Genomic DNA, 72,089 nt, shown 5'->3' with positions numbered 1-72,089 from the left:
GACGGTGTTGGAGCGACGACCACTGTGATGGTGTTGGATTGACGATCACTGTGACGGTGTTACAGCAACAATCACTGACACTGTTGGAGCGACGATCACTGTGACAGTGTTGGAGCGACGATCACTGACAGTGTTGGAGTGACGATCACTGTGACGGTGTTGGAGCGATGATCACTGTGACAGTGTTGGAGCGACGATCACTGTGACGGTGTTGGAGCGACGACCACTGTGATGGTGTTGGATTGACGATCACTGTGACGGTGTTACAGCAACAATCACTGACAGTGTTGGAGCGACGATCACTGTGACGGTGTTAGAGCAACGATCACTGACAGTGTTGGAGTGACGATCACTGTGACAGTGTTGGAGCGACGATCACTGACGCTGTTGGAGTGACGAACACTGTGACGGTGTTGGAGTGACGATCACTGACAGTGTTGGAGCGACGATCTCTGTGATGTTGTTGGAGCGCTGATCACTGTGACAGTGTTGGAGTGACGATCACTGTGACGGTGTTAGAGCGACAACCACTGTGATGGTGTCAGAGCGATAACCACTGTGATGGTGTCGGATCGACCATGACTGTGACGGTGTCGGAGCGACGACCATTGTGACGGTCTTGGATCGACGATCACTGACAGTGTTGGAGTGACGATCATTGACAGTGGTGGAGTGATGAACACTGTGAAAGTGTTGGAGTGACGATCACTGTGACAGTGTTGGAGCGACGATCACTGACGGTGTTGGAGCGACGATCACTGTGACGGTGTTAGAGCGACGATCACTGACAGTGTTGGAGTGATGATCACTGTGACAGTGTTGGAGTGACGATCACTGTGACAGTGTTGGAGCGACGATCACTGTGATGCTGTTGGAGGGATGATCACTGTGACGGTGTTGGAGCGACAATCACTGTGATGGTGTCAGAACGATAACCACTGTGATGGTGTCGGATCGACGATGACTGTGACGGTGTCGGAGCGACGACCATTGTGACGGTCTTGGATCGACGATCACTGACAGTGTTGGAGTGACGATCATTGACAGTGGTGGAGTGATGAACACTGTGAAAGTGTTGGAGTGACGATCACTGTGACGGTGTTGGAGCGACGACCACTGTGATGGTGTTGGATTGACGATCACTGTGACGGTGTTAGAGCGATGATCACTGACTGTGTTGGAGTGACGATGACTGACAGTGTTGGAGCGACGATCACTGACGCTGTTGGAGGGATGATCACTGTGACGGTGTTGGAGTGACGAACACTGTGACGGTGTTGGAGCGGCGATCACTGTGACGGTGTTGGAGCGACGATCACTGTGACGGTGTTGGAGCGACGACCACTGTGACGGTGTTGGAGCGACGATCACTGTGACGGTTTTGTAGCAACGATCACTGACGGTGTTGGAGCGACGATCACTGACGTTGTTGGAGTGACGACCACTGTGACGGTGTTAGAGCGACGATCACTGACAGTGTTGGAGTGACGATCACTGACAGTGTTGGAGCGACGATCACTGACAGTGTTGGAGTGACGATCACTGTGACAGTGTTGGAGCGACGATCACTGACGCTGTTGGAGTGACGATCACTGTGACGGTGTTGGAGTGACGATCACTGACAGTGTTGGAGCGACGATCTCTGTGATGTTGTTGGAGCGCTGATCACTGTGACAGTGTTGGAGTGACGATCACTGTGACGGTGTTAGAGCGACGATCACTGACAGTGTTGGAGTGACGATCACTGACAGTGTTGGAGTGACGATGACTGACAGTGTTGGAGCGACGATCACTGATGCTGTTGGAGGGATGATCACTGTGACGGTGTTGGAGTGACGAACACTGTGATGGTGTTGGAGCGACGACCACTGTTATGATGTTGGAGCGAAGATCACTGTGACAGTGTTGGAGCGACGATCACTGTGACGGTGTTGGAGCGACGACCACTGTGATGGTGTTGGATTGACGATCACTGTGACGGTGTTACAGCAACAATCACTGACACTGTTGGAGCGACGATCACTGTGACGGTGTTAGAGCAACGATCACTGACAGTGTTGGAGTGACGATCACTGTGACAGTGTTGGAGCGACGATCACTGACAGTGTTGGAGCGACGATCTCTGTGACGTTGTTGCAGCGCTGATCACTGTGACAGTGTTGGAGTGACGATCACTGTGACGGTGTTGGAGCGACGACCACTGTTATGATGTTGGAGCGAAGATCACTGTGACAGTGTTGGAGCGACGATGACTGTGATGGTGTTGGAGCGACGACCATTGTTATGATGTTGGAGCGAAGATCACTGTGACAGTGTTGGAGCGACGACCACTGTGATGGTGTTGGAGCGACGATCACTGTGACGGTGTTAGAGCAACGATCACTGACAGTGTTGGAGTGACGATCACTGTGACAGTGTTGGAGCGACGATCACTGACAGTGTTGGAGCGACGACCACTGTTATGATGTTGGAGCGACAATCTCTGTGACGGTGTTGGAGCGACGATCACTGTGACAGTGTTGGAGTGACGATCACTGTGACGGTGTTGGAGCGACGATCACTGACAGTGTTGGAGTGACGATCACTGTGACAGTGTTGGAGCGACGATCACTGACAGTGTTGGAGCGACGACCACTGTTATGATGTTGGAGCGACGATCTCTGTGACGTTGTTGCAGCGCTGATCACTGTGACAGTGTTGGAGTGGCGATCACTGTGACGGTGTTGGAGCGACGACCACTGTTATGATGTTGGAGCGAAGATCACTGTGACAGTGTTGGAGCGACGATCACTGTGACGGTGTTGGAGCGACGACCACTGTGATGGTGTTGGATTGACGATCACTGTGACGGTGTTGGAATGACGATCACTGACAGTGTTGGAGTGATGATCACTGTGACAGTGTTGGAGTGTTGGAGCGCGACGATCACTGACGCTGTTGGAGTGACGATCACTGTGACGGTGTTGGAGCAACAATCACTGACACTGTTGGAGCGACGATCACTGTGACGGTGTTAGAGCAACGATCACTGACAGTGTTGGAGTGACGATCACTGTGACAGTGTTGGAGCGACGATCACTGACAGTGTTGGAGCGACGATCTCTGTGACGTTGTTGCAGCGCTGATCACTGTGACAGTGTTGGAGTGACGATCACTGTGACGGTGTTGGAGCGACGACCACTGTGATGGTGTTGGATTGACGATCACTGTGACGGTGTTACAGCAACAATCACTGACACTGTTGGAGCGACGATCACTGTGACGGTGTTAGAGCAACGATCACTGACAGTGTTGGAGTGACGATCACTGTGACAGTGTTGGAGCGACGATCACTGACAGTGTTGGAGCGACGATCTCTGTGACGTTGTTGCAGCGCTGATCACTGTGACAGTGTTGGAGTGACGATCACTGTGACGGTGTTGGAGCGACGACCACTGTGATGGTGTTGGATTGACGATCACTGTGACGGTGTTACAGCAACAATCACTGACAGTGTTGGAGCGACGAGCACTGTGACGGTGTTGGAGCGCTGATCACTGTGACAGTGTTGGAGTGACGATCACTGTGACGGTGTTGGAGCGACGACCACTGTTATGATGTTGGAGTGGCGATCACTGTGACGGTGTTGGAGCGACGATCACTGATGATATTGGATCGACGGTCACAGTGACGGTGTTGGAGCGACCGTTACTGTGATGGTGATGGAGCGACCGTCACTGTGACGGTGTCAGAGCGACAACCACTGTGATGGTGTCAGAGCGATAACCACTGTGATGGTGTCGGATCGACCATGACTGTGACGGTGTCGGAGCGACGACCATTGTGACGGTCTTGGATCGACGATCACTGACAGTGTTGGAGTGACGATCATTGACAGTGGTGGAGTGATGAACACTGTGAAAGTGTTGGAGTGACGATCACTGTGACAGTGTGGGAGTGATGGTGTTGGAGCGACGATCACTGTGACGGTGTTAGAGCGACGATCACTGACAGTGTTGGAGTGACGATCACTGACAGTGTTGGAGTGACGATGACTGACAGTGTTGGAGCGACGATCACTGACGCAGTTGGAGGGATGATCACTGTGACGGTGTTGGAGTGACGAACACTGTGACGGTGTTGGAGCGACGACCACTGTTATGATGTTGGAGCGAAGATCACTGTGACGGTGTTGGAGCGGCGATCACTGTGACGGTGTTGGAGCGACGATCACTGTGACGGTGTTGGAGCAACGATCACTGTGACGGTGTTGGAGCGACGATCACTGTGACAGTGTTGGAGTGACGATCACTGTGACGGTGTTGGAGCGACGATCACTGACAGTGTTGGAGTGACGATCACTGTGACGGTGTTGGAGTGACGATCACTGTGACAGTGTTGGAGCGACGATCACTGTGACAGTGTTGGAGCGACGATCACTGTGACGGTGTTGGAGCGACGATCACTGTGACGGTGTTGGAGCGACGACCACTGTGATGGTGTTGGATTGACGATCACTGTGACGGTGTTACAGCAACAATCACTGACACTGTTGGAGCGACGATCACTGTGACGGTGTTAGAGCAACGATCACTGACAGTGTTGGAGTGACGATCACTGTGACAGTGTTGGAGCGACGATCACTGACGGTGTTGGAGCGACGATCACTGTGACGGTGTTGGAGCGACGATCACTGTGACGGTGTTGGAGCGACGATCACTGTGACGGTGTTGGAGCGACGATCACTGACGTTGTTGGAGTGACGACCACTGTGACGGTGTTAGAGCGACGATCACTGACAGTGTTGGAGTGACGATCACTGACGGTGTTGGAGTGACGATCACTGTGACGGTGTTGGAGCGACGATCACTGACAGTGTTGGAGCGACGATCACTGTGATGTTGTTGGAGCGACGATCACTGTGACGGTGTTGGAGCGACGACCACTGTGATGGTGTTGGATTGACGATCACTGTGACGGTGTTACAGCAACAATCACTGACACTGTTGGAGCGACGATCACTGTGACGGTGTTGGAGCAACGATCACTGACAGTGTTGGAGTGACGATCACTGTGACAGTGTTGGAGCGACGATCACTGACAGTGTTGGAGCGACGATCTCTGTGACGTTGTTGCAGCGCTGATCACTGTGACAGTGTTGGAGTGACGATCACTGTGACGGTGTTGGAGCGACGACCACTGTGATGGTGTTGGATTGACGATCACTGTGACGGTGTTACAGCAACAATCACTGACAGTGTTGGAGCGACGATCACTGTGACAGTGTTGGAGTGACGATCACTGTGACGGTGTTGGAGCGACGACCACTGTTATGATGTTGGAGCGGCGATCACTGTGACGGTGTTGGAGCGACGATCACTGATGATATTGGATCGACGGTCACAGTGACGGTGTTGGAGCGACCGTTACTGTGATGGTGATGGAGCGACCGTCACTGTGACGGTGTCAGAGCGACAACCACTGTGATGGTGTCAGAACGATAACCACTGTGATGGTGTCGGATCGACCATGACTGTGACGGTGTCGGAGCGATGACCATTGTGACGGTCTTGGATCGACGATCACTGACAGTGTTGGAGTGACGATCATTGACAGTGGTGGAGTGATGAACACTGTGAAAGTGTTGGAGTGACGATCACTGTGACAGTGTGGGAGTGATGGTGTTGGAGCGACGATCACTGTGACGGTGTTAGAGCGACGATCACTGACAGTGTTGGAGTGACGATCACTGACAGTGTTGGAGTGACGATCACTGACAGTGTTGGAGCGACGATCACTGACGCTGTTGGAGGGATGATCACTGTGACGGTGTTGGAGTGACGAACACTGTGACGGTGTTGGAGCGACGACCACTGTTATGATGTTGGAGCGAAGATCACTGTGACGGTGTTGGAGCGGCGATCACTGTGACGGTGTTGGAGCGACGATCACTGTGACGGTGTTGTAGCGACGATCACTGTGACGGTGTTGGAGCGATGATCACTGTGACGGTGTTGGAGTGACGATCACTGTGACAGTGTTAGAGCGACGATCACTGACACTGTTGGAGTGACGATCACTGTGACGGTGTTGGAGTGACGATCACTGTGACAGTGTTGGAGCGACGATCACTGTGACGGTGTTGGAGCGACGACCACTGTGATGGTGTTGGATTGACGATCACTGTGACGGTGTTACAGCAACAATCACTGACAGTGTTGGAGCGACGATCACTGTGACGGTGTTAGAGCAACGATCACTGACAGTGTTGGAGTGACGATCACTGACAGTGTTGGGGTGACGATGACTGACAGTGTTGGAGCGACGATCACTTTCTTTTTAAATCTTTTTATTGAGTAAGTATACAAAAAAGGTAAGCCATATAAACATTAATACAATGTTAAAGTATAATAAAATTCCAAAAGATATCAATACCAAAAAGAAAATACTACAAACAATGTAATTTAAGCATAAGAAACCAAGATAACATAATAGTATACTAAATTTTATATATATCAATGGAAAAAAAAGAAAAAAAAAACCCCAAAAAAAAACCCACCGTGCAACTAACTAAAAGCAAAGCAAAGCAATGGGCTAACTTGAAACCAAACAGAGTTGAACTTAAAATCACGTCCTCAATCCCGACCTCCATTAAAACAGTGAAGAAAAAACAAGAAGGGTAAATATTACATTAAATGAAAATATCGAATAAAAGGTCCCCAAATCTGTTCAAATTTAAATGAAGAATCATAAAGGTTACTTCTAATTTTCTCCAGATTCAAACATAAAATCGTCTGAGAAAACCAAAAAAAGGTAGTTGGAGCATTAAGCTCTTTCCAATGTTGTAAAATACATCTTTTCGCCATTAAAGTAAGAAATGCAATCATTCTACGGGCTGAAGGGGAAAGATTACTAGAAATTTTAGGTAGTCCAAAGATAGCAGTAATAGGGTGAGGAGAGATATCTATATTTAATACCTTAGAAATAATATTGAAAATATCTCTCCAAAAAGTTTCCAAAGTAGGGCAAGACCAAAACATATGAGTTAAAGAGGCTATCTGCCCCGAACATCTATCACAGAAAGGATTAATATGCGAGTAAAAACGCGCTAACTTATCTTTGGACATATGTGCTCTATGAACCACTTTAAATTGAATTAGGGAATGTTTAGCACAAATAGAGGAAGTATTAACTAATTGTAAAATCTGCCCCCAATCATCCACAGAAATGGTAAGCCCCAATTCCTGTTCCCAATCTACCCTAATCTTATCAAATGGAGCTTTCCTAAGTTTCATAATAATATTATAAATCATAGCCGATGCACCTTTCTGACATGGATTAAGGTTAATTATCGAATCTAAAATATATATAGGAGGAAGCATTGGAAAGGAAGAAAGTATAGTACTTAGGAAATTTCTAACTTGTAAATATCTAAAAAAATGTATTCTTGATAAGTTATATTTATTAGATAATTGTTCAAAAGACATAAGGGAACCATCTAAAAATAAATCCAAAAACCGTAAAATACCCTTAGTCTTCCAAGTTTGAAAAGCGCGATCCGTAAAAGAGGGAGGAAAAAATATGTTACCTAAAATAGGAATCGCTAACCCGAATTGATTAAGATCAAAAAATTTTCTGAATTGAAACCAAATGCGCAAAGCATATTTAACTATCGGGTTAGAGACCTGCTTAAGACGTTTCGAATCAAAAGGAAGAGAGGAACCTAAAATAGAACCAAGTGTATAACCCTGAACAGATTGTAATTCCAATGCTACCCATTTAGGAATAGATAGTATGTCCCGGTCAAGTAACCAAAATTTCATATGTCGAATATTAATAGCCCAATAATAAAATCTAAAGTTAGGTAATGCTAAACCTCCATCTCTCTTAGCTTTCTGTAAATGTATTTTACCCAGTCTCGGATTCTTATTCTGCCAAATAAATGAAGAAATTTTAGAGTCAACTTTATCAAAAAAAGATTTAGGAACGAAAATTGGTAATGCCTGAAACACATATAAAAATTTTGGCAAAAAAAACATCTTAACTGCATTAATACGACCAATCAAAGTTAAATATAAGGGAAACCATTTAGATGAAAGTTGAGTAATATGGTCTATTAATGGTAAAAAGTTAGTCTTAAATAAATCTTTATGTTTACAAGTAATTTTAATCCCAAGATATGAAAAGTAATTATTAATCAATTTAAATGGAAATTTATAATATAAGGGAAGATGTTTATTAATCGGAAAAAGTTCACTCTTACTAAGATTTAATTTATAACCTGAGAAAAGACCAAATTGTGCTAATAACTCTAAAACAGCAGGAATGGATCTCTCAGGATTAGAAATATATAAAAGTAAATCATCAGCATAGAGTGATAATTTATGGGACTTTAATCCCCGAGTTATCCCAGTAATATTTGAAGATTCTCGAATAGCAATTGCAAGAGGTTCTAATGCAATATCAAATAATAGGGGACTAAGAGGACAGCCTTGTCGAGTACCACGAAAGAGAGGAAAAAAAGGTGAGTTTAAGGAGTTAGTACGAACCGAGGCTACAGGGGAGTGATATAACAGTTTAATCCAGGATATAAATTTCAAGCTAAAATTAAACATTTCAAGCACCTTAAATAAATAAGGCCATTCTACTCTATCAAAAGCTTTCTCGGCATCTAAAGAAATAACACACTCAGGAACATTTTGTGAGGGAGTATAAACGATATTTAACAATGTACGAATATTATAAAAAGAGTAACGACCTTTAATAAAACCCGTTTGGTCTTCCGAAATAATAGAAGGAAGCACTTTTTCTAGTCTATTTGCTAATAACTTAGAAAAAACTTTAGAATCAACATTTAATAAAGATATTGGTCTATAAGATGCACATTGAGCAGGGTCTTTATCCTTCTTTAGTATTAAAGAAATTGATGCTCTATTAAAAGATTCCGGAAGTTTACCAAGTTTCAAAGAAGCCTCAAAAACCTTATAGAGCCAAGGAATCAATAAAGAAGCAAAACATTTATAAAATTCAACGGTAAACCCATCAGGGCCAGGAGCTTTCCCCAGATTCATAGAAAAAATAACATTCTTAATCTCATCCATTGTAATGGAAGTATCTAATAAAGAAGACATATCCTGTGAAATCAGAGGGAAGTCTAACTTATCTAAAAAATCATTCATATATTTAGAATCTCGAGGAGACTCTGATTGATATAAAGAAGAATAAAAATCTGTGACACACACACATTCCCCTCTCTCTCTCACACACACACATTCCCTCTCTCACACACACACATTCCGTCTCTCTGACACACACACACATTCCCTCTGTCTCTGTCACACACACATTCCCCCTCTCTCTCTCACACACACATTCCCTCTCTCTCTCACAGACACACACTCCCCCTCTCTCTCTCACACACAAACTCAATCTCTCTCACACTCACATTCCCTCTCTCTCTCTCACACACATACTCACTGACACTCTCAGACACACATATTCCTTCTCTCTGTCACAGACACACAGATACCCTCTTTCTCTCACATACACATTCCCTCTCTCTCACACACACACATATTTCCTCTATCTCTCTCACACACATTCCCTCTAACTCTCATACACGCACAGTCCCTCTAACTCTCATACACATACTCCCTCTCTCTCACACACACACATTCCCTCTCTCTCACACACACACTCTCCCTCTCTGTCACACACACAAACTTCCTGTCTCTCTCACACACACATTCCCCCTCTGTCTCACACACACATTTCCTCTCTCTCTCTCACACACACACATTCCCTCTCTCTCTCTCACACACACACATTCCCTCTCTCTCTCAGACACACACATTCCCTCTCTCTGTCACAGACACACAGATACTCTCTTTCTCTCACACACACATTCCCTCTCTCTCACACACACACATTCCCTCTCTCTCTCTCACACACACATTCCCCCTCTCTCACACACACTCTCCCTCTCTCTCTCACACACACACACTCCCCCTCTCTCTCACACACAAACTCAATCTCTCTCACACACACACTCACATTCCCTCTCCTGACACACAAACACTCTCCCTCTCTCTCTCACACACACATACTCCCCCTTTCTCTCACACACACAAAATCACTGTCACTGTCACACACACATTCCCTCTCTCTCTCACACATACATGCCCTCTGTCTTCTCACAAACACACATTCCCTCTCTCTCTCACACACAATCTCACTGTCACTCTCACACACACATTCCCTCCCTCTCCCACACATACCTGCCCTCTCTCTCTCACACACACATTTCCTCTCTCTTTCAGACACACACATTCCTTCTCTCTGTCACAGACACACAGATACCCTCTTTCTCTCACACACATTCCCTCTCTCTCTCACACACACAGTCCCTCTAACTCTCACACATACATGCCCTCTGTCTTCTCACAAACACACATTCCCTCTCTCTCTCACACACAATCTCACTGTCACTCTCACACACACATTCCCTCCCTCTCCCACACATACCTGCCCTCTCTCTCTCTCACACACACATTCCCTCTCTCTTTCAGACACACACATTCCTTCTCTCTGTCACAGACACACAGATACCCTCTTTCTCTCACAAACACATTCCCTCTCTCTCTCAGACACACACATTCCCTCTCTCTGTCACAGACACACAGATACCCTCTTTCTCTCACAAACACATTCCCTCTCTCTCTCTCTCACACACATTCCCTCTCTCTCACACACATTCCCTCTCTCTCTCACACACACAGTCCCTCTCTCTCTCTCTCACACACACATTCCCTCTCTCTCACACACATTCCCTCTCTCTCTCTAACACACACAGTCCCTCTAACTCACATACACACATTCCCTCTCTTTCTCACACACACATTCCCTCTGTCTCTATCACACACACACTCCCTCTCTCTCTCACACACACACATATTCCCTTTCTCTCTCACACACACACTCCCAGTCTCTCACACACACACATTCCCTCACTCTCTCACACACACACATTCCCTCGCTCTCTCACACACACACAATCCCCCCCTCTCTCTCTCACACACAGACACACACACACTCCCTCTCTCCCTCACACACACACATTCCCCCCCTCTCTCTCTCTCACACACACACTCTCACCTCTCTCTCTCTCACAGTCCTCCTTGCTCTCACACATTCGCTCTCTCTCTAACACTCTCACACACACACTCCCTCTCTCTCTCACAGACACACATTCCCTCTCTCTCTCTCACACACACACACATTCCCCCCCTCTCCCTCTCGCACACACATTCCCCGTCTCTCACACACACACATTCCCTTACTCTCTCTCACACACACATTCCCTATCTCTCATACACATTCCCACTCTCTCTCACACACGCACTCCTTGTCTCTCACACATTCCCTCTCTCTCTCACACATAAACTCAATCTCTCTCACACACACATTCCCTCTCTCTCTCTCACACACACATACATTCCCTCTCTCTCACACACACATTCCCTCTCTCTGACACACACACGCATTTCCACTCTCTCTCATACACACATACTCCCCCTTTCTCTCACACACACAAACTCACTGTCACTCTCACACACACATTCCCTATCTCTCTCACACATACATGCCCTCTGTCTCTCTCTCACAGACATTCCCTCTCTCTCTCACACACAAACTCACTGTCACTCTCACACACACATTCCCTCCCTCTCTCACACATACATGCCCCCTCTCTCTCTCTCACACACACATTCCCTCTTTCTCTCAGATACACACATTCCTTCTCTCTGTCACACACACACATTCCCTCTCTCTTTCTAACATACACACACTCCCTTTCTCTCACACACACACATATCTTCTCTCTCTCACACACAAACATTCCCCGTCTCTCTCTCACACAGACACACACATTGCCTCTCATTTTTCACACTCACACACATTCCCTCTTTCTCTGTCACACACACACACTTTACCTCTCTCTCTCACAGACACACACATTCCTGCTCTCTCTCACACGCACACATTCCCTCTCTCTCTCTCACACACACACACACATTCCCTCTCTCTCTAACGCACACATTCCCTCTCATTTTTCACACACACACACACACATTCCCTCTTTCTCTGTCACACACACACACTTTCCCTCTCTATCTCAGACACACACACATTCCCGCTCTCTCTCACACACAGACACATTCCCTCTCTCTCACACACACATTCCCCCTCTCACACACACTCTCCCTCTCTCTCTCACACACACACACACTCCTCCTCTCTCACTCACACACAAATTCAATCTCTCTCACACACACATTCCCTCTCTCTCTCACACACAAACTCACTGTCACTCTCACACACACATTCCCTCTCTCTCTCACACACATACATGCCCTCTGTCTCTCTCACACACACATTCCCCCCCTCTCTCTCACACACAAACACTCTCACCTCTCTCTCTCTCTCTCTCACAGTCCCCCTTGCTCTCACACATTCCCTCTCTCTCTAACACACACACACACCCTCTCTCTCTCACACACACCCACTCGCCCTCTCTCTCTCACACATACATTCAATCTCTCTCACACACACATTCCCTCTCTCTCTCACACACACACTCACATTCCCTCTCTCTCACACACAAACACTCTCCCTCTCTCTCTCACACATACATACCATCTCTCTCTCTCTCACACACACACATTCCCTCTCTCTTTCAGACACACACATTCCCTCTCTCTCACACACACAGTCCCTCTAACTCTCATACACGCACATTCCTTCTCTCTCTCACACACACACATTCCTTCTCTCTCTCTCACACACACATTCCCTCTCTCTGTCACAGAGACACAGATACCCTCTTTCTCTCACACACACATTCCTTCTCTCTCTCTCTCACACACACAGACCCTCTAACTCTCATACACACACTCCCTCTCTCTCTCACAGACACACTTTCCTTCTCTCTCACTCACACATAAACTCCCTCTCTCTCAGACACACACATTCCTTCTATCTCTCTCACACACACACACACACACTTTCCCTCTCTCTCACACACACACACATTCCCGCTCTCTCTCGGACACATATATTCCCTCTCTCTCTCTCACACACACATTCCCTCTCTCTCTCAGACACACACACATTCCCGCTCTCTCACACACACATTCCCTCTGTCTCTCTCATACACACATTCCCTCTCTCTCTCTCACACACACATTCCCTCTGTCTCTCTCACACACACATTCCCTCTCTCTCACTCACACACACATTCCCTCTCTCTCACTCACACACACATTCCCTCTCTCTCTCACACACAGTCCCTCTAACTCACATACACACATTCCCTCTCTCTCTCACACACACATTCCCTCTGTCTCTCTCACACACCCACTCCCTCTCTCTCTCTCACACACACATATTCCCTCTCTCTCACACACACACACATTCCCTCTTTCTCTGTCACACACACACACTTTCCCTCTCTTTCTCAGACACACACACATTCCCGCTCTCTCTCACACCCACATACATTCCCTCTCTCTCACACACACATTCCCTCTAACTCACATACACACATTCCCTCTCTGTCTCACACACACATTCCCTCTGTCTCTCTCACACACCCACTCCCTCTCTCACACACACATATTCCCTCTCTCTCACACACACACCCACATTCCCTCTCTCTCTCATACACACACTCCGTCTAGGAAACACACACATATTCCCTCTTTCTCTCTCACACACACACATTCCCTCTCATTTTTCACACAAACACACATTCCCTCTTTCTCTGTCACACACACACACTTTCCCACTCTTTCTCAGACACACACACATTCCCGCTCTCTCTCACACACACACATTCCCTCTCTCTCATACACACATTCCCCCTCTCTCACACACACTCTCCCTCTCTCTCTCACACACACCCACTCGCCCTCTCTCTCTCACACATAAACTCAATCTCTCTCACACACACATTCCTCTCTCTCTCTCTCACACACACACTCCCTCTCTCAAACACACACATTCCCTCTTTCACTCACACACATACACTCGCTCTCTCTCACACACACACATTCCCTCTCTCTCTCTCACACACACATTCCTTCTGTCTCTCACACACACACACACACACACTCTTTCCCTCTCTCTCTTACACACACACACATTCCCGCTCTCTCTCAGACACATATATTCCCTCTCTCTCTCTCACACACAAACTCCCTGTCTCTCTCACACACACATTCCCTCTCTCTCTCACACACGCACACATTCCCTCTCTCTCAGACACACACATTACCTCTCTCTGTCACAGACACACAGATACCCTCTTTCTCTCACACACACATTCCCTCTCTCTCACACACACATTCCCTCTCTCTCTCACACACACACATTCCTTCTCTCTCTCAGACACACACATTCCCTCTCTCTGTCACAGAGACACAGATACCCTCTTTCTCTCACACACACATTCCTTCTCTCTCTCTCTCACACACACAGACCCTCTAACTCTCATACACACACTCGCTCTCTCTCTCACAGACACACTTTCCTTCTCTCTCACTCACACATAAACTCCCTCTCTCTCAGACACACACATTCCTTCTGTCTCTCTCTCACACACACACACACTTTCCCTCTCTCTCACACACACACACACATTCCCGCTCTCTCTCGGACACACATATTCCCTCTCTCTCTCACACACACATTCCCTCTCTCTCTCAGACACACACACATTCCCGCTCTCTCTCTCACACACATATTCCCTCTCGCTCTCATACACACATTCCCTGTCTCTTTCTCACAGACAGACATTCCCTCTGTCTCTCTCATACACACATTCCTTCTTTCTCTCTCACACACACATTCCCTCTCTCTCTCACACACACACATTCCCTCTCTCTCTCTCACACACACATTCCCTCTCTCTCTCACACACCGTCCCTCTAACTCACATACACACATTCCCTCTCTCTCTCACACACACATTCCCTCTGTCTCTCTCACACACCCACTCCCTCTCTCTCTCACACACACATATTCCCTCTCTCTCACACACACACCCACATTCCCTCTCTCTCTCATACACACACTCCGTCTTGCAAACAGACACATATTCCCTCTTTCTCTCTCTCTCACACACACATTCCCTCTTTCTCTGTCACACACACACACTTTCCCTCTCTTTCTCAGACACACACACATTACCGCTCTCTCTCACACCCACATACATTCCCTCTCTCTCACACACACATTCCCTCTAACTCACATACACACATTCCCTCTCTGTCTCACACACACATTCCCTCTGTCTCTCTCACACACCCACTCCCTCTCTCTCTCACACACACATATTCCCTCTCTCTCACACACACACCCACATTCCCTCTCTCTCTCATACACACACTCCGTCTAGCAAACACACACATATTCCCTCTTTCTCTCTCACACACACACATTCCCTCTCATTTTTCACACACACACACACACATTCCCTCTTTCTCTGTCACACACACACACTTTCCCTCTCTATCTCAGACACACACACATTCCCGCTCTCTCTCACACACACACATTCCCTCTCTCTCATACACACATTCCCCCTCTCTCACACACACTCTCCCTCTCTCTCTCACACACACCCACTCGCCCTCTCTCTCTCACACATAAACTCAATCTCTCTCACACACACATTCCCTCTCTCTCTCTCACACACACATACATTCCCTCTCTCTCACACACACATTCCCTCTCTCTGACACACACACGCATTTCCACTCTCTCTCATACACACATACTCCCCCTTTCTCTCACACACACAAACTCACTGTCACTCTCACACATACATGCCCTCTGTTTCTCTCTCACAGACATTCCCTCTCTCTCTCACACACAAACTCACTGTCACTCCTTCTCTCTCACACATTCTCTCTCTCTCAAACACACACTCCTTCTCTCTCACAGATTCATCCTCTTTCTCACACACACACTCCCAGTCTCTAACACACACACATTCCCTCTCTCTCTCACACACACACATATTCCCTCTCTCTCTCTCTCACATAAACTCCCTCTCTCACACACACACACATTCTCTCTCTCTCTCTCTCTCACACACACATATTCCTTCTCTCTCTCACACACACACATTCCCTCTCTCTCTCTCACACACATTCCCTCTCATTTTTCACACAAACACACATTCCCTGTTTCTCTGTCACACACACACATCCCCTCTCTCTCTCAGACACACACACATTCCCGCTCTCTCTCTCACACACACATATTCCTTCTCTCTCTCACACACACACATTCCCTCTCTCTCTCTCACACACATTCCTTCTCATTTTTCACACAAACACACATTCCATGTTTCTCTGACACACACACACATCCCCTCTGTCTCTCAGACACACACACATTCCCGCTCTCTCTCTCACACACACATTCCCTCTCTCTCTCATACACACATTCCCTCTCTCTCTCTCACACACAGACATTCCCTCTGTCTCTCTCATACACACATTCCCTCTCTCTCACACACACACCCACATTCCCTCTCTCTCATACACACACTCCGTCTTGCAAACACACACACATTCCCTCTCATTTTTCACACACACACACATTCCCTCTTTCTCTGTCACACACACACACTTTCCCTCTCTTTCTCAGACACACATACATTCCCTCTCTCTCACACACACATTCCCTCTCTCTGACACACACACGCATTTCCTCTCTCTCTCATACACACATTCCCTCTCTCTCTCACACACACATTCCCCCTCTCTCACACACACACTCCCTCTCTCTCTCACACACACCCACTCGCCCTCTCTCTCTGACACATAAACTCAATCTCTCTCACACACACATTCCCTCTCTCTCTCACACACACATTCCCTCTCTCTCTCACACACACACACTCACATTCCCTCTCTCTCAAACACAAACACTCTCCCTCTCTCTCTCACACATACATACCATCTCTCTCTCTCTCACACACACACACATTCCCTCTCTCTTTCAGACACACACATTCCCTCTCTCTCACACACAGTCCCTCTAACGCTCATACACGCACAGTCCCTCTAACTCTCATAAACACACTCCCTCTCTCTCTCACACACACACATTCCCTCTAACTCTCTCACACACACACATTCCCTCTCTCTCTCTCTCTCTCACACTCACATTCCCTCCCTCTGTCACACACACACACACATTCCCTCTCTCTCTCACACACACACATTCCCTCTCTCTCTCACACACACACATTCACACACACACACACGCACACATTCCCTCTCTCTCTCACACACACATATTCCCTCTCTCTCTCTCACACACACACACACATTCCCTCTTTCTCTGTCACACACACACTTTCCCTCTCTCTCTCAGACACACACACATTCCCGCTCTCTCTCACACACACACATTCTCTCTTTCTCTCATACACGCATTCCCCCTCTCTCTCTCACACACAGACATTCCCTCTGTCTCTCTCACACACACATTCCCTCTCTCTCTCTCACACACACACACTCCCTCTCTCTCTCTCTCACAGACACACACTCTCCCTCTCTGTCACACACACAAACTGCCTGTCTCACTCACACACACATTCCCTCTCTCTCACGCACACATTCCCTCTCATATTCACACACACACACATTCCCGCTCTCTCTCACACACACATTCCTTCTCTCTCACGCACACATTCCCTCTCATATTTCACACACACACACATTCCCTCTCTCTCTCACAGACACATTCCCTCTCTCTCTCTCTCAGACACACATTCCCCCTCTCTCTCTCACACACACACATTCCCTCTCTCTCTCACACACACACTCCCTCTCTCTCACACACACGCACACACATTCCCTCTCTCTCTCTCACACACACAGTCCCTCTAACTCTCATACACACACAGTCCCTCTAACTCACATACACACATTCCCTCTCTCTCAGACACACACACATTCCCTCTCTCTCTCTCACACACAGACATTCCCTCTGTCTCTCTCATACACACATCCCCTCTCTCTCTCTCACACACACACATTCCCTCTGTCTCTCTCACACACACATTCCCCCTCTCTCTCTCACACACACAGTCCCTCTAACTCACATACACACATTCCCTCTCTCTCTCACACACGCATTCCCTCCGTCTCTCTCACACACACACTCCCTCTCTCTCTCACACACACATTTCCTCTGTCTCTCTCACACACACATTCCCTCTCTCTGACACACACACGCATTTCCTCTCTCTCTCATACACACATTCCCTCTCTCTCTCTCACACACACACTCCCCCTCTCTCACACACACTCTCCTCTCTCTCTCACACACACCCACTCGCCCTCTCTCTCTCACACATAAACTCAATCTCTCTCATACACACATTCCCTCTCTCTCTCACACATACATGCCCTCTCTCTCTCTCACACACACATTCCCTCTCTCTCTCACACATAAACTCCCTCTCTCTCAGACACACACATTTCCTCTCTCTGTCACAGACACACAGATACCCTCTTTCTCTCACAAACACATTCCCTCTCTCTCTCACACACACGCACATTCCCTCTCTCTCACACACCCACTCCCTCTCTCTCTCACACACACACATTCCCTCTGTCTAACTCACATACACACATTCCCTCTGTCTCTATCACACACATACTCCCTCTCTCTCTCACACACACATATTCCCTCTCTCTCTCACACACACAGTCCCTCTAACTCACACACACACACATTCCCTCGCTCTCTCACACACGCACATTCCCCCCCTCTCTCTCTCACACACAGACGCACACACACACACACTCCCTCTCTCCCTCACACACACACATTCCGCCTTCTCTCTCTCTCTCACACACACACTCTCACCTCTCTCTCTCTCACAGTCCTCCTTGCTCTCACACATTCCCTCACTCTCTAACACTCTCACACACACACTCCCTCTCTCTCTCACAGACACACATTTCCTCTCTCTCTCTCACACACACACACATTCCCCCCCTCTCCCTCTCACACACACATTCCCCGTCTCTCTCACACACACATTCCCTATCTCTCATACACACACACATTCCCTCGCTCTCGCACACACACACATTCCCCCCCTCACACACAGACACACACACACACACTCCCTCTCTCCCTCACACACACACATTCCCCCCTCTCTCTATCTCTCACACACACACTCTCACCTCTCTCTCTCTCACAGTCCTCCTTGCTCTCACACATTCGCTCTCTCGCTAACACTCTCACACACACACTCCCTCTCTCTCTCACAGACACACATTCCCTCTCTCTCTGTCACACACACACACATTTCCCCCCTCTCACTCTCACACACACATTCCCCGTCTCTCACACACACACATTCCCTCACTCTCTCTCACACACACACTCCTTCTCTCTCACACATTCCCTCTCTCTCTCACACACACACTCCTTCTCTCTCACAGATTCATCCTCTTTCTCACACACACACTCCCAGTCTCTAACACACACACATTCCCTCTCTCTCTCACACACACACATATTCCCTCTCTCTCTCTCACATAAACTCCCTCTCTCACACACACACACATTCTCTCTCTCTCTCTCACACACATTCCCTCTCACTTTTCACACAAACACACATTCCCTCTTTCTCTGTCACACACACACTTTCCCTCTCTCTCTCAGACACACACACATTCCGGCTCTCTCTCTCACACACACATTCCCTCTCTCTCTCATACACACATTCCCTCTCTCTCTCACACACACAGACATTCCCTCTGTCTCTCTCACACACACATTCCCTCTCTCTCACTCACACACACACACTCCCTCTCTCTCTCTCTCACAGACACACACTCTCCCTCTCTGTCACACACACAAACTGCCTGTCTCACTCACACACACATTCCCTCTCTCTCACGCACACATTCCCTCTCATATTTCACACACACACACATTCCCGCTCTCTCTCACACACACATTCCTTCTCTCTCACGCACACATTCCCTCTCATATTTCACACACACACACATTCCCTCTCTCTCTCACAGACACATTCCCTCTCTCTCTCTCTCAGACACACATTCCCCCTCTCTCTCTCACACACACACATTCCCTCTCTCTCTCACACACACACTCCCTCTCTCTCACACACACGCACACACATTCCCTCTCTCTCTCTCACACACACAGTCCCTCTAACTCTCATACACACACAGTCCCTCTAACTCACATACACACATTCCCTCTCTCTCAGACACACACACATTCCCTCTCTCTCTCTCACACACAGACATTCCCTCTGTCTCTCTCATACACACATCCCCTCTCTCTCTCTCACACACACACATTCCCTCTGTCTCTCTCACACACACATTCCCCCTCTCTCTCTCACACACACAGTCCCTCTAACTCACATACACACATTCCCTCTCTCTCTCACACACGCATTCCCTCCGTCTCTCTCACACACACACTCCCTCTCTCTCTCACACACACATTTCCTCTGTCTCTCTCACACACACATTCCCTCTCTCTGACACACACACGCATTTCCTCTCTCTCTCATACACACATTCCCTCTCTCTCTCTCACACACACACTCCGCCTCTCTCACACACACACACCCTCTCTCTCTCACACACACCCACTCGCCCTCTCTCTCTCACACATAAACTCAATCTCTCTCATACACACATTCCCTCTCTCTCTCACACATACATGCCCTCTCTCTCTCTCACACACACATTCCCTCTCTCTCTCACACATAAACTCCCTCTCTCTCAGACACACACATTTCCTCTCTCTGTCACAGACACACAGATACCCTCTTTCTCTCACAAACACATTCCCTCTCTCTCTCACACACACGCACATTCCCTCTCTCTCACACACCCACTCCCTCTCTCTCTCACACACACTCATTCCCTCTGTCTAACTCACATACACACATTCCCTCTGTCTCTATCACACACATACTCCCTCTCTCTCTCACACACACATATTCCCTCTCTCTCTCACACACACAGTCCCTCTAACTCACACACACACACATTCCCTCGCTCTCTCACACACGCACATTCCCCCCCTCTCTCTCTCACACACAGACGCACACACACACACACTCCCTCTCTCCCTCACACACACACATTCCCCCTTCTCTCTCTCTCTCACACACACACTCTCACCTCTCTCTCTCTCACAGTCCTCCTTGCTCTCACACATTCCCTCACTCTCTAACACTCTCACACACACACTCCCTCTCTCTCTCACAGACACACATTTCCTCTCTCTCTCTCACACACACACACATTCCCCCCCTCTCCCTCTCACACACACATTCCCCGTCTCTCTCACACACACATTCCCTATCTCTCATACACACACACATTCCCTCGCTCTCGCACACACACACATTCCCCCCCTCACACACAGACACACACACACACACTCCCTCTCTCCCTCACACACACACATTCCCCCCTCTCTCTATCTCTCACACACACACTCTCACCTCTCTCTCTCTCACAGTCCTCCTTGCTCTCACACATTCGCTCTCTCGCTAACACTCTCACACACACACTCCCTCTCTCTCTCACAGACACACATTCCCTCTCTCTCTCTCACACACACACACATTTCCCCCCTCTCGCTCTCACACACACATTCCCCGTCTCTCACACACACACATTCCCTCACTCTCTCTCACACACACACTCCTTCTCTCTCACACACACACACATTCCCTCTCTCTCTCACACACACACTCCTTCTCTCTCACAGATTTATCCTCTTTCTCACACACACACTCCCAGTCTCTAACACACACATTCCCTCTCTCTCTCACACACACACATATTCCCTCTCTCTCTCTCACATAAACTCCCTCTCTCACACACACACACATTCTCTCTCTCTCTCTCACACACATTCCCTCTCACTTTTCACACAAACACACATTCCCTCTTTCTCTGTCACACACACACTTTCCCTCTCTCTCTCAGACACACACACATTCCGGCTCTCTCTCTCACACACACATTCCCTCTCTCTCTCATACACACATTCCCTCTCTCTCTCACACACACAGACATTCCCTCTGTCTCTCTCATACACACATTCCCTCTCTCTCTCTCTCTCACACACACATTCCCTCTGTCTCTCTCACACACACATTCCCTCTCTCTCACTCACACACACATTCCCTCTATCTCTCTCTCACACACATTAACTCTCTCTCACTCACACACACAGTCCCTCTAACTCACATACACATATTCCCTCTCTCTCTCACACACACATTCCCTCTGTCTCTCTCACACACACATTCCCTCTCTCTCACTCACACACACATTCCCTCTATCTCTCTCTCACACACATTAACTCTCTCTCACTCACACACACAGTCCCTCTAACTCACATACACATATTCCCTCTCTCTCTCACACACACATTCCCTCTGTCTCTCTCACGCACACATTCCGTCTCATATTTCACACACACACACATTCCCGCTCTCTCTCACACACACATTCCTTCTCTCTCACGCACACATTCCCTCTCATATTTCACACACACACACATTCCCTCTCTCTCTCACAGACACATTCCCTCTCTCTCTCTCAGACACACATTCCCTCTCTCTCTCTCACACACATATTCCCTCCCTCTGTCACACACACACACACACATTCCCTCTCTCTCTCACACACACACATTCCCTCTCTCTCTCACACACACACATTCCCTCTCTCTCTCACACACACACTCCCTCTCTCTCTCACACACACACTCCCTCTCTCTCACACACACACACACATTCCCTCTCTCTCTCTCACACACACAGTCCCTCTAACTCTCATACACACACAGTCCCTCTAACTCACATACACACATTCCCTCTCTCTCAGACACCCACACATTCCCTCTCTCTCTCATACACACATTCCCTCTCTCTCTCTCAGACACAGACATTCCCTCTGTCTCTGTCATACACACATCCCCTCTCTCTCTCTCACACACACACATTCCCTCTGTCTCTCTCACACACACATTCCCCCTCTCTCTCTCACACACACAGTCCCTCTAACTCACATACACACATTCCCTCTCTCTCTCACACACGCATTCCCTCTGTCTCTCTCACACACACATTCCCTCTCTCTCTCACACACACACTCCTTCTCTCTCACAGATTCATCCTCTATCTCACACACACACTCCCAGTCTCTAACACACACACATTCCCTCTCTCTCTCACACACACATTCCCTCTCTCTCTCACACACACATTTCCTCTGTCTCTCTCACACACACATTCCGTCTCTCTACCACACACACGCATTTCCTCTCTGTCTCATACATACATTCCCTCTCTCTCTCTCACACACACACTCCCCCTCTCTCACACACACTCTCCCTCTCTCTCTCACACACACCCACTCGCCCTCTCTCTCTCACACATAAACTCAATCTCTCTCACACACATATTCCCTCTCTCTCTCTCACACACACATTCCCTCTCTCTCTCACACATAAACTCCCTCTCTCTCAGACACACACATTTCCTCTCTCTGTCACAGACACACAGATACCCTCTTTCTCTCACAAACACATTCCCTCTCTCTCTCACACACACGCACATTCCCTCTCTCTCACACACCCACTCCCTCTCTCTCTCACACACACACATTCCCTCTGTCTAACTCACATACACACATTCCCTCTGTCTCTATCACACACATACTCCCTCTCTCTCTCACACACACACATATTCCCTCTCTCTCTGACACACACAGTCCCTCTAACTCACACACACACACATTCCCTCGCTCTCTCACACACGCACATTCCCCCCCTCTCTCTCTCACACACAGACGCACACACACACACACACACACACACTCCCTCTCTCCCTCACACACACACATTCCCCCTTCTCTCTCTCTCTCACACACACACTCTCACCTCTCTCTCTCTCACAGTCCTCCTTGCTCTCACACATTCCCTCACTCTCTAACACTCTCACACACACACTCCCTCTCTCTCTCACAGACACACATTTCCTCTCTCTCTCTCACACACACACACATTCCCCCCCCCTCTCACACACACATTCCCCGTCTCTCTCACACACACATTCCCTATCTCTCATACACACACACATTCCCTCGCTCTCTCACACACACACATTCCCCCCTCACACACAGACACACACACACACACACACTCCCTCTCTCCCTCACACACACACATTCCCCCCTCTCTCTATCTCTCGCACACACACTCTCACCTCTCTCTCTCTCACAGTCCTCCTTGCTCTCACACATTCGCTCTCTCGCTAACACTCTCACACACACACTCCCTCTCTCTCTCACAGACACACATTCCCTCTCTCTCTCTCACACACACACACATTCCCCCCCTCTCGCTCTCACACACACATTCCCCGTCTCTCACACACACACATTCCCTCATTCTCTCTCACACACACACTCCTCTCTCACACATTCCCTCTCTCTCTCACACACACACTCCTTCTCTCTCACAGATTCATCCTCTTTCTCACACACACACTCCCAGTCTCTAACACACACACATTCCCTCTCTCTCTCACACACACACATATTCCCTCTCTCTCTCTCTCTCACATAAACTCCCTCTCTCACACACACACACATTCTCTCTCTCTCTCTCACACACATTCCCTCTCACTTTTCACACAAACACACATTCCCTCTCTCTCTCATACACACATTCCCTCTCTCTCTCACACACACAGACATTCCCTCTGTCTCTCTCATACACACATTCCCTCTCTCTCTCTCTCTCACACACACATTCCCTCTGTCTCTCTCACACACACATTCCCTCTCTCTCACTCACACACACATTCCCTCTATCTCTCTCTCACACACATGAACTCTCTCTCACTCACACACACAGTCCCTCTAACTCACATACACATATTCCCTCTCTCTCTCACACACACATTCCCTCTGTCTCTCTCACACACACATTCCCTCTCTCTCTCACACACACACTCCTTCTCTCTCACAGATTCATCCTCTATCTCACACACACACTCCCAGTCTCTAACACACACACATTCCCTCTCTCTCTCACACACACATTCCCTCTCTCTCTCAGATACACACATTCCTTCTCTCTGTCACAGACACACAGATACTCTCTTTCTCTCACAAACACACTCCCTCTCTCTCTCTCACACACACATTCCCCCTCTCTCACACACACATTCCCTCTCTCTCTCACACACACAGTCCCTCTAACTCACATACACACATTCCCTCTTTCTCACACACACATTCCCTCTGTCTCTCTCACACACACACTCCCTCCCTCCCTCACACACACATATTCCCTCTCTCTCTCTCACACATAAACTCTCTCTCTCTCACACACACAGTCCCTCTAACTCACATACACACATTCCCTCTCTTTCTCACACACACACTCCCTCTCTCTCTCTCACCCATAAACTCTCTCTCTCACAGACACATATTCCCTCTCTCTCTCACACACACACACATTCCCTCTCTCTCTCTCACACACATTCCCTCTCATTTTTCACACAAACACACATTCTCTGTTTCTCTGTCACACACACACTTTCCCTCTCTCTCTCAGACACACACACATTCCCGCTCTCTCTCACACACACATTCCCTCTCTCTCTCATACACACATTCCCTCTCTCTCTCACACACACACTCCCTCTTGCAAACACACACATATTCCCTCTCTCTCTCTCACACACACACATTCCCTCTCTCTCTCACACACACATTCCCTATCATTTTTCACACACACACACATTCCCACTTTCTCTGTCACACACACACTTTCCCCCTCTTTCTCAGACACACACACTTTCCCACTCTCTCTCTCACACACACACATTCCCTCTCTCTTACACACACATTCCCTCTCTCTGACACACACACGCATTCCCTCTGTCTCTGTCACACACACATTCCCTCTCTCTCAGACACACACACATTCCCGCTCTCTCTCTCACACACACATTCCCTCTCTCTCTCATACACACATTCCCTCACTCTCTCACACACACACTCTCTCTTGCAAACACACACATATTCCCCCTCTCTCTCTCACACACACATTCCCTCTCTCTCTCACACACACATTCCCTATCATTTTTCACACACACAAACATTCCCACTTTCTCTGTCACACACACACTTTCCCCCTCTTTCTCAGACACACACACTTTCCCACTCTCTCTCTCACACACACACATTCCCTCTCTCTTACACACACATTCCCTCTCTCTGACACACACACGCATTCCCTCTGTCTCTGTCACACACACATTCCCTCTCTCTGACACACACACGCATTCCCTCTGTCTCTGTCACACACACATTCCCTCCCTCTCTCACACATACATGCCCCCTCTCTCTCTCTCACACACACATTCCCTCTCTCTCTCAGATACACACGTTCCTTCTCTCTGTCACAGACACACAGATACTCTCTTTCTCTCACTAACACATTCCCTCTCTCTCTCTCCCACACACACATTCCCCCTCACTCACACACACATTCCATCTGTCTCTCTCACACACACACTCCCTCTCTCTCTCACATACACATATTCCCTCTCTCTCTCACACACATAAACTCTCTCTCTCTCACAGACACATATTCCCTCTCTCTCTCACACACACATATTCCCTCTCTCTCACACACACACACACTTTCCCTCTCTCTCTCTCACACACACACACATTCCCACTCTCTCTCTCACACACACATTCCCTCTCTCTCTCATACACACATTCCCTCTCTCTCTCTCACACACAGACATTCCCTCTGTCTCTCTCATACACACATTCCCTCTCTCTCTCTCACACACACATTCCCCCTCTCTCTCACACACACAGTCCCTCTAACTCACATGCACACATTCCCTCTCTCTCAGACACACACACATTCCCTCTCTCTCTCATACACACATTCCCTCTCTCTCTCTCACACACAGACATTCCCTCTGTCTCTCTCATACACACATTCACTCTCTCTCACACACATACATTCCCTCTGTCTCTCTCACACACACATTCCCCCTCTCTCTCTCACACACACAGTCCCTCTAACTCACATACACACATTCCCTCTCTCTCTCACACACACATTCCCTCTGTCTCTCTCACACACACATTCCCTCTCATTTTTCACACAAACACACATTCTCTGTTTCTCTGTCACACACACACTTTCCCTCTCTCTCTCAGACACACACACATTCCCGCTCTCTCTCTCACACACACATTCCCTCTCTCTCTCACACACACACTCCTTCTCTCTCACAGATTTATCCTCTTTCTCACACACACACTCCCAGTCTCTAACACACACACATTCCCTCTCTCTCTCACACACACACTCATATTCCCTCTCTCTCTCTCTCACATAAACTCCCTCTCTCACACACACACACATTCTCTCTCTCTCTCTCACACACATTCCCTCTCACTTTTCACACAAACACACATTCCCTCTTTCTCTGTCACACACACACTTTCACTCTCTCTCTCAGACACACACACATTCCGGCTCTCTCTCTCACACACACATTCCCTCTCTCTCATACACACATTCCCTCTCTCTCTCACACACACAGACATTCCCTCTGTCTCTCTCATACACACATTCCCTCTCTCTCTCTCTCTCACACACAGATTCCCTCTGTCTCTCTCACACACACATTCCCTCTCTCTCACTCACACACACATTCCCTCTATCTCTCTCTCACACACATTAACTCTCTCTCACTCACACACACAGTCCCTCTAACTCACATACACATATTCCCTCTCTCTCTCACACACACATTCCCTCTGTCTCTCTCACACACACATTCCCTCTCTCTCTCAGATACACACATTCCTTCTCTCTGTCACAGACACACAGATACTCTCTTTCTCTCACAAACACATTCCCTCTCTCTCTCTCACACACACACATTCCCCCTCTCTCACACACACATTCCCTCTCTCTCTCACACACACAGTCCCTCTAACTCACATACACACATTCCCTCTTTCTCACACACACATTCCCTCTGTCTCTCTCACACACACACTCCCTCCCTCCCTCACACACACATATTCCCTCTCTCTCTCTCACACATAAACTCTCTCTCTCTCACACACACAGTCCCTCTAACTCACATACACACATTCCCTCTCTTTCTCACACACACATTCCCTCTTTCTCTCTCACACACACACTCCCTCTCTCTCTCTCACACACACACACACACTCTCTCTCTCTCTCACAGACACATATTCCCTCCCTCTCTCACACACACATATTCCCTCTCTCTCTCACACACACACACATTCCCTCTCTCTCTCTCACACACATTCCCTCTGTCTCTCTCACACACACACTCCCTCTCTCTCTCTCACACATAAACTCTCTCTCTCTCACAGACACATATTCCCTCCCTCTCTCACACACACACTCCCTCTCTCTCTCACATACACATATTCCCTCTCTCTCTCTCACACATAAACTCTCTCTCTCTCACAGACACATATTCCCTCTCTCTCTCACACACACATATTCCCTCTCTCTCACAAACACACACACTTTCCCTCTCTCTCTCAGACACACACACATTCCGGCTCTCTCTCTCACACACACATTCCCTCTCTCTCTCATACACACATTCCCTCTCTCTCTCACACACACAGACATTCCCTCTGTCTCTCTCATACACACATTCCCTCTCTCTCTCTCTCTCTCTCACACACATTCCCTCTGTCTCTCTCACACACACACTCCCTCCCTCCCTCACACACACATATTCCCTCTCTCTCTCTCACACATAAACTCTCTCTCTCTCACAGACACATATTCCCTCTCTCTCTCACACACACATTCCCTCTCTCTCACTCACACACACATTCCCTCTATCTCTCTCTCACACACATGAACTCTCTCTCACTCACACACACAGTCCCTCTAACTCACATACACATATTCCCTCTCTCTCTCACACACACATTCCCTCTGTCTCTCTCACACACACATTCCCTCTCTCTCTCACACACACACTCCTTCTCTCTCACAGATTCAACCTCTATCTCACACACACACTCCCAGTCTCTCACACACACACATTCCCTCTCTCTCTCACACACACATTCCCTCTCTCTCTCAGATACACACATTCCTTCTCTCTGTCACAGACACACAGATACTCTCTTTCTCTCACAAACACATTCCCTCTCTCTCTCTCACACACACACATTCCCCCTCTCTCACACACACATTCCCTCTCTCTCTCACACACACAGTCCCTCTAACTCACATACACACATTCCCTCTCTCTCTCACACACACATTCCCTCTGTCTCTCTCACACACACACTCCCTCCCTCCCTCACACACACATATTCCCTCTCTCTCTCTCACACATAAACTCTCTCTCTCTCACACACACAGTCCCTCTAACTCACATACACACATTCCCTCTCTTTCTCACACACACATTCCCTCTGTCTCTCTCACACACACACTCCCTCTCTCTCTCTCACCCATAAACTCTCTCTCTCTCACAGACACATATTCCCTCCCTCTCTCACACACACATATTCCCTCTCTCTCTCACACACATTCCCTCTCATTTTTCACACAAGCACACATTCTCTGTTTCTCTGTCACACACACACTTTCCCTCTCTCTCTCAGACACACACACATTCCCGCTCTCTCTCACACACACATTCCCTCTCTCTCATACACACATTCCCTCTCTCTCTCACACACACAGACATTCCCTCTGTCTCTCTCATACACACATTCCCTCTCTCTCTCTCTCTCACACACAGATTCCCTCTGTCTCTCTCACACACACATTCCCTCTCTCTCACTCACACACACATTCCCTCTATCTCTCTCTCACACACATTAACTCTCTCTCACTCACACACACAGTCCCTCTAACTCACATACACATATTCCCTCTCTCTCTCACACACACATTCCCTCTGTCTCTCTCACACACACATTCCCTCTCTCTCTCAGATACACACATTCCTTCTCTCTGTCACAGACACACAGATACTCTCTTTCTCTCACAAACACATTCCCTCTCTCTCTCTCACACACACACATTCCCCCTCTCTCACACACACATTCCCTCTCTCTCTCACACACACAGTCCCTCTAACTCACATACACACATTCCCTCTTTCTCACACACACATTCCCTCTGTCTCTCTCACACACACACTCCCTCCCTCCCTCACACACACATATTCCCTCTCTCTCTCTCACACACATAAACTCTCTCTCTCTCACACACACAGTCCCTCTAACTCACATACACACATTCCCTCTCTTTCTCACACACACATTCCCTCTTTCTCTCTCACACACACACTCCCTCTCTCTCTCTCACACATAAACTCTCTCTCTCTCACAGACACATATTCCCTCCCTCTCTCACACACACATATTCCCTCTCTCTCTCACACACACACACATTCCCTCTCTCTCTCTCACACACATTCCCTCTGTCTCTCTCACACACACACTCCCTCTCTCTCTCTCACACATAAACTCTCTCTCTCTCACAGACACATATTCCCTCCCTCTCTCACACACACACTCCCTCTCTCTCTCACATACACATATTCCCTCTCTCTCTCTCACACATAAACTCTCTCTCTCTCACAGACACATATTCCCTCTCTCTCTCACACACACATATTCCCTCTCTCTCACAAACACACACACTTTCCCTCTCTCTCTCAGACACACACACATTCCGGCTCTCTCTCTCACACACACATTCCCTCTCTCTCTCATACACACATTCCCTCTCTCTCTCACACACACAGACATTCCCTCTGTCTCTCTCATACACACATTCCCTCTCTCTCTCTCTCTCTCTCACACACATTCCCTCTGTCTCTCTCACACACACACTCCCTCCCTCCCTCACACACACATATTCCCTCTCTCTCTCTCACACATAAACTCTCTCTCTCTCACAGACACATATTCCCTCTCTCTCTCACACACACATTCCCTCTCTCTCACTCACACACACATTCCCTCTATCTCTCTCTCACACACATGAACTCTCTCTCACTCACACACACAGTCCCTCTAACTCACATACACATATTCCCTCTCTCTCTCACACACACATTCCCTCTGTCTCTCTCACACACACATTCCCTCTCTCTCTCACACACACACTCCTTCTCTCTCACAGATTCATCCTCTATCTCACACACACACTCCCAGTCTCTAACACACACACATTCCCTCTCTCTCTCACACACACATTCCCTCTCTCTCTCAGATACACACATTCCTTCTCTCTGTCACAGACACACAGATACTCTCTTTCTCTCACAAACACATTCCCTCTCTCTCTCTCACACACACACATTCCCCCTCTCTCACACACACATTCCCTCTCTCTCTCACACACACAGTCCCTCTAACTCACATACACACATTCCCTCTTTCTCACACACACATTCCCTCTGTCTCTCTCACACACACACTCCCTCCCTCCCTCACACACACATATTCCCTCTCTCTCTCTCACACACACACTCTCTCTCTCTCTCTCACACACACAGTCCCTCTAACTCACATACACACATTCCCTCTCTTTCTCACACACACATTCCCTCTGTCTCTCTCACACACACACACTCCGTCTCTCTCTCTCACACACACACTCACTCTCTCTCTCTCACAGACACATATTCCCTCCCTCTCTCACACACACATATTCCCTCTCTCTCTCACACACATTCCCTCTCATTTTTCACACAAGCACACATTCTCTGTTTCTCTGTCACACACACACTTTCCCTCTCTCTCTCAGACACACACACATTCCCGCTCTCTCTCACACACACATTCCCTCTCTCTCTCATACACACATTCCCTCTCTCTCTCACACACACACTCCCTCTTGCAAACACACACATATTCCCTCTCTCTCTCTCACACACACACATTCCCTCTCTCTCTCTCACACACACATTCCCTATCATTTTTCACACACACACACACATTCCTACTTTCTCTGTCACACACACACTTTCCCCCTCTTTCTCAGACACACACACTTTCCCACTCTCTCTCTCACACACACACATTCCCTCTCTCTTACACACACATTCCCTCTCTCTGACACACACACGCATTCCCTCTGTCTCTGTCACACACACATTCCTTCTCTCTCAGACACACACACATTCCCGCTCTCTCTCTCACACACACATTCCCTCTCTCTCTCATACACACATTCCCTCACTCTCTCACACACACACTCCCTCTTGCAAACACACACATATTCCCTCTCTCTCTCTCACACACACATTCCCTCTCTCTCTCACACACACATTCCCTATCATTTTTCACACACACACACTTTCCCACTCTCTCTCTCACACACACACATTCCCTCTCTCTTACACACACATTCCCTCTCTCTGACACACACACGCATTCCCTCTGTCTCTGTCACACACACATTCCCTCTCTCTGACACACACACGCATTCCCTCTGTCTCTGTCACACACACATTCCCTCTCTCTCTCACACATACATGCCCCCTCTCTCTCTCTCACACACACATTCCCTCTCTCTCTCAGATACACACGTTCCTTCTCTCTGTCACAGACACACAGATACTCTCTTTCTCTCACAAACACATTCCCTCTCTCTCTCTCCCACACACACATTCCCCCTCTCTCACACACACATTCCCTCTCTCTCTCACACACACAGTCCCTCTAACTCACATACACACATTCCCTCTTTCTCACACACACATTCCATCTGTCTCTCTCACACACACACTCCCTCTCTCTCTCACATACACATATTCCCTCTCTCTCTCTCACACATAAACTCTCTCTCTCTCACAGACACATATTCCCTCTCTCTCTCACACACATATATTCCCTCTCTCTCACAAACACACACACTTTCCCTCTCTCACTCACACACACACACATTCCCGCTCTCTCTCTCACACACACATTCCCTCTCTCTCTCATACACACATTCCCTCTCTCTCTCTGACACACAGACATTCCCTCTGTCTCTCTCATACACACATTCCCTCTCTCTCTCTCACACACACATTCCCCCTCTCTCTCACACACACAGTCCCTCTAACTCACATGCACACATTCCCTCTCTCTCAGACACACACACATTCCCTCTCTCTCTCATACACACATTCCCTCTCTCTCTCTCACACACAGACATTCCCTCTGTCTCTCTCATACACACATTCACTCTCTCTCACACACACACATTCCCTCTGTCTCTCTCACACACACATTCCCCCTCTCTCTCTCACACACACAGTCCCTCTAACTCACATACACACATTCCCTCTCTCTCTCACACACACATTCCCTCTGTCTCTCTCACACACACATTCCCTCTCATCTTTCACACAAACACACATTCTCTGTTTCTCTGTCACACACACACTTTCCCTCTCTCTCTCAGACACACACACATTCCCGCTCTCTCTCTCACACACACATTCCCTCTCTCTCTCACACACACACTCCTTCTCTCTCACAGATTTATCCTCTTTCTCACACACACACTCCCAGTCTCTCACACACACACATTCCCTCTCTCTCTCACACACACACTCATATTCCCTCTCTCTCTCTCTCACATAAACTCCCTCTCTCACACACACACACATTCTCTCTCTCTCTCTCACACACATTCCCTCTCACTTTTCACACAAACACACATTCCCTCTTTCTCTGTCACACACACACTTTCACTCTCTCTCTCAGACACACACACTTTCCCTCTGTCTCTCTCACACACACATTCCCTCTCTCTCTCACACACACACTCCTTCTCTCTCACAGATTCATCCTCTATCTCACACACACACTCCCAGTCTCTAACACACACACATTCCCTCTCTCTCTCACACACACATTCCCTCTCTCTCTCAGATACACACATTCCTTCTCTCTGTCACAGACACACAGATACTCTCTTTCTCTCACAAACACATTCCCTCTCTCTCTCACACACAGTCCCTCTAACTCACATACACACATTCCCTCTTTCTCACACACACATTCCCTCTGTCTCTCTCACACACACACTCCCTCCCTCCCTCACACACACATATTCCCTCTCTCTCTCTCACACATAAACTCTCTCTCTCTCACACACACAGTCCCTCTAACTCACATACACACATTCCCTCTCTTTCTCACACACACATTCCCTCTGTCTCTCTCACACACACACTCCCTCTCTCTCTCTCACACATAAACTCTCTCTCTCTCACAGACACATATTCCCTCTCTCTCTCACACACACATATTCCCTCTCTCTCTCACACACACACACATTCCCTCTCTCTCTCTCACACACATTCCCTCTCTTTCACACAAACACACATTCTCTGTTTCTCTGTCACACACACACACTTTCCCTCTCTCTCTCAGACACACACACATTCCCGCTCTCTCTCACACACACATTCCCTCTCTCTCTCATACACACATTCCCTCTCTCTCTCAAACACACACTCCCTCTTGCAAACACACACATATTCCCTCTCTCTCTCTCACACACACACATTCCCTCTCTCTCTCACACACACATTCCCTATCATTTGTCACACACACACACATTCCCACTTTCTCTGTCACACACACACTTTCCCCCTCTTTCTCAGACACACACACTTTCCCACTCTCTCTCTCACACACACACATTCCCTCTCTCTTACACACACATTCCCTCTCTCTGACACACACACACATTCCCTCTCTCTCTCTCACACACACATTCCCTCCCTCCCTCACACATACATGCCCCCTCTCTCTCTCTCACACACACATTCCCTCTCTCTCTCAGATACACACGTTCCTTCTCTCTGTCACAGACACACAGATACTCTCTGTCTCTCACAAACACATTCCCTCTCTCTCTCTCCCACACACACATTCCCTCTCTCTCACACACACATTCCCTCTGTCTCTCTCACACACACACTCCCTCTCTCTCTCACATACACATATTCCCTCTCTCTCTCACACACACATATTCCCTCTCTCTCACAAACACACACACATTCCCTCTCTCTCTCTCACACACATTCCCTCTCATTTTTCACACAAACACACATTCTCTGTTTCTCTGTCACACACACACTTTCCCTCTCTCTCTCACACACACACACATTCCCGCTCTCTCTCTCACACACACATTCCCTCTCTCTCTCAGACACACATTCCCTCTCTCTCTCTCACACACACACATTCCCTCTGTCTCTCTCATACACACATTCCCTCTCTCTCTCTCACACACACATTCCCCCTCTCTCTCACACACACAGTCCCTCTAACTCACATGCACACATTCCCTCTCTCTCAGACACACACACATTCCCTCTCTCTCTCATACAAACATTCCCTCTCTCTCTCTCACACACAGACATTCCCTCTGTCTCTCTCATACACACATTCACTCTCTCTCACACACATACATTCCCTCTGTCTCTCTCACACACACATTCCCTCTGTCTCTCTCACACACACATTCCCTCTCATTTTTCACACAAACACACATTCTCTGTTTCTCTGTCACACACACACTTTCCCTCTCTCTCTCAGACACACACACATTCCCGCTCTCTCTCTCACACACACATTCCCTCTCTCTCTCACACACACACTCCTTCTCTCTCACAGATTTATCCTCTTTCTCACACACACACTCCCAGTCTCTAACACACACACATTCCCTCTCTCTCTCACACACACACATATTCCCTCTCTCTCTCTCTCACATAAACTCCCTCTCTCACACACACACACATTCTCTCTCTCTCTCACACACATTCCCTCTCACTTTTCACACAAACACACATTCCCTCTTTCTCTGTCACACACACACTTTCCCTCTCTCTCTCAGACACACACACATTCCGGCTCTCTCTCTCACACACACATTCCCTCTCTCTCTCATACACACATTCCCTATCTCTCTCACACACACAGACATTCCCTCTGTCTCTCTCATACACACATTCCCTCTCTCTCTCTCTCTGAGACACACATTCCCTCTGTCTCTCTCACACACACATTCCCTATCTCTCATACACACACACATTCCCTCGCTCTCTCACACACACACATTCCCCCCTCACACACAGACACACACACACACACACTCCCTCTCTCCCTCACACACACACATTCCCCCCTCTCTCTATCTCTCACACACACACTCTCACCTCTCTCTCTCTCACAGTCCTCCTTGCTCTCACACATTCGCTCTCTCTCTAACACTCTCACACACACACTCCCTCTCTCTCTCACAGACACACATTCCCTCTCTCTCTCTCACACACACACACATTCCCCCCTCTCGCTCTCACACACACATTCCCCGTCTCTCACACACACACATTCCCTCACTCTCTCTCACACACACATTCCCTCTCTCTCACACACACATTCCCTCTCTCTCTCTCACACACACACTCCTTCTCTCTCACAGATTTATCCTCTTTCTCACACACACACTCCCAGTCTCTAACACACACACATTCCCTCTCTCTCTCACACACACACATATTCCCTCTCTCTCTCTCGCACATAAACTCCCTCTCTCACACACACACACATTCTCTCTCTCTCTCTCACACACATTCCCTCTCACTTTTCACACAAACACACATTCCCTCTTTCTCTGTCACACACACACTTTCCCTCTCTCTCTCAGACACACACACATTCCGGCTCTCTCTCTCACACACACATTCCCTCTCTCTCTCATACACACATTCCCTCTCTCTCTCACACACACAGACATTCCCTCTCTCTCTCTCATACACACATTCCCTCTCTCTCTCTCTCTCTCACACACACATTCCCTCTGTCTCTCTCACACACACATCCCCTCTCTCTCACTCACACACACATTCCCTCTATCTCTCTCTCACACACATGAACTCTCTCTCACTCACACACAGTCCCTCTAACTCACATACACATATTCCCTCTCTCTCTCACACACACATTCCCTCTGTCTCTCTCACACACACATTCCCTCTCTCTCTCACACACACACTCCTTCTCTCTCACAGATTCATCCTCTATCTCACACACACACTCCCAGTCTCTAACACACACACATTCCCTCTCTCTCTCACACACACAGTCCCTCTAACTCACATACACACATTCCCTCTTTCTCACACACACATTCCCTCTGTCTCTCTCACACACACACTCCCTCCCTCCCTCACACACACATATTCCCTCTCTCTCTCTCACACATAAACTCTCTCTCTCTCACACACACAGTCCCTCTAACTCACATACACACATTCCCTCTCTTTCTCACACACACATTCCCTCTGTCTCTCTCACACACACACTCCCTCTCTCTCTCTCACCCATAAACTCTCTCTCTCTCACCGACACATATTCCCTCCCTCTCTCACACACACATATTCCCTCTCTCTCTCACACACACACACATTCCCTCTCTCTCTCTCACACACATTCCCTCTCTCTCTTATACACACACATTTCCTGTCTCTCTGTCACACACATATTCCCTCTCTCCCTCATACACACACACATTCCCTCTCTCTCTCACACACACATTCCCTCTCTCTCTCATACACACATTCCCTCTCTCTCTCACACACACACTCCCTCTTGCAAACACACACATATTCCCTCTCTCTCTCTCACACACACACATTCCCTCTCTCTCTCACACACACACATTCCCTATCATTTTTCACACACACACACATTCCTACTTTCTCTGTCACACACACACTTTCCCCCTCTTTCTCAGACACACACACTTTCCCACTCTCTCTCTCACACACACACATTCCCTCTCTCTTACACACACATTCCCTCTCTCTGACACACACACGCATTCCCTCTGTCTCTGTCACACACACATTCCTTCTCTCTCAGACACACACACATTCCCGCTCTCTCTCTCACACACACATTCCCTCTCTCTCTCACACACACATTCCCTCTCTCTCTCACACACACACTCCCTCTTGCAAACACACACATATTCCCTCTCTCTCTCTCACACACACATTCCCTCTCTCTCTCACACACTCATTCCCTATCATTTTTCACACACACACACATTCCCACTTTCTCTGTCACACACACACTTTCCCCCTCTTTCTCAGACACACACACTTTCCCACTCTCTCTCTCACACACACACATTCCCTCTCTCTCACACACACATTCCCTCTCTCTGACACACACACGCATTCCCTCTGTCTCTGTCACACACACATTCCCTCTCTCTGACACACACACGCATTCCCTCTGTCTCTGTCACACACACATTCCCTCCCTCTCTCACACATACATGCCCCCTCTCTCTCTCACACACACACATTCCCTCTCTCTCTCAGATACACACGTTCCTTCTCTCTGTCACAGACACACAGATACTCTCTTTCTCTCACAAACACATTCCCTCTCTCTCTCTCACACACACACATTCCCCCTCTCTCACACACACATTCCCTCTCTCTCTCACACACACAGTCCCTCTAACTCACATACACACATTCCCTCTTTCTCACACACACATTCCCTCTCTCTCTCTCTCTCACACACAGATTCCCTCTGTCTCTCTCACACACACATTCCCTCTCTCTCACTCACACACACATTCCCTCTATCTCTCTCTCACACACATTAACTCTCTCTCACTCACACACACAGTCCCTCTAACTCACATACACATATTCCCTCTCTCTCTCACACACACATTCCCTCTCTCTCTCTCACACACACATTCCCTCTCTCTCTCAGATACACACATTCCTTCTCTCTGTCACAGACACACAGATACTCTCTTTCTCTCACACACACATTCCCTCTCTCTCTCTCACACACACACATTCCCCCTCTCTCACACACACATTCCCTCTCTCTCTCACACACACAGTCCCTCTAACTCACATACACACATTCCCTCTTTCTCACACACACATTCCCTCTGTCTCTCTCACACACACACTCCCTCCCTCCCTCACACACACATATTCCCTCTCTCTCTCTCTCTCACATAAACTCTCTCTCTCTCACACACACAGTCCCTCTAACTCACATACACACATTCCCTCTCTCTCTCACACACACATTCCCTCTCTCTCTCTCACACACACACTCCCTCTCTCTCTCTCACACATAAACTCTCTCTCTCTCACAGACACATATTCCCTCCCTCTCTCACACACACATATTCCCTCTCTCTCTCACACACACACACATTCCCTCTCTCTCTCTCACACACATTCCCTCTGTCTCTCTCACACACACACTCCCTCTCTCTCTCTCACACATAAACTCTCTCTCTCTCACAGACACATATTCCCTCCCTCTCTCACACACACACTCCCTCTCTCTCTCACATACACATATTCCCTCTCTCTCTCTCACACATAAACTCTCTCTCTCTCACAGACACATATTCCCTCTCTCTCTCACACACACATATTCCCTCTCTCTCACAAACACACACACTTTCCCTCTCTCTCTCAGACACACACACATTCCCTCTCTCTCTCACACACACATTCCCTCTCTCTCTCATACACACATTCCCTCTCTCTCTCTCACACACAGACATTCCCTCTGTCTCTCTCATACACACATTCCCTCTCTCTCTCTCTCTCTCTCACACACATTCCCTCTGTCTCTCTCACACACACACTCCCTCCCTCCCTCACACACACATATTCCCTCTCTCTCTCTCACACATAAACTCTCTCTCTCTCACAGACACATATTCCCTCTCTCTCTCACACACACATTCCCTCTCTCTCACTCACACACACATTCCCTCTATCTCTCTCTCACACACATGAACTCTCTCTCACTCACACACACAGTCCCTCTAACTCACATACACATATTCCCTCTCTCTCTCACACACACATTCCCTCTGTCTCTCTCACACACACATTCCCTCTCTCTCTCACACACACACTCCTTCTCTCTCACAGATTCATCCTCTCTCTCACACACACACTCCCAGTCTCTAACACACACACATTCCCTCTCTCTCTCACACACACATTCCCTCTCTCTCTCAGATACACACATTCCTTCTCTCTGTCACAGACACACAGATACTCTCTTTCTCTCACAAACACATTCCCTCTCTCTCTCTCACACACACACATTCCCCCTCTCTCACACACACATTCCCTCTCTCTCTCACACACACAGTCCCTCTAACTCACATACACACATTCCCTCTTTCTCACACACACATTCCCTCTGTCTCTCTCACACACACACTCCCTCTCTCTCTCACACACACATATTCCCTCTCTCTCTCTCACACATAAACTCTCTCTCTCACACACACAGTCCCTCTAACTCACATACACACATTCCCTCTCTTTCTCACACACACATTCCCTCTGTCTCTCTCACACACACACTCCCTCTCTCTCTCTCACACATAAACTCTCTCTCTCTCACAGACACATATTCCCTCCCTCTCTCACACACACATATTCCCTCTCTCTCTCACACACATTCCCTCTCATTTTTCACACAAGCACACATTCTCTGTTTCTCTGTCACACACACACTTTCCCTCTCTCTCTCAGACACACACACATTCCCGCTCTCTCTCACACACACATTCCCTCTCTCTCTCATACACACATTCCCTCTCTCTCTCACACACACACTCCCTCTTGCAAACACACACATATTCCCTCTCTCTCTCTCACACACACACATTCCCTCTCTCTCTCTCACACACACATTCCCTATCATTTTTCACACACACACACACATTCCTACTTTCTCTGTCACACACACACTTTCCCCCTCTTTCTCAGACACACACACTTTCCCACTCTCTCTCTCACACACACACATTCCCTCTCTCTTACACACACATTCCCTCTCTCTGACACACACACGCATTCCCTCTGTCTCTGTCACACACACATTCCTTCTCTCTCAGACACACACACATTCCCGCTCTCTCTCTCACACACACATTCCCTCTCTCTCTCATACACACATTCCCTCTCTCTCTCACACACACACTCCCTCTTGCAAACACACACATATTCCCTCTCTCTCTCTCACACACACATTCCCTCTCTCTCTCACACACACATTCCCTCTCTTTTTCACACACACACTTTCCCACTCTCTCTCTCACACACACACATTCCCTCTCTCTTACACACACATTCCCTCTCTCTGACACACACACGCATTCCCTCTGTCTCTGTCACACACACATTCCCTCTCTCTGACACACACACGCATTCCCTCTGTCTCTGTCACACACACATTCCCTCCCTCTCTCACACATACATGCCCCCTCTCTCTCTCTCACACACACATTCCCTCTCTCTCTCAGATACACACGTTCCTTCTCTCTGTCACAGACACACAGATACTCTCTTTCTCTCACAAACACATTCCCTCTCTCTCTCTCACACACACACATTCCCCCTCTCTCACACACACATTCCCTCTCTCTCTCACACACACAGTCCCTCTAACTCACATACACACATTCCCTCTTTCTCACACACACATTCCATCTGTCTCTCTCACACACACACTCCCTCTCTCTCTCACATACACATATTCCCTCTCTCTCTCTCACACATAAACTCTCTCTCTCTCACAGACACATATTCCCTCTCTCTCTCACACACATATATTCCCTCTCTCTCACAAACACACACACTTTCCCTCTCTCACTCACACACACACACATTCCCGCTCTCTCTCTCACACACACATTCCCTCTCTCTCTCATACACACATTCCCTCTCTCTCTCTGACACACAGACATTCCCTCTGTCTCTCTCACACACACATTCCCTCTCTCTCTCTCACACACACATTCCCCCTCTCTCTCACACACACAGTCCCTCTAACTCACATGCACACATTCCCTCTCTCTCAGACACACACACATTCCCTCTCTCTCTCATACACACATTCCCTCTCTCTCTCTCACACACACACATTCCCTCTGTCTCTCTCATACACACATTCACTCTCTCTCACACACACACATTCCCTCTGTCTCTCTCACACACACATTCCCCCTCTCTCTCTCACACACACAGTCCCTCTAACTCACATACACACATTCCCTCTCTCTCTCACACACACATTCCCTCTGTCTCTCTCACACACACATTCCCTCTCATTTTTCACACAAACACACATTCTCTGTTTCTCTGTCACACACACACTTTCCCTCTCTCTCTCAGACACACACACATTCCCGCTCTCTCTCTCACACACACATTCCCTCTCTCTCTCACACACACACTCCTTCTCTCTCACAGATTTATCCTCTTTCTCACACACACACTCCCAGTCTCTAACACACACACATTCCCTCTCTCTCTCACACACACACTCATATTCCCTCTCTCTCTCTCTCACATAAACTCCCTCTCTCACACACACACACATTCTCTCTCTCTCTCTCACACACATTCCCTCTCACTTTTCACACAAACACACATTCCCTCTTTCTCTGTCACACACACACTTTCACTCTCTCTCTCAGACACACACACTTTCCCTCTGTCTCTCTCACACACACATTCCCTCTCTCTCTCACACACACACTCCTTCTCTCTCACAGATTCATCCTCTATCTCACACACACACTCCCAGTCTCTAACACACACACATTCCCTCTCTCTCTCACACACACATTCCCTCTCTCTCTCAGATACACACATTCCTTCTCTCTGTCACAGACACACAGATACTCTCTTTCTCTCACAAACACATTCCCTCTCTCTCTCACACACACAGTCCCTCTAACTCACATACACAAATTCCCTCTTTCTCACACACACATTCCCTCTGTCTCTCTCACACACACACTCCCTCCCTCCCTCACACACACATATTCCCTCTCTCTCTCTCACACATAAACTCTCTCTCTCTCACACACACAGTCCCTCTAACTCACATACACACATTCCCTCTCTTTCTCACACACACATTCCCTCTGTCTCTCTCACACACACACTCCCTCTCTCTCTCTCACACATAAACTCTCTCTCTCTCACAGACACATATTCCCTCCCTCTCTCACACACACATATTCCCTCTCTCTCTCACACACACACACATTCCCTCTCTCTCTCTCACACACATTCCCTCTCATTTTTCACACAAACACACATTCTCTGTTTCTCTGTCACACACACACACTTTCCCTCTCTCTCTCAGACACACACACATTCCCGCTCTCTCTCACACACACATTCCCTCTCTCTCTCGTACACACATTCCCTCTCTCTCTCACACACACACTCCCTCTTGCAAACACACACATATTCCCTCTCTCTCTCTCACACACACACATTCCCTCTCTCTCTCACACACACATTCCCTATCATTTGTCACACACACACACATTCCCACTTTCTCTGTCACACACACACTTTCCCCCTCTTTCTCAGACACACACACTTTCCCACTCTCTCTCTCACACACACACATTCCCTCTCTCTTACACACACATTCCCTCTCTCTGACACACACACGCATTCCCTCTGTCTCTGTCACACACACATTCCCTCCCTCCCTCACACATACATGCCCCCTCTCTCTCTCTCACACACACATTCCCTCTCTCTCTCAGATACACACGTTCCTTCTCTCTGTCACAGACACACAGATACTCTCTGTCTCTCACAAACACATTCCCTCTCTCTCTCTCCCACACACACATTCCCCCTCTCTCACACACACATTCCCTCTGTCTCTCTCACACACACACTCCCTCTCTCTCTCACATACACATATTCCCTCTCTCTCTCACACACACATATTCCCTCTCTCTCACAAACACACACACATTCCCTCTCTCTCTCTCACACACATTCCCTCTCATTTTTCACACAAACACACATTCTCTGTTTCTCTGTCACACACACACTTTCCCTCTCTCTCTCACACACACACACATTCCCGCTCTCTCTCTCACACACACATTCCCTCTCTCTCTCATACACACATTCCCTCTCTCTCTCTCACACACAGACATTCCCTCTGTCTCTCTCATACACACATTCCCTCTCTCTCTCTCACACACACATTCCCCCTCTCTCTCACACACACAGTCCCTCTAACTCACATGCACACATTCCCTCTCTCTCAGACACACACACATTCCCTCTCTCTCTCATACAAACATTCCCTCTCTCTCTCTCACACACAGACATTCCCTCTGTCTCTCTCATACACACATTCACTCTCTCTCACACACATACATTCCCTCTGTCTCTCTCACACACACATTCCCTCTGTCTCTCTCACACACACATTCCCTCTCATTTTTCACACAAACACACATTCTCTGTTTCTCTGTCACACACACACTTTCCCTCTCTCTCTCAGACACACACACATTCCCGCTCTCTCTCTCACACACACATTCCCTCTCTCTCTCACACACACACTCCTTCTCTCTCACAGATTCATCCTCTTTCTCACACACACACTCCCAGTCTCTAACACACACACATTCCCTCTCTCTCTCACACACACACATATTCCCTCTCTCTCTCTCTCACATAAACTCCCTCTCTCACACACACACACATTCTCTCTCTCTCTCACACACATTCCCTCTCACTTTTCACACACACACACATTCCCTCTCTCTTTGTCACACACACACTTTCCATCTCTCTCTCACACACACACATTCCCTCTCTCTCTTACACACACATTCCCTCTGTCTCACACACACACTTATATTCCCTCTCTCTCTCACACACACAGACATTCCCTCTGTCTCTCTCATACACACATTCCCTCTCTCTCTCTCTCTGAGACACACATTCCCTCTGTCTCTCTCACACACACATTCCCTATCTCTCATACACACACACATTCCCTCGCTCTCTCACACACACACATTCCCCCCTCACACACAGACACACACACACACACACTCCCTCTCTCCCTCACACACACACATTCCCCCCTCTCTCTATCTCTCACACACACACTCTCACCTCTCTCTCTCTCACAGTCCTCCTTGCTCTCACACATTCGCTCTCTCGCTAACACTCTCACACACACACTCCCTCTCTCTCTCACAGACACACATTCCCTCTCTCTCTCTCACACACACACACATTCCCCCCTCTCGCTCTCACACACACATTCCCCGTCTCTCACACACACACATTCCCTCACTCTCTCTCACACACACACTCCTTCTCTCTCACACATTCCCTCTCTCTCTCTCACACACACACTCCTTCTCTCTCACAGATTTATCCTCTTTCTCACACACACACTCCCAGTCTCTAACACACACACATTCCCTCTCTCTCTCACACACACACATATTCCCTCTCTCTCTCTCGCACATAAACTCCCTCTCTCACACACACACACATTCTCTCTCTCTCTCTCACACACATTCCCTCTCACTTTTCACACAAACACACATTCCCTCTTTCTCTGTCACACACACACTTTCCCTCTCTCTCTCACACACACACATTCCCTCTCTCTCTCACACACACATTCCCTCTCTCTCTCATACACACATTCCCTCTCTCTCTCACACACACACACATTCCCTCTGTCTCTCTCACACACACATTCCCTCTCTCTCTCTCTCACACACACATTCCCTCTGTCTCTCTCACACACACATTCCCTCTCTCTCACTCACACACACATTCCCTCTATCTCTCTCTCACACACATTAACTCTCTCTCTCTCACACACACAGTCCCTCTAACTCACATACACACATTCCCTCTCTCTCTCACACACACATTCCCTCTGTCTCTCTCACACACACATTCCCTCTCTCTCTCACACGCACACTCCTTCTCTGTCACAGATTCCCTCTCTCTCACACACACACTCCCTCTCTCACACACACACATTCCCTCTCTCTCTCACACACACAGTCCCTCTCTCTCACATACACACATTCCCTCTTTCTCACACACACATTCCCTCTGTCTCTCTCACACACACACTCCCTCTCTCTCTCACACACACATATTCCCTCTCTCTCTCTCACACATAAACTCTCTCTCTCTCACACACACAGTCCCTCTAACTCACATACACACATTCCCTCTCTCTCTCACACACACATTCCCTCTGTCTCTCTCACACACACACTCCCTCTCTCTCTCTCACCCATAAACTCTCTCTCTCTCACCGACACATATTCCCTCCCTCTCTCACACACACATATTCCCTCTCTCTCTCACACACACACACATTCCCTCTCTCTCTCTCACACACATTCCCTCTCATTTTTCACACACACACATTCTCTGTTTCTCTGTCACACACACACTTTCCCTCTCTCTCTCAGACACACACACATTCCCTCTCTCTCTCACACACACATTCCCTCTCTCTCTCATAGACACATTCCCTCTCTCTCTCACACACACACTCCCTCTTGCAAACACACACATATTCCCTCTCTCTCTCTCACACACACACATTCCCTCTCTCTCTCACACACACACATTCCCTATCATTTTTCACACACACACACATTCCTACTTTCTCTGTCACACACACACTTTCCCCCTCTTTCTCAGACACACACACTTTCCCACTCTCTCTCTCACACACACACATTCCCTCTCTCTCACACACACATTCCCTCTCTCTGACACACACACGCATTCCCTCTGTCTCTGTCACACACACATTCCTTCTCTCTCAGACACACACACATTCCCTCTCTCTCTCTCACACACACATTCCCTCTCTCTCTCATACACACATTCCCTCTCTCTCTCACACACACACTCCCTCTTGCAAACACACACATATTCCCTCTCTCTCTCTCACACACACATTCCCTCTCTCTCTCACACACTCATTCCCTATCATTTTTCACACACACACACATTCCCACTTTCTCTGTCACACACACACTTTCCCTCTCTCTCTCAGACACACACACTTTCCCACTCTCTCTCTCACACACACACATTCCCTCTCTCTTACACACACATTCCCTCTCTCTGACACACACACGCATTCCCTCTGTCTCTGTCACACACACATTCCCTCTCTCTGACACACACACGCATTCCCTCTGTCTCTGTCACACACACATTCCCTCTCTCTCTCACACACACATGCCCCCTCTCTCTCTCACACACACACATTCCCTCTCTCTCTCAGATACACACATTCCTTCTCTCTGTCACAGACACACAGATACTCTCTTTCTCTCACAAACACATTCCCTCTCTCTCTCTCACACACACACATTCCCCCTCTCTCACACACACATTCCCTCTCTCTCTCACACACACAGTCCCTCTAACTCACATACACACATTCCCTCTCTTTCTCACACACACATTCCCTCTGTCTCTCTCACACACACACTCCTCTCTCTCTCACACACACATATTCCCTCTCTCTCTCTCACACATAAACTCTCTCTCTCTCACAAACACACATTCCCTCTCTCTCTCACACACACACATTCCCTCTCTCTCTCAGACACACACATTCCCTCTCTCTCTCACACACACACACATTCCCTCTCTCTCTCTCACACACACATTCCCTCTCTCTCTCATACACACATTCCCTCTCTCTCTCTGACACACAGACATTCCCTCTGTCTCTCTCATACACACATTCCCTCTCTCTCTCTCACACACACATTCCCCCTCTCTCTCACACACACAGTCCCTCTAACTCACATACACACATTCCCTCTCTCTCAGACACACACACATTCCCTCTCTCTCTCACACACACACATTCCCTCTCTCTCTCTCACACACACACATTCCCTCTGTCTCTCTCATACACACATTCACTCTCTCTCACACACACACATTCCCTCTGTCTCTCTCACACACACATTCCCCCTCTCTCTCTCACACACACAGTCCCTCTAACTCACATACACACATTCCCTCTCTCTCTCACACACACATTCCCTCTGTCTCTCTCACACACACATTCCCTCTCATTTTTCACACAAACACACATTCTCTGTTTCTCTGTCACACACACACTTTCCCTCTCTCTCTCAGACACACAGACATTCCCGCTCTCTCTCTCACACACACATTCCCTCTCTCTCTCACACACACACTCCTTCACTCTCACAGATTTATCCTCTTTCTCACACACACACTCCCAGTGTCTAACACACACACATTCCCTCTCTCTCTCACACACACACTCATATTCCCTCTCTCTCTCTCTCTCACATAAACTCCCTCTCTCACACACACACACATTCTCTCTCTCTCTCTCACACACATTCCCTCTCACTTTTCACACAAACACACATTCCCTCTCTCTCTCACACACACACTCCTTCTCTCTCACAGATTTATCCTCTTTCTCACACACACACTCCCAGTCTCTAACACACACACATTCCCTCTCTCTCTCACACACACACTCATATTCCCTCTCTCTCTCTCTCACATAAACTCCCTCTCTCACACACACACACATTCCCTCTCTCTCTCACACACACATTCCCTCTCTCTCTCAGATACACACATTCCTTCTCTCTGTCACAGACACACAGATACTCTCTTTCTCTCACAAACACATTCCCTCTCTCTCTCTCTCACACACACACATTCCCCCTCTCTCACACACACATTCCCTCTCTCTCTCACACACACAGTCCCTCTAACTCACATACACACATTCCCTCTCTTTCTCACACACACATTCCCTCTGTCTCTCTCACACACACACTCCCTCTCTCACTCACACACACATATTCCCTCTCTCTCTCACACACACATATTCCCTCTCTCTCTCTCTCACACACACACACTCCCCCTCTCTCTCACAGACACATATTCCCTCTCTTTCTCACACACACATTCCCTCTGTCTCTCTCACACACACACTCCCTCTCTCTCTCTCACACACACACACACACTCCCTCTCTCTCTCACACAGACACATATTCCCTCTCTCTCTCACACACACATATTCCCTCTCTCTCACACACACACACATTCCCTCTCTCTCTCTCTCACACACATTCCCTCTCTCTCACACAAACACACATTCTCTGTTTCTCTGTCACACACACACTTTCCCTCTCTCTCTCACACACACACACATTCCCTCTCTCTCTCACACACACATTCCCTCTCTCTCTCACACACACATTCCCTCTCTCTCTCACACACACACTCCCTCTTGCAAACACACACATATTCCCTCTCTCTCTCTCACACACACACATTCCCTCTCTCTCTCACACACACATTCCCTATCATTTTTCACACACACACACATCCCACTTTCTCTGTCACACACACACTTTCCCCCTCTTTCTCAGACACACACACTTTCCCACTCTCTCTCTCACACACACACATTCCCTCTCTCTTGCACACACATTCCCTCTCTCTGACACACACACGCATTCCCTCTGTCTCTGTCACACACACATTCCCTCCCTCCCTCACACATACATGCCCCCTCTCTCTCTCTCACACACACATTCCCTCTCTCTCTCAGACACACACATTCCTTCTCTCTGTCACAGACACACAGATACTCTCTTTCTCTCACACACACATTCCCTCTCTCTCTCTCACACACACACATTCCCTCTCTCTCACACACACATTCCCTCTGTCTCTCTCACACACACACTCCCTCTCTCTCTCACATACACACATTCCCTCTCTCTCTCACACACACATATTCCCTCTCTCTCACAAACACACACACATTCCCTCTCTCTCTCTCACACACATTCCCTCTCATTTTTCACACAAACACACATTCTCTGTTTCTCTGTCACACACACACTTTCCCTCTCTCTCTCACACACACACACATTCCCGCTCTCTCTCTCACACACACATTCCCTCTCTCTCTCATACACACATTCCCTCTCTCTCTCTCACACACAGACATTCCCTCTGTCTCTCTCATACACACATTCCCTCTCTCTCTCTCACACACACATTCCCCCTCTCTCTCACACACACAGTCCCTCTAACTCACATGCACACATTCCCTCTCTCTCAGACACACACACATTCCCTCTCTCTCTCATACACACATTCCCTCTCTCTCTCTCACACACACACATTCCCTCTGTCTCTCTCACACACACATTCACTCTCTCTCACACACACACATTCCCTCTGTCTCTCTCACACACACATTCCCTCTGTCTCTCTCACACACACATTCCCTCTCATTTTTCACACAAACACACATTCTCTGTTTCTCTGTCACACACACACTTTCCCTCTCTCTCTCAGACACACACACATTCCCGCTCTCTCTCTCACACACTCATTCCCTCTCTCTCTCACACACACACTCCTTCTCTCTCACAGATTTATCCTCTTTCTCACACACACACTCCCAGTCTCTAACACACACACATTCCCTCTCTCTCTCACACACACACACATTCTCTCTCTCTCTCTCACACACATTCCCTCTCACTTTTCACACAAACACACATTCCCTCTTTCTCTGTCACACACACACTTTCACTCTCTCTCTCAGACACACACACATTCCCTCTCTCTCTCTCACACACACATTCCCTCTCTCTCTCACACACACATTCCCTCTCTCTCTCACACACACAGACATTCCCTCTGTCTCTCTCATACACACATTCCCTCTCTCTCTCTCTCTCACACACACATTCCCTCTCTCTTACACACACATTCCCTCTCTCTGACACACACACGCATTCCCTCTGTCTCTGTCACACACACATTCCCTCTCTCTCAGACACACACACATTCCCGCTCTCTCTCTCACACACACATTCCCTCTCTCTCTCATACACACATTCCCTCTCTCTCTCACACACACACTCCCTCTTGCAAACACACACATATTCCCTCTCTCTCTCTCACACACACACATTCCCTCTCTCTCTCACAGACACATTCCCTATCATTTGTCACACACACACACATTCCCACTTTCTCTGTCACACACACACTTTCCCCCTCTTTCTCAGACACACACACTTTCCCACTCTCTCTCTCACACACACACATTCCCTCTCTCTTACACACACATTCCCTCTCTCTGACACACACACGCATTCCCTCTGTCTCTGTCACACACACATTCCCTCCCTCTCTCACACATACATGCCCCCTCTCTCTCTCTCACACACACATTCCCTCTCTCTCTCAGATACACACGTTCCTTCTCTCTGTCACAGACACACAGATACTCTCTTTCTCTCACAAACACATTCCCTCTCTCTCTCTCCCACACACACATTCCCCCTCTCTCACACACACACTCCCTCTCTCTCTCACATACACATATTCCCTCTCTCTCGCTCACACATAAACTCTCTCTCTCTCACAGACACATATTCCCTCTCTCTCTCACACACACATATTCCCTCTCTCTCACACACACACACACATTCCCTCTCTCTCTCTCACACACATTCCCTCTCATTTTTCACACAAACACACATTCTCTGTTTCTCTGTCACACACACACTTTCCCTCTCTCTCTCACACACACACACATTCCCGCTCTCTCTCTCACACACACATTCCCTCTCTCTCTCATACACACATTCCCTCTCTCTCTCTCTCACACACACATTCCCTCTCTCTCTCACACACACATTCCCTCTAACTCACATACACACATTCCCTCTCTCTCAGACACACACACATTCCCTCTCTCTCTCATACACACATTCCCTCTCTCTCTCTCACACACACACATTCCCTCTCTCTCTCTCACACACACATTCCCTCTCTCTCTCTCACACACACACATTCCCTCTCTCTCTCTCACACACACATTCCCTCTCTCTCTCTCACACACACAGTCCCTCTAACTCACATACACACATTCCCTCTCTCTCTCACACACACATTCCCTCTGTCTCTCTCACACACACATTCCCTCTCATTTTTCACACAAACACACATTCTCTGTTTCTCTGTCACACACACACTTTCCCTCTCTCTCTCAGACACACACACATTCCCTCTCTCTCTCTCACACACACATTCCCTCTCTGTCTCATACACACATTCCCCCTCTCTCTCACACACAAATATTCCCGCTCTCTCTCAGACACATATATTCCCTCTCTCTCTCTCTCACACACAATTCCCTCTCTCTCTCACACACACATTCCCTCTCTCTGACACACACACACACATTCCCTCTTTCTCTGTCACACACACACTTTCCCCCTCTTTCTCAGACACACACACTTTCCCACTCTCTCTCTCACACACACACATTCCCTCTCTCTTACACACACATTCCCTCTCTCTGACACACACACGCATTCCCTCTGTCTCTGTCACACACACATTCCCTCTCTCTCACACACACACGCATTCCCTCTGTCTCTGTCACACACACATTCCCTCCCTCTCTCACACATACATGCCCCCTCTCTCTCACACACACACACATTCCCTCTGTCTCTGTCACACACACATTCCCTCTCTCTGACACACACACGCATTCCCTCTGTCTCTCTCACACACACATTCCCTCTCTCTCTCACACACACATTCCCTCTCTCTCTCACACACACATTCCCTCTCTCTCTCTCACACACACACATTCCTTCTCTCTGTCACAGAGACACAGATACCCTCTTTCTCTCACACACACATTCCTTCTCTCTCTCTCCCACACACACATTCCCCCTCTCTCACACACACATTCCCTCTGTCTCTCTCACACACACACTCCCTCTCTCTCTCACATACACACATTCCCTCTCTCTCTCTCACACATAAACTCTCTCTCTCTCACAGACACATATTCCCTCTCTCTCTCACACACACATATTCCCTCTCTCTCTCACACACACACACATTCCCTCTCTCTCTCACACACACATTCCCTCTAACTCACATACACACATTCCCTCTCTCTCTCACACACACATTCCCTCTCTCTCTCTCACTCACACACACACACACCCTCCCTCTCTCACAGACACATATTCCCTCTCTCTCACACACACATTCCCCCTCTCTCTCTCACACACACAGTCCATCTAACACACACACACACATTCCCTCTCTCTCTCACACACACAGTCCCTCTAACTCACATACACACATTCCCTCTATCTCTCACACACACATTCCCTCTGTCTCTCTCACACACACATTCCCTCTCATTTTTCACACAAACACACATTCTCTGTTTCTCTGTCACACACACACTTTCCCTCTCTCTCTCAGACACACACACATTCCCGCTCTCTCTCTCACACACACATTCCCTCTCTCTCTCATACACACATTCCCTCTCTCTCTCACACACACACTCCCTCTTGCAAACACACACATATTCCATCTCTCTCTCTCACACACACACATTCCCTCTCTCTCTCACACACACATTCCCTATCATTTTTCACACACACACACATTCCCACTTTCTCTCTCACACACACACTTTCCCTCTCTCTCTCAGACACACACACTTTCCCACTCTCTCTCTCACACACACACATTCCCTCTCTCTTACACACACATTCCCTCTGTCTGACACACACACGCATTCCCTCTGTCTCTGTCACACACACATTCCCTCTCTCTGAGACACACATGCTTTCCCTCTGTCTCTGTCACACATACATTCCCTCTCTCTCACACACACACAAATTCCCTCTCTCTCTCTCACACACACACATTCCCTCTCTCTCTCACACACACATTCCCTCTCTCTCTCAGATACACACATTCCTTCTCTCTGTCACAGACACACAGATACTCTCTTTCTCTCACAAACACATTCCCTCTCTCTCTCTCACACACACACATTCCCCCTCTCTCACACACACATTCCCTCTCTCTCTCACACACACAGTCCCTCTAACTCACATACACACATTCCCTCTCTTTCTCACACACACATTCCCTCTGTCTCTCTCACACACACACTCCCTCTCTCTCTCACACACACATATTCCCTCTCTCTCTCTCACACACACACACTCCCTCTCTCTCTCACACACACAGTCCCTCTAACTCACATACACACATTCCCTCTCTTTCTCACACACACATTCCCTCTGTCTCTCTCACACACACACTCCCTCTCTCTCTCTCAGACATAAACTCTCTCTCTCTCACAGACACATATTCTCTCTCTCTCTCACTCACACACACACACACACACACTCCCTCTCTCACAGACACATATTCCCTCTCTCTCTCACACACATTCCCTCTCTCCCTCTCTCACACACACACACATTCCCTCTCTCTCTCTCACACACATTCCCTCTCATTTTTCACACACACACATTCTCTGTCTCTCTGTCACACACACACTTTCCCTCTCTCTCTCACACACACACATTCCCTCTCTCTCTCACACACACATTCCCTCTCTCTCACACACACACATTCCCTCTCTCTCTCACACACACACACATTCCCTCTGTCTCTCTCACACACACATTCCCTCTCTCTCTCTCACACACACATTCCCCCCCTCTCTCTCACACACACAGTCCCTCTAACTCACATGCACACATTCCCTCTCTCTCAGACACACACACATTCCCTCTCTCTCTCATACACACATTCCCTCTCTCTCTCTCTCACACACACACACATTCCCTCTCTCTCTCTCATACACACATTCACTCTCTCTCACACACACACATTCCCTCTGTCTCTCTCACACACACATTCCCCCTCTCTCTCTCACACACACAGTCCCTCTAACTCACATACACACATTCCCTCTCTCTCTCACACACACATTCCCTCTCTCTCTCTCACACACACATTCCCTCTCTCTCTCACACACACACACATTCTCTGTTTCTCTGTCACACACACACTTTCCCTCTCTCTCTCAGACACACACACATTCCCACTCTCTCTCTCACACACACACATTCCCTCTCTCTTACACACACATTCCCTCTCTCTGACACACACACGCATTCCCTCTGTCTCTGTCACACACACATTCCCTCTCTCTGACACACACACGCATTCCCTCTGTCTCTGTCACACATACATTCCCTCTCTCTCACACACACACGCATTCACTCTGTCTCTGTCACACACACATTCACTCCCTCTCTCACACATACATGCCCCCTCTCTCTCTCTCACACACACATTCCCTCTCTCTCTCAGATACACACATTCCTTCTCTCTGTCACAGACACACAGATACTCTCTTTCTCTCACAAACACATTCCCTCTCTCTCTCTCACACACACACATTCCCCCTCTCTCACACACACAGTCCCTCTGACTCACATACACACATTCCCTCTTTCTCACACACACATTCCCTCTCTCTCTCACACACACATATTCCCTCTATCTCTCTCTCACACATAAACTCTCTCTCTCACACACAGTCCCTATAACTCACATACACATATTCCCTCTCTTTCTCACACACACATTCCCTCTGTCTCTCTCACACACACACTCCCTCTCTCTCTCACACACATATTCCCTCTCTCTCTCTCACACATAAACTCTCTCTCTCTCACAGACACATATTCCCTCTCTCTCTCACACACACATATTCCCTCTCTCTCTCTCACACACATTCCCTCTCATTTTTCACACAAACACACATTCTCTGTTTCTCTGTCACACACACACTTTCCCTCTCTCTCTCAGACACACACACATTCCCGCTCTCTCTCTCACACACACATTCCCTCTCTCTCTCATACACACATTCCCTCTCTCTCTCTCACACACAGACATTCCCTCTGTCTCTCTCATACACACATTCCCTCTCTCTCTCTCACACACACATTCCCTCTCTCTCTCACACACACAGTCCCTCTAACTCACATACACACATTCCCTCTCTCTCAGACACACACTCATTCCCTCTCTCTCTCACACACACATTCCCTCTCTCTCTCTCACACACACACATTCCCTCTCTCTCTCTCACACACACATTCCCTCTCTCTCTCTCACACACACACATTCCCTCTGTCTCTCTCACACACACATTCCCCCTCTCTCTCTCACACACACAGTCCCTCTAACTCACATACACACATTCCCTCTCTCTCTCACACACACATTCCCTCTGTCTCTCTCACACACACACTCCCTCTCTCTCTCACACACACATTCCCTCTGTCTCTCTCACACACACATTCCCTCTCTCTGACACACACACGCATTTCCTCTCTCTCTCATACACACATTCCCTCTCTCTCTCTCACACACACATTCCCTCTCTCTCTCTCACACACACTCTCCCTCTCTCTCACACACACACACTCGCCCTCTCTCTCTCACACACACACTCAATCTCTCTCACACACACATTCCCTCTCTCTCTCACACACACACATTCCCTCTCTCTCTCTCACACACACATTCCCTCTCTCTCTCACACACACTCTCCCTCTCTCTCAGACACACACATTCCCTCTCTCTGTCACAGACACACAGATACCCTCTTTCTCTCACAAACACATTCCCTCTCTCTCTCTCTCACACACACACACAGACCCTCTAACTCTCATACACACACTCCCTCTCTCTCTCACAGACACACTTTGCCACCTCTCTCTCTCACACACACACACATTCTCTCTCTCTCTCTCTCACACACACACTCCTCTCTCTCTCACACACACATATTCCCTCTCTCTCTCACACACACAGTCCCTCTAACTCACACACACACACATTCCCTCTCTCTCTCACACACACACATTCCCCCCCTCTCTCTCTCACACACAGACGCACACACACACACACACACACTCCCTCTCTCCCTCACACACACACATTCCCCCTTCTCTCTCTCTCACAAACACACTCTCACCTCTCTCTCTCTCACAGTCCTGCTTGCTCTCACACATTCCCTCACTCTCTCTCTCACACACACATTCCCTCCGTCTCTCATACACACACATTTCCTCTCTCTCTCTCACACACACACACATTCCCCCCTCTCCCTCTCACACACACATTCCCCCGTCTCTCTCACACACACATTCCCTCTCTCTCATACACACACATTCCCTCTCTCTCTCACACACACACATTCCCTCTCTCTCTCACACACACACACACACACACACACACACTCCCTCTCTCCCTCACATACACATTCCCCCCTCTCTCTCTCACACACACACACTCTCACCTCTCTCTCTCTTTCACACAGTTCCCCTTGCTCTCACACATTCCTTCTCTCTCTCTCACACACACACATTCCCCTCTCTCTCACAGACACACACTCCCTCTCTCTCCCTCTCTCACACACACACTCTCTCCCTTTCTCTCACGCACACACTTTTCCCCTCTGTCTCTCTCTCTCACAGACACACACACTCCCTCTCTCTCTCTCTCTCACACACACACAATCCCTCCCTCTGTCACACACACACACATTCCCTCTCTCTCTCACACACACACTCCTTCTCTCTCACAGATTCATCCTCTGTCTCACACACACACTCCCAGTCTCTAACACACACACATTCCCTCTCTCTCTCACACACACACATTATTCCCTCTCTCTCTCTCTCACATAAACTCCCTCTCTCACACACACACACATTCCCTCTCTCTCTCTCACACACATTCCCTCTCAGTTTTCACACAAACACACATTCCCTCTTTCTCTGTCACACACACACTTTCCCTCTCTCTCTCAGACACACACACATTCCCGCTCTCTCTCTCACACACACATTCCCTCTCTCTCTCATACACACATTCCCTCTCTCTCTCACACACACAGACATTCCCTCTGTCTCTCTCATACACACATTCCCTCTCTCTCTCTCTATCACACACACATTCCCTCTGTCTCTCTCACACACACATTCCCTCTCTCTCTCACTCACACACACATTCCCTCTATCTCTCTCTCTCACACACATTAACTCTCTCTCACTCACACACACATTCCCTCTCTCTCTCTCTCTCTCTCACACACGCACACACCTTCTCTGTACACACATTCCCTCTCTCTCTGTCTCACACGCACACTCCTTCTCTCAAACACACACATTCCCTCTTTCACTCACACACATACACTCGCTCTCTCTCTCACACACACACATTCCCTCTCTCTCTCTCACACACACACACACTCCCTCTCTTTCTCTCACACAGACATTCCCTCTCTCTCTCACACACACACACATACTCTCTCTCTCACACACACACATTTCCTCTCTCTCTCTCACACACACACATTACCTCTCTCTCACACACACATTCCCTCTCTCTCTCTCACACACACAGTCCGTCTAACTCACATACACACATTCCCTCTCTCTCACACACACATTCCCTCTGTCTCTCTCACACACACACTCCCTCCCTCCCTCACACACACATATTCCCTCTCTCTCTCTCACACATAAACTCTCTCTCTCTCACACACACAGTCCCTCTAACTCACATACACACATTCCCTCTCTCTCTCACACACACATTCCCTCTGTCTCTCTCACACACACACTCCCTCTCTCTCTCTCACACATAAACTCTCTCTCTCTCACACACACATATTCCCTCCCTCTCTCACACACACATATTCCCTCTCTCTCTCACACACACACACATTCCCACTCTCTCTCTCACAGACACATTCCCTCTCTCTCTCAGATACACACGTTCCTTCTCTCTGTCACAGACACACAGATACTCTCTTTCTCTCACAAACACATTCCCTCTCTCTCTCTCCCACACACACATTCCCCCTCTCTCACACACACATTCCTCTCTCTCTCTCACTCACACACACACACACACACACTCCCTCTCTCACACACACACATTCCCTCTCTCTCACACACACATTCCCTCTCTCTCTCTCTCACACACACACTCCCTCTCTCTCTCTCACACACACATTCCCTTCCTCTCTCTCTCTCACACACACACTCCCTCTCTCAAACACACACATTCCCTCTTTCTCTCACACACACACATTCCCTCTCTCTCTCTCACACACACATTCCCTCTCCCTCTCTCACACACACACTCCCTCTCTCTCTCTCACACACACATTCCCTCTCTCTCTCACACACACATTCCCTCTCTCTCTCTCACACACAGACATTCCCTCTGTCTCTCTCATACACACATTCCCCCTCTCTCTCACACACACAGTCCCTCTAACTCACATGCACACATTCCCTCTCTCTCAGACACACACACATTCCCTCTCTCTCTCACACACACATTCCCTCTCTCTCTCACACACACAGACATTCCCTCTCTCTCTCTCACACACACATTCACTCTCTCTCACACACACACATTCCCTCTCTCTCTCTCACACACACACTCCCTATCTCTCTCACACACATTCCCTCTCTCTCTCACACGCACACTCCTTCTCTGTCACAGATTCCCTCTCTCTCACACACACACTCCCTCTCTCTCTCACACACACACATTCCCTCTCTCTCTCACACACACACATATTCCCTCTCTCTCTCTCACACACACTCCCTCTCTCACACACACACACATTCCCTCTCTCTCTCTCACACACATTCCCTCTCATTTTTCACACACACACACATTCCCTCTTTCTCTGTCACACACACACTTTCCCTCTCTCTCTCAGACACACACACATTCCCGCTCTCTCTCTCACACACACATTCCCTCTCTCTCTCACACACACATTCCCTCTCTCTCTCACACACACACACATTCCCTCTGTCTCTCTCACACACACATTCCCTCTTTCTCACTCACACACACATTCCCTCTCTCTCTCACTCACACACACATTCCCTCTCTCTCTCTCACACACACATTCCCTCTCTCTCTCTCACACACACATTTCCTCTCTCTCTCACACACACACACACTCCCTCTCTCTCATACACACATATTCCCTCTCTCTCTCACACACACATTCACTCTCTCTCTCACACACACACACATTCCCTCTCTCTCTCACACACACACTCCTTCTCTCTCACAGATTCATCCTCTATCTCACACACACACTCCCTCTCTCTCACACACACACATTCCCTCTCTCTCTCACACACACATTCCCTCTCTCTCTCAGATACACACATTCCTTCTCTCTGTCACAGACACACAGATACTCTCTTTCTCTCACAAACACATTTCCTCTCTCTCTCTCACACACACACATTACCCCTCTCTCACACACACATTCCCTCTCTCTCTCTCACACACACAGTCCGTCTAACTCACATACACACATTCCCTCTTTCTCACACACACATTCCCTCTGTCTCTCTCACACACACACTCCCTCCCTCCCTCACACACACATATTCCCTCTCTCTCTCTCACACACAAACTCTCTCTCTCTCACACACACACTCCCTCTAACTCACACACACACATTCCCTCTCTCTCTCTCACACACACATTCCCTCTGTCTCTCTCACACACACACTCCCTCTCTCTCTCTCACACATAAACTCTCTCTCTCTCACAGACACATATTCCCTCCCTCTCTCACACACACATATTCCCTCTCTCTCTCACACACACACACATTCCCTCTCTCTCTCTCACACACACATTCCCTCTCTCTCTCAGATACACACGTTCCTTCTCTCTGTCACAGACACACAGATACTCTCTTTCTCTCACACACACATTCCCTCTCTCTCTCTCCCACACACACATTCCCTCTCTCTCTCACACACACATTCCCTCTCTCTCTCACACACACAGTCCCTCTAACTCACACACACACATTCCCTCTCTCTCACACACACATTCCCTCTGTCTCTCTCACACACACACTCCCTCTCTCTCTCACACACACATATTCCCTCTCTCTCTCTCACACACACACTCCCTCTCTCTCTCACACACACATTCCCTCTCTCTCTCACACACACATTCCCTCTCTCTCTCACACACACATTCCCTCTGTCTCTCTCACACACACACTCCCTCTCTCTCTCTCACACACACAGTCCCTCTAACTCACATGCACACATTCCCTCTCTCTCTCACACACACACATTCCCTCTCTCTCTCACACACACATTCCCTCTCTCTCTCACACACACACACATTCCCTCTCTCTCTCTCACACACACATTCCCTCTCTCTCACACACACACACATTCCCTCTGTCTCTCTCACACACACATTCCCTCTCTCTCTCTCACACACACATTCCCTCTCTCTCACACACACACATTCCCTCTCTCTCTCACACACACATTCCCTCTGTCTCTCTCACACACACATTCCCTCTCTCTCTCACACAAACACACATTCTCTGTTTCTCTCTCACACACACACATTCCCCCTCTCTCTCAGACACACACACATTCCCTCTCTCTCTCTCACACACACATTCCCTCTCTCTCTCACACACACACTCCCTCTCTCTCTCACACACACACTCCCTCTCTCTCACACACACATATTCCCTCTCTCTCTCTCACACACACACATTCCCTCTCTCTCTCACACACACATTCCCTATAATTTTAAACACACACACACATTCCCTCTCTCTCTCTCACACACACACATTCCCTCTCTCTCTCACACACACACACATTCCCTCTCTCTCTCACACACACACAGTCCCTCTCTCTCACACACACATTCCCTCTCTCTGACACACACACACATTCCCTCTGTCTCTGTCACACACACATTCCCTCTCTCTGACACACACACGCATTCCCTCTGTCTCTGTCACACATACATTCCCTCTCTCTCACACACACACGCATTCCCTCTGTCTCTGTCACACACACATTCCCTCCCTCTCTCACACACACATTCCCTCTCTCTCTCTCACACACACATTCCCTCTCTCTCTCAGACACACACATTCCCTCTCTCTGTCACAGACACACAGATACCCTCTTTCTCTCACACACACATTCCTTCTCTCTCTCTCAGACACACATTCCCTCTCTCTCTCACACACACACACATTCCCTCTCTCTCTCTCTCACACACACACACTCCCTCTCTCTCACACACACATTCCCTCTCTCTCACACACACATTCCCTCTGTCTCTCTCACACACACACTCCCTCTCTCTCTCACACACACATATTCCCTCTCTCTCTCTCTCACACATAAACTCTCTCTCTCACACACACAGTCCCTCTAACTCACATACACACATTCCCTCTCTCTCACACACACACGCATTCCCTCTGTCTCTGTCACACACACATTCCCTCTCTCTCTCACACACACATGCCCCCTCTCTCTCTCTCACACACACATTCCCTCTCTCTCTCACACACACACATTCCTTCTCTCTGTCACAGACACACAGATACCCTCTCTCTCTCACACACACATTCCCTCTCTCTCTCTCACACACACACACACTCCCTCTCTCTCTCACACACACATTCCCTCTCTCTCTCTCACACACACATTCCCTCTCTCTCTCACACACACATTCCCTCTCTCTCTCACACACACACTCCCTCTTGCAAACACACACACATTCCCTCTCTCTCTCTCACACACACATTCCCTCTCTCTCTCACACACACATTCCCTCTCTCTCTCAGACACACACATTCCCTTCTCTCTGTCACAGACACACAGATAGTCTCTTTCTCTCATACACACACACTTTCCCACTCTCTCTCTCACACACACACATTCCCTCTCTCTGTCACAGACACACACATTCCCTCTCTCTGACACACACACGCATTCCCTCTGTCTCTCTCACACACACATTCCCTCTCTCTCACACACACACATTCCCTCTGTCTCTCTCACACACACATTCCCTCTCTCTCTCACACACACATTCCCTCTCTCTCTCACACACACATTCCCTCTCTCTCTCTCTCAGACACACACATTCCCTCTCTCTGTCACAGACACACAGATACCCTCTTTCTCTCACAAACACATTCCCTCTCTCTCTCTCTCACACACACATTCCCCCTCTCTCACACACACATTCCCTCTCTCTCTCACACACACAGTCCCTCTAACTCACATACACACATTCCTCTCTTTCTCACACACACATTCCCTCTGTCTCTCTCACACACACACTCCCTCTCTCTCTCACACACACATTCCCTCTCTCTCTCTCACACACACATTCCCTCTCTCTCTAACTCACAGTCCCTCTAACTCACATACACACATTCCCTCTCTTTCTCACACACACATTCCCTCTGTCTCTCTCACACACACACTCCCTCTCTCTCTCACACACACACATTCCTTCTCTCTCTCACAGACACACACACTCCCTCTCTCTCCCTCTCTCACACACACACTCTCTCCCTTTCTCTCACGCACACACTTTCCCCCTCTGTCTCTCTCTCTCACACACACATCCCTCTCTCTCTCTCTCACACACACACATTCCCTCTCTCTCTCTCTCACACACACACACATTCCCTCTCTCTCTCTCACACACACACATTCCCTCTCTCTCACACACACATTCACTCTCTCACACACACACATTCCCTCTCTCTCTCACACACACATTCCCTCTCTCTCTCTCACACACACACACATTCCCTCTCTCTCTCACACACACATATTCCCTCTCTCTCTCTCTGACAGACACACACACATTCCCTCTCTCTCTCATGCACACATTCCCTCTCAGTTTTCACACAAACACACATTCCCTCTTTCTCTGTCACACACACACTTTCCCTCTCTCTCTCAGACACACACACATTCCCGCTCTCTCTCTCACACACACATTCCCTCTCTCTCTCATACATACAGACATTCACTCTGTCTCTCTCATACACATATTCCCTCTCTCTCTCATACACACATTCCCTCTCTCTCTCACACACACACATTCCCTCTATCTCTCTCACACACACACACCTTCTCTGTCACAGATTCCCTCTCTCTCTCACACACACTCCCTCTCTCAAACACACACATTCCCTCTTTCACTCACACACATACACTCGCTCTCTCTCTCACACACACACATTCCCCTCTCTCTCTCTCACACACACACTCCCTCTCTTTCTCTCACACACACTCCCTCTCTCTCCCTCACAGACACATATTTCCTCTCTCTCTCACACACACATTCCTTCTGTCTCTCTCTCTCACACACACACACACACACTCTCTCTCACACACACTTTCCCTCTCTCTCTCACACACACACATTCCCGCTCTCTCTCAGACACATATATTCCCTCTCTCTCTCTCTCACACAAACTCCCTGTCTCTCTCACACACACATTCCCTCTCTGTCTCACACACACATTTCCTCTCTCTCTCACACACGCACACATTCCCTCTCTCTCTCAGACACACACATTCCCTCTCTCTCTCACACACACATTCCCTCTCTCTCACACACACACACATTCCCACTCTCTCTCTCACACACACACATTCCCTCTCTCTCTCAGACACACACATTCCCTCTCTCTCTCTCACACACACACATTCCCTCTAACTCTCATACACACACTCCCTCTCTCTCTCACAGACACACTTTCCCTCTCTCTCACTCACACATAAACTCCCTCTCTCTCAGACACACACATTCCTTCTATCTCTCTCACACACACATATTTCCTCCCTCTCTCTCACACACACACACGCCCTCTCTCCCTCACAGACACATATTTCCTCTCTCTCTCACACACACATTCCCTCTGTCTCTCTCTCTCTCACACACACACACACTCACAGACACACACACACACACTCTCTCACACACACACACTTTGTCTCTCTCTCACACACACACACATTCCCGCTCTCTCTCGGACACATATATTCCCTCTCTCTCTCTCGCACACACAATCCTCTCTCTCTCACACACACACATTCCTTCTCTCTCTCTCTCACACATACACACACATTCCCTCTCTCTATCTCTCAAACACACATTCCCTCTCTCTCTCTCACACACACACAGACCCTCTAACTCTCATACACACACTCCCTCTCTCTCTCACAGACACACTTTGCCACCTCTCTCTCTCTCACACACACACAGACCCTCTAACTCTCACACACACACATTCCTTCTCTCTCTCTCTCACACATACACACACATTCCCTCTCTCTATCTCTCAAACACACATTCCCTCTCTCTCTCTCACACACACACACACACACTCTCACACACACACTTTCCCTCTCTCTCACACACACACACATTCCCTCTCTCTCTCACACACATATACTCCCCCTCTCTCTCACACACACAATTCCCTCTCTCTCTCTCACACACACACATTCCCTCTCTCTCTCTCACACACACATTCCCTCTCTCTCTCTCACACACACATTCCCTCTCTCTCTCACACACACACTCCCTCCCTCTCTCTCACACACACACATTCCCTCTCTCTCTCACACAGACATTCCCTCTCTCTCTCACACACACATTCCCTCTCTCTCTCACACAGACATTCCCACTCTCTCTCTCACACACATTCCCTCTCTCTCTGTCTCACAGGCACACTCCTTCTCTCAAACACACACATTCCCTCTTTCACTCACACACACACATTCCCTCTCTCTCTCACACACACACATTCCCTCTCTCTCTCTCTCACACACACACACACCCTCTCTCCCTCACAGACACACATTGCCCCCTCTCTCTCACACACACACACACACACACACACACACACTCACATACACATTCCCTCTCTCTCTCACACACACACAGACCCTCTAACTCTCTCACACACACTCCCTGTCTCTCACACATTCCCTCTCTCTCTCACACACACACTCCCTCTCTTTCTTTCTCTCACACACACTCCCTGTCTCTCACACACACACATTCCCTCTCTCTCTCACACACACACATTCCCTCTCTCTCTCTCACACACACACACTCTCTCTCTTTCACACACACACACTCCCTCTCTCACCCTCACAGACACATATTTCCTCTCTCTCTCACACACACATTCCCTCTGTCTCTCTCACACACACACACACACACTCTTTCCCTCTCTCTCTCACACACATTCCCATTCTCTCTCCCTCACACACAATTCCCTCTCTCTCTCTCACACACACATTCCCTCTCTCACACACACTCACATTCCCTCTCTCTCACACACACACACATTCCCTCTCTCTCACACACGCACACATTCCCTCTCTCTCTCACACACACACATTCCCTCTCTCTCACACACACTCACATTCCCTCTCTCTCACACACGCACACATTCCCTCTCTCTCTCACACACACACTTCACACACACACACACACACTCTCTCTCTCACACACACTTCTTTCCTTCACACTTTCCTTCTCTCTCTCTCTCACACACACATTCCTTCTCTGTCTCTCTCACACACACAGACCCTCTAACTCTCATACACACACTCCCCCTCTCTCTCTCACAGACACACTTTCCCTCTCTCACTCACACACACACACTCCCTCTCTCACAGACACACATTCCCTCTCTCTCTCACACACACACATTTCCTCTCTCTCTCTCTCACACACACACACACATTCCCTCTCTCTCTCACACACACATTCCCTCTCTCTCTCACACACACACACATTCCCTCTCTCTCTCACACACACATTTCCTCTCTCTCTCTCACACACAGACATTCCCTCTGTCTCTCTCACACACACATTCTCTCTCTCTCTCACACACACACATTCCCTCTGTCTCTCACACACACATTCCCCCTCTCTCTCACACACACTCTCCCCTCTCTCTCTCATACACACACACATTCCCTCTCTCTCTCGCACACACTCCCTCTCTGTCACGCACACACATTCCCTCTCTCTCTCTCTCTCAGACACACACATTGCTTCTCTCTCTCACACACACACTCCCCCTCTCTCTCTCTCTCACACACACACACATTCCCTCTCTCTCTCTCACACATGCATTCCCCCTCTCTCTCACACACACACACTCACTGTCCTCACACACATATGCACACACATTCCCTCTCTCTCTCACACACAAATTCCCTCTCTCTCTCACACACACATTCCCTCCGTCTCTCTCACACACACATTCCCTCAATCTCTTACACATACATTCCCTCTCTCTCTCTCACACACACACATTCCCTCTCTCTCTCAGACACACACATTCCCTCTCTCTGTCACAGACACACAGATACCCTCTTTCACTCACATTCACATTCCCTCTCTCTCACACACACACACATTCCCTCTCTCTCACACACACACACATTCCCTCTATCTCTCTCTCACACACATTCCCTCTATCTCTCTCTCACACACACAGTCCCTCTAACTCTCATACACACATTCCCTCTCTCTCTCTCACACACACACACATATTCCCTCTCTCTCTCACACACACATTCCCTCTCTCTTTCACACACACAATCCCTCTAACTCTCATACACACACTCTTTCTCTCTCTCACACACACATTTCAGCTCTCTCTCTCACACACACTCCCTATCTCCCTCACATACACATTCCCTCTCTCTCACACATGCATTCCCCTCTCTCTCACACACACTCCCTCTCTCTCTCTCAGAGACATTCCCTCTCTCTCTCTCTCACACACATACTCCTGATCTCTCACAGATTCCCTCTCTCTCTCTCTCTCTCACACACACACACTCCTGATCTCTCACAGATTCCCTCTCTCTCTCTCTCTCACACGCACTTTCTCTCTCTCACACATAAACTCCCTCTCTCTCACACACACACTCCCTCTCTCTCTCTCACACAGACACACACACACACACACACAGACACACACACACTCCCTCTCTCTCTCACACAAACACTCACATTCCCTCTCTCCCTCACACACATATTCTCCCTCTCTCTCACACACACACACTCTCCCTCTCTGTCACACACACAAACTCCCTGTCTCTCTAACACACACATTCCCTCTCTCTCTCTCACACACACATTCCCTCCCTCTCTCACACACACATTCCCTATCTCTCTCACACATACACTCCCTCTCTCTCACACACACACTCCCTCTCTCTCTCTCACACACACATTCCCTCTCTCTCACACTCGGGACACTCCTCACACTCACAGATCCCTCAGGATCACTCGGGAATCCACACACACTCAGATCCCTCAGGATCACGGGACACTCCACACACCCACAGATTTTCACGAACACAGGACACACCACACACCCATTGATGCCTTAGGATCACTCGCGATTCCACACACCCACAGATCCCTCAGGATCACTCGGGACTACACAGACCCATAGATCCCTCAGGATCACTCAGGACTACACACACCCACAGATCCCTCAGGATCTTTTGGGACTCCATACCTCCTCAGATCCCTGAGGATCACTCGGGACTCCATATACCCACAGATCCCTCAGTATTACTCGGGACTCCACACACCCACAGATCCCTCAGGTGCATCTGGATTCCATACATCCACTGATCCCTCATGATCACGGGACACTCAACACACCCACAGGTCCCTCAGGATTAATCGGAACTCTCCACACATCCACAGATCCCTCAGGATCACGGGACTACACCCACTCAGCGATCCATCAGGATCAGTCGGGAGTCCACATACCCACGGATCTCTCAGGATCACGGGACTCCACACACCCAAAGATCCCTCAAGATCACTCAAAACACTCCACACACCCACAGATCCCTCAGGATCACTTGGGACTCCATACCTCCACAGATCCCTCAGGATCACTCAGGACTACACACACCCACAGATCCCGCAGGATCTTGCGGGACTACATACACCCACAGATCCCACAGAATCATGGGACACCCCACACACACACACAGATCCCTCAAGATCACTCTGGATTCCATACACCCACTGAACCCTCATGATCACTCGGGACTCCTCACTGCCACAGATCCCTCAGGATCACTCAGGACTCCACACACCCACAGATCCTTCAGGATCACTCAGAACTCCACACACCCACAGATCTCTCAGGTGCACTCTGGGTTCCATACACCCACTGATCCCTCATGATCATGGGACACTCAATGCACCCACAGATCCCTCAGGATCACTCAGGAATCCACACACCCACAGATCCCTCAGGATCACTGGACACTCCCCACACCCACAGATTTTCACCAAAACGGGACACACCACACACCCACAGATGCCTTAGGATCACTCGAGATTCCACACACCCACAGATCCTTCAGGATCACTCGGGACTCCACGCACCCACAGATCCCTCAGGTGCACTCTGGATTCCATACACCCACAGATCCCTCAGGATCACTCAGGACTCTTGGCACACCCACAGATCCCTCAGGATTACTCGGGATTCCATACACCCACAGATCCATCAGGATCACTCGGGACTCTACACACCCACAGATCCCTCAGCATCACTCGGCACTCCACACAACCCACAGATCCCTCAGGATCAATCGGGACACTCCACACACCCACAGATCCTTCAGGATCTTGGGACAATCCACACAGTCACTGATCCCTCAGGATCACTCGGGACTACACTGACCCTCAGTTCCCTCAGGATCACGGGACACTCGACACACCCATAGATCTCTCAGATCACTCGGGACTCCATACACCCACAGATCCCTGAGGATAACTCGGGACTACACACACCCACAGATCCCTCATGATTACTCGGGATTCCACACACCCACCGATCTCTCAGGATCATGGGAGACTCCACACACCCAAAGATCCCTCTGGATCACTCGGGACACTGCACAGACCACAGATCCCTCAGGGTCACTCGGGACTCCACACATCCACAGATCCCTCAGGATCACTCGGGACTACACACACCCACAGATCCTTCAGGAGCACTCAGACTCCACACACCCACAGATCCCTCAGGATCACTCGGGACTACACACACCCACAGATCCCTCATGATTACTCGCAAATCCACACACCCATTGATCTCTCAGGATCACGGGAGACTCCACACACCCACAGGTCCCTCAGGATCAGTCGGAACTCCACACGCCCACGGATCCCTCAGGATCACTCGGCACTCCACACAACCCACAGATCCCTCAGGATCAATGGGGACACTCCACACACCCACAGATCCTTCAGGATCTCGGGACAATCCACACAGTCACTGATCCCTCAGGATCACTCGGGACTACACAGACACTCAGTTCCCTCAGGATCACGGGACACTCTACACACCCATAGATCTCTCAGATCACTCGGGACTCCATACACTCACAGATCCCTCAGGATCACTCGGGACTACACACACCCACAGATCCCTCATGATTACTCGCAAATCCACACACCCACTGATCTCTCAGGATCACGGGAGACTCCACACACCCACAGGTCCCTCAGGATCAGTCGGAACTCCACACGCCCACGGATCCCTCAGGATCACTCGGGACTAACAGAACCACAGATCCCTCTGGATCACTCGGACACTGCACAGACCACAGATCCCTCAGGGTCACTCGGGACTCCACATATCCACAGATATCTCAGGATCACTCGGGACAACACACACCCACAGATCCCGCAGGATCTTGCAGGAGTACACACACACACACAGATCCCTCAGGATAACTCGGGACAATCCACACACCCAGAGATCCCTCAAGATCACTCTGGATTCCATACACCCACTGAACCCTCATGATTACGGGACACTCAACACACCCACAGAACCCTCAGGATCACTCGGGACTCCTCACTGCCACAGATCCCTCAGGATCACTCGGTATTCCATACAGCCACAGATCCCTCAGGATCACTCGGGACTCCACACACCCACAGATCCTTCAGGATCGCTCGGGACTCTACACACTCACAGATCCCTCAGGTGCACTCTGGATTCCATACACCCACAGATCCCTCAGGATCACTCGGGACTCTACACGGCCACAGATCCCTCAGGATTATTTGGGACACTCCACACACCCACAGATCCCTCAGGATCACTCTGGATTCCATACACCCACTGAACCCTCATGATTACGGGACACTCAACACACCCACAGAACCCTCAGGATCACTCGGGACTACACAAACCCACAGTTCCCTCAGGATCACGGGACACTCTACACATTCACTGATCCCTCAGGATCAGTCGGGACTCCACACATCCACAGATCCCTCAGGATCACTCGGGACTCCATACACCCACCGATGCCTCAGGTGCACTCTGGATTCCATACATCCACAGATCCCTCAGGATCACTTGGGATTCCATACATCCACAGATCCCTCAGGATCACTTGGGATTCCATACACCCACAGATCCCTCAGGATCACTCAGAACTCTCCACACACACAGATCCCTCAGGTGCACTCTGGATTCCATACACCCACTGATCCCTCATGATCATGGGACACTCAATGCACCCACAGAATCCTCAGGATCACTCGGGACTCCTCACTGCCACAGATCCCTCAGGATCAGTCGGGACTCTCCACACACCCACAGATCCCTCAGGATTACTCAGGATTCCATACACCCACAGATCCATCAGGATCACTCGGGACTCTACACAGCCACAGATCCCTCAGGATTACTCGGGATTCGACACACCCACAGATCCCTCAGGATCACTCGGGACTCTACACAGCCACAGATCCCTCAGGATTACTCGGGACACTCCACACACCCACAGATTCCTCAGAATCAATCAGGACACTCCACACACCCACAGATCCTTCAGGATTTCGGGACAATCCACACACTCACTGATCCCTTAGGATCACTCGGGATTCCACCACCCACAGATCCCTCCGGCACACTCGGGACTACACATACCCACAGTTCCCTCAGGATCATGGGACAATCTACACACCCACAGATCCCTCAAATCACTCGGGACTCCACACACCCACAGATCCCTCAGGATCACTTGGGACTCCATACCTCTACAGATCCCTCAGGATCACTCGGGACTCCACACACATACATATCTATTAGGATCACGGGAGACTCCACACA

The sequence above is a fragment of the Mobula hypostoma genome, chromosome 8 (assembly GCF_963921235.1).
Source record: "Mobula hypostoma chromosome 8, sMobHyp1.1, whole genome shotgun sequence".
Classification (NCBI taxonomy): domain Eukaryota; kingdom Metazoa; phylum Chordata; class Chondrichthyes; order Myliobatiformes; family Myliobatidae; genus Mobula; species Mobula hypostoma.
This window is presented reverse-complemented; position numbering follows the sequence as displayed.